The 56,779-nt window shown below is 45.5% G+C and overlaps 1 protein-coding gene across 1 annotated transcript; it reads left to right on the plus strand.

Moving 5' to 3' along the window:
- The first annotated feature begins 781 nt into the window (after window positions 1-781).
- LOC116981737 (abl interactor 1-like) lies at window positions 782-42,779 on the plus strand. The gene is made up of 9 exons (XM_033034790.1): window positions 782-954; window positions 10,301-10,468; window positions 20,079-20,255; window positions 22,089-22,186; window positions 27,823-27,927; window positions 28,028-28,128; window positions 31,875-32,009; window positions 40,060-40,188; window positions 42,616-42,779. Exons 1-9 carry the CDS (start codon window positions 817-819, stop codon window positions 42,777-42,779), a joined length of 1,215 nt encoding a protein of 404 aa, XP_032890681.1. The 5' UTR covers window positions 782-816.
- Window positions 42,780-56,779: the final 14,000 nt, after the last annotated feature.

Genomic DNA, 56,779 nt, shown 5'->3' on the forward strand with positions numbered 1-56,779 from the left:
AACAGACTGTAGGCAGAGGCTGCCATAAATGTCCCTAGAGGCCGCAAAGTTTCCGCTCTTAATTGGTGGGACCCACCAAATGTTTGATTGGATAGGATCTAAGTACCTTATTTCTCTTCCGCTTAAATAGGTAAATACTCTTATTTGACATAAAGTCACAGAGCTTCACAGCATGGTAATGGGCCCTACAGTCCAACTTGTTCATGCTGTCCAAGGTGGCATTCTGGACTGCTCCCATCTACCTGCATATGGCACATAGTCCTCGAAACCCTTCCTATCCATATATCTGTCCAAATGCCTTTTTTTAAATTGTAATTGTATCAGCTTCTATAGCTTCCTTTCATTATGGATTGCCACTACCATCGGAATAAATAGTTGCCCTTGAGGTTCCACTCAAATCTCTCCCCTCTCATCTTAAGCCCATGACCGCCAATCCTCTACCCTGGGAAACTGACTGTGAGTGACATGAAAATGGAGAAATAAATTGTTTATCTTCTACTTTTAAATGAAATGCAATATACAAAGAATAAACTTTAACAAGATTTTATTGGGGTTTAAAAAATAATTCTTCACCCCTTAATACAGATATTCCATATTTTGTACATTTAGCTTTAATACCATTTTTGCTTGAAGTTGAAACTTCTCTAAAAATATCTGACATTACTTCTTTAAATGAACAATGCTTTTATATACACTGCAATTTTTTTGTTGATGCAAAGCATACCCACAATGCTGCTGATTGAAGGACGCAATAAATAGGCAGAGACTGGGGTAAAACCTCAACTTTAAAACCCGAGCACTCACTGTAAGAAGGAAATGAAACAGTCAGGCTGCAAAATGGCAGAAATTCAGAAGTTACTTCAACAAGATATCCCAGCCGATAGACAAGTTCTGGTGGAAAACTACACAAAACTCCAGCAGGTAGCAGAACACTGTGAAAATAACTATGTACAGGTATGTAAATTAATTTAATGCACCATTTGTAATGATGACAGCCTTAACTACAGCTGCAGTATATTCACCACAGCATCGTTCATCAGCTCCTGCATATCAGTAGCCTCTAGTTCTACATTAACTTTGCTATTACCTTACTGTCATGCAGCTCTCTAAAAGGTATCACAAATTACTATTCTGGTTGCAGCATTTTTATACCACTATTAGTTCAACGTTTGAAAGTCTGTTTTCAAAAACTCTAAAGCTGACAAAATGAAAAAACAATATTTCGAGCATAAATTTGAAAGATGGAACCTGAATGAAAAATTGACAGTTACTTTTTTGTGATGTATTTACTGGACGCTGTCAGAAACTATTTACTCACTCGGAGAACTGGAAGTGTTTGGCAAGGTTTGCTGTGAGAATTTAAAACAGTGCTTGCAGACTTGTGTACGAATCTACCTTCTTATGCACTGCTTGCAAGGTTGGCAATTCTCAGCACACTTCTAGTTTCCGTACGACTGTGTGCTTTGCATCTCAATATCTGCAGCTAATGAATATACATGGCAAATTAATTCACTTCTCATTGGATTATAATAGTTGGCAGAAGTGCCCAGAGCATTAAAAGGTTGTGGTTTAGGATGAAGTGAATGTTTGAGTACCAAATAAAAGGTATTGCCGTAAAGTTTGCTGTAATGGTGCTGCATGTAATGGTTAGATTGCACCATTATAGAAGTCATTTCAGTCTGGTAGGGGCATTGTTTTTAAAAAATTCATATTTTAATGGCATTTTTCTCCCACAGAAGTTTTTCAAGAAACCAGTGGGGCATAAATTATTGCAATTGTGGCCAAACACAGAAGTAATTCAACTTCCTCACTTCTAACAATAATCTCAGGAAATTGAGGTTGCCAGAGAAAATTGAATTAATGTGTAATACAATTCAAAGTTTAGCTGGGGGAAAAGAAACATAGTTCTTCAAAATTCTGCAGTAATGCTTTTGAAATATTGCCTACAACATTAAAAAAAAGTGTGATATGACCAGAGATGAACCCTTGCTTGGTGCACACAAATCAGAAAGTTAGCAGAAGTTCGAAGCTCCCTTTCCCACTCATTTATCAGCATTTGATAAGTTCCCTTTTAGGATGTAATTGGTAGAAGTGCAAATGTCAACATTTTTGCTAAATGTCAATCGCAAGGTTGCTATTTCAGAGCAAATGGAATTAAATTAGAAATGTTATTCATAACATTTACATAGAACATTGCACAATACAGCACAGAAACAGGCCTTTCGGCCCACAATAAGTTCATGTCCATAGGTTCACAATTGATAGGAGCAGAATTAGGCCATTTGGCCTATCAAGTCTACTTCGCCATTCAATCATGGCTGATTTATCTCGCCCTCCTAACCCCATTCTCCTGCCTTCACCCCATAATCCCTGACACCCATATTAATCAAGAATCTATCTATTTCTGCCTTAAAAATATCCATTGACATGGGCTCCACAGCCTTCTGTGGCAATGAATCCCACAGATTCACCACCCTCTGATTAAAGAAATTCCTGGTGGTGTGGCCTTTCCTGAAGACCGGCCCGGCACTTCCAGCCGCAGGCGCAGCGCGGACTTTATCATCGGGAGCTGCGATCCGTTGCCAAGGATTGTGGAGAGCTCCGACCGCGGGGCCTGTGGACTTTAACACCGTGAAGCCAGCGGTCTCCGGTAAGAAGAGGCCAACTCGGGAGCTCCATGCTGAACAGATGGATCTAGGAATAACTGTGCACAGTTCCCTGAAGGTGGAATCTCATATAGATAGGGTGGTAAAGAAAGCTTTTGGTGTGCTGGCCTTTATAAATCAGAGCATTGAGTATAGAAGTTGGGATGTAATGTTAAAATTGTACAAGGCATTGGTGAGGCCAATTCTGGAGTATGGTGTACAATTTTGGTCGCCTAATTATAGGAAGGATGTCAACAAAATAGAGAGAGTACAGAGGAGATTTACTAGAATGTTGCCTGGGTTTCAGCAACTAAGTTACAGAGAAAGGTTGAACAAGTTAGGTCTTTATTCTTTGGAGTGCAGAAGGTTAAGGAGGGACTTGATAGAGGTCTTTAAAATGATGAGAGGGATAGACAGAGTTGACATGGATAAGCTTTTCCTGCTGAGAGTAGGGAAGACTCAAACAAGAGGACATGACTTGAGAATTAAGGGACAAAAGTTTAGGGGTAACATGAGGGGGAACTTTACTCAGAGAGTGGTAGCTGTGTGGAATGAGCTTCCAGTGAAGGTGGTGGAGGCAGGTTTGATTTTATCATTTAAAGATAAATTGGATAGCTATATGGACGGGAAAGGAATGGAGGGTTATGGTCTGAGTGCAGGTAGATGGGACTAGGGGAGAATACGTGTTCGGCACGGACTAGAAGGGCCAAGATGGCCTGTTTCCGTGCTGTAATTATTATATAGTTATATGGTTATCGAGTTTCGATCATCCAATCCGTCCCGACGCCGGAGTTTCGATCATCCCCACGAGAGGGCTCGGACATCGGACCGTCATCAGCAGCGAATGCGGAGGGTTCAGAAGCCCCGACCATGGGTGAACAAAGGAGGAAGATGATTGAACTCTATTACCTTCCATCACAGTGAGGAATGTGGATTCCACTGTGGTGGATGTTTATGTTAAATTTTATTTTATGTGGCTATGTGTATTGTTGTTTTTCTACTTAGTATGGCTGTATGGTAACTCAAATTTCACTGTACCTTAATTGGTACACGTGACAATTAAATTGAATCTTGATCTTGCTCATCTCCTACCTAAATAATGTCCTTTAATTCTGAGGCTATGACCTCTGGACCTACTCTCCCATTAGTGGAAACATCCTCTCCACATCCACTCTATCCAATGTGCCATACTTGATGCCAACATTAACATATCTCATCTGCCTGCACATGATCCATATCCCTCCACTCCACGCATATACATGTACCTATCTGAAAGCCTCTTAAATGCCATTATATCGTAATTAATTCTCCATTTACTTTAAATATGCTATAGTTTTGAAAAAAAGTATGTCATCTAACGAATAATTTATTTTTATTTTTATTGGTTCTGAGTGATTTATTATCTGCACTAACTTCATTGTTAAATACCAACAAGAAATGCTTGGGGTCATGTTCCAAGTCAATGAGCTTTCAAAAGAGCTGGGTAAAACTGGAGCTAAAGATGTTTAGAAAGGAAAAGAGAGAGCAACAAGGGTGGGCTGTGCCAGAGTATGCGGTAGGAGAAATTAAATGAAGAATGACGGTGCAAGGGAAAAAAGTTAATACCTTAAAATAATAAAAGATGGGTTCAGAGGCAATATGAATATAAGAAGCATCATTATCTGGTTACAAAATAAAGCACAAAATATGCTGGAACACCAATTATTCGAAATTATAGAGCTCAAATGTGGGTGCTTTGAAAAGTTTCTGTAATAGCTTCTTCCCAACAACCATGAAGCTTTTGGATACAAAGCCTCTTAAATGTCACCACCCTAACTTCTGCTCATCTCAACTATGATCTAAGGATAGACACAAAAAGCTGGAGTAACTCAGCGGGTCAGACAGCATCTCTGGAGAAAGGGAATAGGTGACGTTTCAGGTCGAGACCCTTCTTCAGACTGAGAGTCAGGGGAAAAGCAAATGAGAGAAATAGTGATACAGGGAGATGTCGAACAAATGAATGAAAGATATGCAAAAATGTAATGATGATAACTATGGACTGTCTTTGAATAAACTAAGAACTTTGATATTTAAGTTATTACTTTATTGAATTTTAGTTTGTTCTATGTTATCTATGTGTATTATATTTACAGGGCTGATATGCTGCTACAAGTAAGAATTTGATAGTTCCATTCTTCGTACATATGACAATTCTTGACTTGACTTTTGACTCTTGCAGCCGTCAGCGAAGGGCCTGTCCCACTTGCTGATTTTTTCGGCGACTGCCGGCATCATTGACTGCCATATCAGGTCACCGAATAATTTGCGGCGTGACGCGGTGTGATGACGTATTGATGCGCGGTGTTTTTTCAAGTGTCGCAACATTTTTTTTGTCGCTGCTGGATTTTGAAATGTTCAAAATCTTTTGGCGACACTGATATGAAGCCAGCAGCTGCCGAAAAAATCGCTAGGTGGGACAGGCCCTTTAAGTCTGTATTGAGTCGCTCTGTATCTGACGGGAACTAATGAGCTGAATAGTGATGCATTATAGTCAGTGCTAATCCTTTAATTAACAAACAGACTTTTCAATTGGGGATTGTACCATGAATGGATCAACTTTACATTGACATAATTTAAAGTTATGTGTAGATGTCGGCATGGATTATTTTATTTGTTTGCATTAATGAGCAATTGTTAACTTTGCAACAGATTAAATCTGTACCCAGGCAGCTCAAATCTTAACAAATCAAATGTTATGTTTTAACACCTTCTTTGATTTCCTGTTGTTGTAATTTTATACAAATAATATCAGAACCACTAGTGGCCATGAAAACCACAAAACTATCCATAGCTAGTCTTTTGTATTGGTATCAAGTTTTGACGTTCAATCAAAAACTCCATAATATTGAAATTTCTAAATGTAGGGCAATATTATTGGGGACTCACCCAATGTGATATGTTGTGATTCAATGGAAAATTTCCAGAAATGAGCATCAAATCCTCTGTGTATACAACACACACATACACTAGGGCAGTGTACATACCCTGTGACATGAAATTCTTGTTCTGATATCACTGCACAAACTGAACAATATGTAAGAGGCCAACAAATATCATGGGCTCAGAATAATAAAATATTAAATAATATTCATCCGCACAGATGATTGAGACCTGCTTTGATGTATTTTAAAGGGCCTAATCTTACACGTTACTGCCCAGATCCAAGGTTTTTTGATTGTTTGAAAGATGCAGCATGGAAAAAGGCCCTTCAGTCCATAGAATCCACACTGACCATCAATCACCCATTCACATTAGTTCTATCTTATGCCCTTTTCGCATCCACTCCCTGCACTCCAGGGGAAATTTATAGACCAATTAACCTACAAACCTAAGGTACACAAAATTGCTGGGGAAACTCAGCGGGTGCAGCAGCATCTATGGAGCGAAGGAAATAGGCGACGTTTCGGGCCGAAACCCTTCTTCAGACTGAAGGGTTTCGGCCCGAAACGTCGCCTATTTCCTTCGCTCCATAGATGCTGCTGCACCCGCTGAGTTTCCCCAGCCATTTTGTGTACCTTCGATATTCCAGCATCTGCAGTTCTCTTTTGAACAACCTACAAACCTATATGTCTTTAGGATGTGGGAGGAAACCGGAGCACTCGGAGGAATCCCAGGTGGTCACAGGGAGAACATACAAACTCCACACAGACAGCCCCCAAGGTCAGGATCAAACGAGGATCACTGGCACTGTGAGGCAGCATCTATACCAACTGCGCCACTGTGTCAGAGTGCCAACGTGTTCATCCTCTTTAGGTTTTCTTTGTTATTGACTGCCTACATCTCTGCTTGCCACTGTTGATCTGAGTCAAGTCAAGTCAAGTTTATTGGCATAACCACAGGTAAAGTGAGGTACATGTAGAATGAAGATCTGGCTTGCAGTAGCGCCACAGACAGTTAACACACAAAAACATACATTTTTACATAACTCACACATAAGTTCTCCAAGACAGTGAAAAGGAAAGGAAAACTAGATATTTGTGCAAAATACAATTCGGAAAGAACTCCATGGTAGTGCAAGAGATGGTATAATATGTTCGAACCTGGTGGTTATAGGTAAGTAGATGTTCCTGAGCCTGGTGGTATGGGATTTCAGGCTTCTGTACCTCCTGCTTAATGGTAGCAGTAAGAAGAAGGAATGGCCCAGATGGTGGAGATCCTTGATGATAAAGGCTGCCTTCTTCAGGTAGTACATCATGTAGATACTTTTGATGGAGGGAAGGGCTGTGCCAGTGATGGACTGGACTGGTCTGAGTCCACCACTCTCTCTGTCAAATGTCTCCCTGTGACTCCTTCCTCCAGTCATCCCTTGCAACTAGTTGCCCATCCACTATCATCTCTCTGAACCCCCATGATCATGGCAGAACAACTCCATATATTAGAGGTATGAATAGGAACTGCAGATGTTGGCTTGAACTGAAGATAGACACAAAATGCTGGAATAACTCAGTGGAATAGGCAGCATTTCCGGAGAGAAGGAATGGGTGACATTTCAAGTCGAGATCCTTCTTCAGTCTGAAGAAGGGTCTCGACCTGAAACATCACCCATTTCTTCTCTCCAGAGATGCTGCATGTCCCACTGAGTTACTCCAGCATTTTGTGTCTACCCCATATCCTAGAGGGTTGGGAGTTAAAGTTAATGAGCCTTCCTCCACTGCCTTCACAAAGGGGTTCTAATGAGTCCTGAAATTTGAAGCCAGCATCAACATTCATAATTTTTGAAAGGCACAAAGAAATTAATATCTAATCCATTATACTTTCATTAAAAAAAGGAACAAATATGACACCATCCATGGAACATGGGTAAGAATCTCTAGTTTTCTTATTCGCCTTTTCAGTTATTTATCTCAATGTTATATATATGAAACAAAAACTGCATTGTTGGAATATGAAGTGTGTTGCAAAACATCAAGTGTCGAGTCAGAGTGAGACCAAAAGAATGAGGCTCAAATGACTTTGTTTGCATGTCCCAGTTTTGCAAAATGCATCTTTCTTCTCTTTTTCCAATTTGAATCTACTTTATTGGAGTAAATGTGCGTGTTATTAATAAAAACGGCTTAGAGTGTGCTTCATCGATACATTGACATACAGCATGACTCAAACTGGAAAGATGGCTTGTGTTATCTTACAAGGGAACAACTTGCCTCAACTGCATGATTATTGACAGATAAATTATATACTTTACATGCTTTGACTGGTTGCCGCGTGGCAACTAATACGTTTCTAAATGCTTGTATTAAATTTAAAAGTGAAATTCCAAATGAAATACATTTGTGAAAATTTCAATTGTTTCAGTAGAAATGTTAATGAGTTGCAACTCGGAATGACAACCCAAGATCCCCATCTAAGCTGGTCCCATTTGCCTACAATTGTCCCATATCCCTCTAAACCTTTCCTTTCCATGTCCCTGCCAAAATGTATTTTAAATGTATTAAAGGACAGGGATATCTTGTCATAATTTACTTAACTCTATCCTTTGTTAGTTTATATAACCTGTCATTATATTGCCAACCATTGTGAATATTAATGCTGGCTTTCAGTTCCGGGTTCATCAGATACTTGAGGAGATTATGAGATACGAGCTTGCAGTATTGTGCTTAGAAATGACTGGAACCATGGTGCTAGGGGGAGCTGTGGTTGGGGAGGATAATATTGCTGAGGTTGCAGAAAGGATATAAGGTGAGGCACACCATATTGTAAGTGTACAGAAATGCTCCATTTGACCCCGGTGGCCATGGAGGGACAGTACAATTCAAATTTAAGTAGAGATAGCAGTGCTCCATTTTCCTTCCTCTAGTTCCCCCACCACCCTCTACTTTCTGGCTGAAGAAGGGTTCCAACCTGAAACGTCATCTGTTCCTTTTCTCCAGAGATGCTGCCTGACCAGCTGAGTTGCTCCCGCACTTTGTGTCTATCTTTTACATAGTTAAGAGATGAGAGCCATTTACGGAACAAAGGAAATAGGAATCAGAAAAGAACTAATGCTTTGAATCTTGGGAAAACTAGGACCAGGGGCCATAGCCTCAGAATAAAATGACATACCTTTAGAAAGGAGATGAGGAATATCTTTAGTCATGGGGTGGTCAATCTATCAAATTCATTGCCACAGACGGCTGGGGAGGCCAAGTCGTTAGGTGATTTTAAGGCGCAGATTGACAGAATCTAGATTAGTAGTGGTGTCGGGGGTTATGGGGAGAAGGCAGGAGAATGGGGTTGAGAGGGAACGATAGATCAGCTATGATTCAATGGCGGAGTAGCCTTCATGGGCTGAATGGCCTAATTCTGCTCCTATAACCTTTGAAAGCGATTGAAGCCAGGAAGCAGTTTATATTGTAAATATTGTAGAGAGGACATCAAGGATTAAGAGGAGGAGTTGAACTGGTCAATAAAAGGTGATAGGTGATGGAATTTTAGAATGTGCAGCAACCAAAATTGGGGAATTACCAACTCAAAAGAAGGTAATATACTATAAAAACAGGAAGTTGACTTTGTTACCTATCTGATCCTGGACTGCCTTGTTGTGATTGTAGAACGACTAAAGGGATGGTTATACTTCCCTTCTGAGGTAATTTAGTTTAGTTTAGTTTAGTTTAGCGATACAGTGTGGAAACAGGCCCTTTGGCTCACCAAGTCTGCACCAACCAGCAACCACCTGCACACTAGTTCTATGTTATCCCAGTTTCACATCCTACACACTAGGGGCAACTTACAAAAGCCAATTAACGTACATGGAACCTTCATGGGAAACTCTAAAATGGATTTACTATTGGAAAATAGGGAGATGGAAATCGATAGTATCACATTGTTACCTGTCATGTTATACACCCCTCAGATCCTGGGGAATGTCAAAGGGCAGAGCTTTGTCAACATAGTCTCCTACTCCTACTTGTGCTTTGAACTCCATGTGCATATCATGGGAAATAAGTGGAATTAAAAGCAAGTTATGAATAGAACGCATTTATGTTGAGCAGAATGGAGCTGTAACTGCCTTTTCTAATGCAGTAGAAGTAAAGTCCCAGGCTATCTGCACAAATGAGCTAACTAAGAGGAAATGTTGTTGTATTTTCTGTATAATCTACTCGACTCGCTCTATTCCAAACCACGGATGTATTATTTAATAATAAGATCTGATGATTATTATTTCATGCTAAAACTCCCACAAATAAATGATTTTCCATGATTTCTGTACATTTATTAAATAACATTTATTTGAACATTTCTCTGCCTGAAGAAGGGTCCCAACCCAAAACATTGCTTATCCATTCCTCCACATTCCCTGCCTGATCTGCCGAGTTCCTCCAACACTTTTGCGTTTTGCTCAAGATTCCAGCATCTGCAGTTCCTTGCATCAACATTTCTCAGCATTTGGAGTGAACACTGCATTCATAAACAGCATATCTGGAGAAAGGGAATAGGTGTCGAGACCCTTCTTTCAGACCCGAAATGCAACCTCTTCCTTTTCTCCAGAGATGCTCTCTGACCCACTGAGTTACTCCAGCTTTTTGTGTGTATCATTGTTTTAAACCAGCATCTGCAGTTTCTTCTTTTTTATGAACAGCATTCATAAAATCCATCTTAAATGAAAGTTGGTGTCCTAAACAAATATGTTTCTATTGCAGGCTCAAGACAAGACAAAGGCTCTTCAAGAAACCAAAGCCTACACCACCCAATCTCTCGCAGGTGTAGTTTATCAGATCAATACGCTGGCTGAGAAAGTGCTTAGACTACTTGACCTACAGGCTTCTGAAATCTCCAAAATGGAATCTTCCATTAACTGCATATCCCAGGTGAAAATTAATCTTTATTCATTTGCCTTTCCTCTTTCACTTTCTCTTTTCCAACACTCAGTTAAGAACTGTACCATTTAATCAATATTGCCTCTTCATAGTCTTCTTTTTAGCTTTAGTTTAATTTACTTTGGTTTAGTTTAGTTTAGTTTAGTTTTGTTTGGGTTATTGCATGTACTGAGGTACAGTGAAAAGCTTTTTTGTTACGTGCTATCTAGTCTGCAGAAAGACTATACATATATTTGAATTCAATTTCATCTGCCTAATGGCCACCGATTCCACATGATTATCAACGATGATGTGTACATTTCCCATTTTATCAGGTGGGCCTTGAGGACTATAGCAATAATAATTCTTATTGTGCACTTGGATCTCATTCAAAATCTGTAAAACAAAAACTTGTTATCTTTCTCTCTCGGAAATTATTCCAATGTTAAATGTTCATTGGGCCTAGAGTCACAGAGTCACACAGCATGAAAAGAGGCCACAAAACATTTGAGACTCAAGGAACTGCAGGTGCTTGTATCTTGAGCAAAATAAAACATGCTGGAGGAATTCAGCTGCTCAGGCAGCATCAGTGGAGGTAATGTGTTTAAGAAGGCACTGCAGATGCTGGAAAATCGAAGGTAGACAAAAGCGCTGGAGAAACTCAGTGGATGCAGCAGCATCTATGTAGCGAAGAAAATAGGCAACTTTTCGGGTTGAAACCCTTCTTCAGACTGATGTAGGGTGGGGGGGGGGGGGCGGGGGGCGGGGGGGGGAGAAGAAAGGAGAAAGGAAGAGGAGGAGCCCGAGGGCTGAGGGAGAGCTGAGAAGGGGAGGAGACAGCAAGGGCTACAGGAAATTGGAGAAGTCAATGTTTATGCCGCTAGGGTGCAAACTGTGCCCACTCTGGCCATGGAGGAGGCCGAGGACAGAAATGTCGGATTCGAAATGGGAGGGGAAGTTACTTCAACAGAGTGGGCACCACCGGAAATTGGAGGAGTAGCACCTCATAAACAAGTCTTGCATCTTGGGCAGTTTGCACCCTAGCGGCATAAACATTGACCTCCAATTTCCAGTAGCCCTTGCTGTCTCCTCCCCTTCTCAGCTCTCCCTCAGCCCTTGGGCTCCTCCTCTTCCTTTCTCTTTTCTTCTCCCCCCACCCCCGACCCTACATCAGTCTGAAGAAGGGTTTTGGCCCGAAACGTTGCCTATTTCCTTCGCTCTATAGATGCTGCTGCACCCGCTGAGTTTCTCCAGCACTTTTGTTTACCTTCAGTGGAGGTAATGGACAGGTGACATATTGGGTTATGACCCTTTATATGACTCTGAATCTGTCCATTTCCCTCCACGGATACTGCCTGGACTGTTGTGTTTTGCTCAAGATTCCAGCATCTGCTGTTCCTTGTGCCTCCATATTTAGCATAAGGCTTGTTTTTTCATTATTCCTCAAACAGTTAAGAGCACTCTGCTCTAAATGAACACAAGATGCAAGACTTGTTTATGGACATCACAAAGAGAAGTGGTGTTTATGAAGTCTGTGGCACTGAGTAACAGCTTGTGCAAAAGACCCTTAATGTTCCCTCCAACACACACATGGCTTATTTAGGACAAAGGATTTAAATCTTTTTCCCAGTTCAATGTCTTTAGTGGAAAGGAAAAACTGTTATTTGTGACTGTTCAGACTGCTATGAATGCAGAGTGAAAATCCACTTATGCCCAGTTTTTGAAATGCAAAACATCCCAATTTCTATTGTTTATCACTGGTTGTTTATTCCACTGACTCACAATTCACGAGGGAGATAAACTGGTGAATAGGGAATTCTAGATGCAACAGTTAATCTCCATCTGAAATCTTTTTGAGTGTGTCAATGAATAAGTCCTTGTGAAGATCTTTCCCTGGTGTGCTACTGAGGCAGTGTGAATGTGAGTGGCACAGTGTTGGAAGCAGTGGAGCTGTCGCCTCACAGCCAAGTGACCCATGTTCAACTGTGATCTCGGGTGCTGTCGGTGTGGAGTTTTCACGTACTCCCTATAACCTTGTGGGTTTCTTCCCACATTTACAAATGTGTAGGTTGGTAGCTTATTCAACTGCTATAAACTACTCCTAGTATGTAGTGGGGAGAGGGGGGATTACGATTGGTGGGACAGTGAGAAGCGTGATGTGAGAAGGATTTGGGTAAAAAAAAATCAAAGGAAGATACAGTAGTTGGTCTGGACTCCGTGGGACACTTTGGCACCCTCCAATGTATTTTATATAATGTAAAACACTCAGATCACACAGCAAGACTATCAACAAATGAAAAGGAATTAGCTATTGGGAGAAGAAGTTTTAGTATTTATTTCCTCTTTATGAACTACAGGTGCACAACCTTTTATCCGAAGATCCAAATAACGAAAACCTCCGAATAGCGGCCATTTTTTCGGTCCTTGAAGAAAGGTCCTTGAAAACGTTCACCGAGGGCAGCCCGCAGAGGTGACAGCGGAACCTCCGGTCGGTCCTCGAAGAAAGGGGAACTAAATCCCCATTCATAAAAGAGAAGATGAGGGTATATTGCGCGGGAGGGTTAATAATTGACAATATGCTGCTGCCTGCCCGCTGAATTAAAAAGTTCCCACGGTAGACTCACGATATACAGTGTTTCGTGAGTCTTGCGTGGGAACTTTTTAACTCAGCGGGGCAGGCAGCAGCAGATTGTCGCTCGCTTCAGTATCACCCCACCTACACCCTTCTGCTTCCCGGCCATGTGTGTGACCCCTTCCCTCCCCTCTCCAGCTCCCCGCCCATTGCACCGGCGCGGGGGCTTTGCACTGTCTTCACGTCGGCGATTGCAGCAGGACCGTGTCAGGACCAATTGGACACCGACCACCGCAAGCACGGAGATCCCAGAGACCCACAGCCAACAGCAGCCCAGCCCAGCCCCACTCCAACTACAGAGGAACCTGGGTTGCGGATGACGGGGCGCAGCTCGGGGCGTCGTAGGGGCCCATCGGGGAGCGGCCACTCAAAGCCACGCCGGGAGATGTAGGGCCCTGCCCCGGTCTTGATGTTGGAGCCCCCGGCGGGCGCTAGCAAGTCCGCGGCAATTTACAGCCGCGCCGGGCGTTGTAAGGCCCCCCTCCAGGTCACTCTCAACCTCTATAATGTTTGCTCTCAACCCCGTAATTCGGGCGGGAGAAGTCGCCGCTGCCGGTGCCCCGCAAAGCAGTCTCCCACCGGAGACCCGCGAGCTCCCGGTGTCACCATCCACCGGAGTCGGGTCGCAGCAGCTCGCCCCCGCAGCTCTCCACGCTCCGAAGCTGGCTAGCTCCACGGAGGTAGGTCCGTAGGTCCACAGCTCCCACCGCCGCCCACCGACCCCCAGGCCCACTGCAAGCACGGAGATCCCAGAGACCCACAGCCAGCAGCAACTCCAGCCCAGCCCCGCTCCAACTCCAGAGGAACACGTAGGGGCAGAAGCTGATGGTGTGCAAGGTACGTCTTGTTCTTGGGGTGGCGGATGAGGGGGCGCAGCTCGGGCTGTGGGCGAACTGCCACTTGTCGCTGTAGCGGCCAAAGATCATAGAGGAGCTCCTCTATGATCTTTGGTAGCGGCCCATCGGGGAGCGGATTCCTCTGGAGTTGGAGGGGGAGGGGGGTATTGTGTAATCGCCCCCTGCTATCCCAGGGACAGGGAGACACAGCGGCTTTTTAGACTGGTGGGCAATCACTTCCAAAGTTCTGCCCACACAGTCAGTACACCTCTCCTACACTGTATTTCATACAAACATTTATTCTGCAAGAAAAAACGACATTGAAGACTCAAACTCGCGATCGAGTAGCTGCCAGGATCAAGGCGCAAACTCGCGACCTTGCGGATATGAGCCGAGCACTCTACCACTGAGCCAGCCATTAAAATCTACGCTAAAAGATTTCCATTCCGAAGACCGACAAATTCTGAATTACGAAAAGTGTCTGGTCCCAAGGCTTTCGGATAAAAGGTTGTGCACCTGTATATCCATTAGGCTATTAAACACTACAATCTCCAAATAAGCTATGAACTACATAGACTTGGGGGCAATGGTTTTGTCTTTTTGCACTATTATTGTTTGTTTGTACAGGTGCACAACCTTTTATCCGAAAGCCTTGGGACCAGACACTTTTCGTAATTCGGAATTTTTCGGCTTTCGGAATGGAAGGTTTTTAGCGTAGGTTTTAACGGCTGGCTCAGTGGTAGAGTGCTCGGCTCATATCCGCAAGGTCGCGAGTTTGTGCCTCGATCCCGGCAGTTACTCGATCGCGAGTTTGAGTCTTCAATGTCGTTTTTTCTTGCAGAATAGGAGAGAATAGGGAGGGTTAGGCTGGGATCATTCTCTGCGAGATGATCTTAGTGCGGGAGACAAGTGTAGGAGAGGTGTACTGACTGTGTGGGCAGAACTTTGGAAGTGATTGCCCACCATTCTCAAAAGCCGTTGTGTCTCCATGTCCCTCCAACTCCAGAGGAATCCGCTCCCCGATGGGCCGCTACGGCGACAAGTGGCAGTTCGCCCACAGCCCGAGCTGCGCCACCCCAAGAACAAGACGTACCTTGCACACCATCAGCTTCTGCTCCTACGGGGAGCGTGTTCCTCTGGAGTTGGAGCGGGGCTGGGCTGGAGTTGCTGATCTGGGATCTCCGTGCTTGCAGTGGGCCTGGGGGTCGGTGTCCCGATGAGGGGGCGCAGCTCGGGCTGTGGGCGAACTGCCACTTGTCGCCGTATCGGTCCATCGGGGAGCGGCTTCTGGTTGTCCTGACGTCTCTCAGCTCCTGTCCAGGGGGGTGGCCGGAGACGTCAGGACCAACAGGAACCCGCTCCCCGATGGGCCGCTACAGCGACAAATGGCAGTTCGCCCACAGCCCGAGCTGCACCCCCTCATCCGCAACCCGGGTTGGTCCTGACGTCTCCGGTGACTGGCACTGACCTGCTGGCATCGCCGACGTGAAGACAGTGCAAAGCCCCCGCGCCGGTGCAATGGGCGGGGAGCTGGAGAGGGGAGGGAAGGGGTCACACACATGGCCGGGAAGCAGAGGGGTGTAGGTGGGGTGAAACTGAAGGGAGCGACAATCTGCTGCTGCCTGCCCGCTGAGTTAAAAAGTTCCCACGCAAGACTCACGATACACTGTGTCTACCGTGGGAACTTTTTAACTCAGCGGGCAGGCAGCAGCAGATTGTCAATTATTAACCCTCCCGCGCAATATACCCTCACCTTCTCTTTTATGAATGGGGATTTAGTTCCCCTTTCTTCGAGGACCGACCGGAGGTTCCGCTGTCACCTCTGCGGGCCGCCCTCGGTGAACGTCTTCAAGGACCTTTCTTCAAGGACCGAAAAAATGTCCGCTATTCGGAGCTTTTCGTTATTTGGAATTACGGATAAAAGGTTGTGCACCTGTACTATGTACAGAGTATTAGGTTTGCATATTCTGTTGTGCTGCTGCAAGTAAGAATTTCATTGTCCTGTTTGGGACATCTGACAATAAAACATTCTTGACTCTTGACTTGACTGGATTGCACACAACCAAAAGCTTTTCACGGTACCTTGGTACATGTGATAAAAATAAACAATACCAGCACAACAATGCAATATTCTGAGCACCGAGCCTTGTCGAGCCTACTCCATTCATGAGAAAGAGCGAACTCAAAGCATAGAAAGTGATACATATTCTGTTGTGCTGCTGCGAGTAAGAATTTTATTGTTAAATCTGGGACATATGACAAAAATCCCTCTTGATTAGCAACTCGTGATAGGAATTTGTGCAGTTGTATGTGCGTGCATGTGTAGATGTTGAAAGGTTTCAGTTCTTGGCTTTATTTCCTTTTTCTCAAAGCCCAAAAAGTCGATGGAAGCCAAAAGGCAGAGAAATATATTCATGACTTATTCGCAAGGCAGCAACTCTACCGTTGCGATACCATGCCGCCCACGGTGATGTTTCAACTTTTACATTGGTGCACCACAACAAGAAAGTTGCTCATGTACTGACCTCCTGTCCTGCTGCTGGATAGAAACATAGAAACAAAGAAAATAGGTGAAGGAGGGCGCCATTCGGCCCTTCGAGCCAGCACCACCATTCAATGTGATCATGGCTGATCATCCACAATCAGTACCCCGTTCCTGCCTTTTCCCCATATCCCTTGATTCCACTAAGATTCCATTAGCCCTAAGAGCTCTATCTAACTATCTTTTGAATACATCCAGTGAATCGGCCTCCACTGCCTTTTGAGGCAGAGAATTCCACAAATTCACAACTCTCTGGATGAAAAAGCTTTTCCTCATCTTTTAAATAGCCTACCCCTTATTCTTAACTTATGGCCCCAGGTTCTGGACTTCCCCAACATCTGGAACATGTTTCCTGCATCTAGCTTGTCCAATCCCTTAATAATTTGATATGTTTCTATAACATGTATAGGAAGGAACTGCAGATCTTGGTTTACACCGAAGATAGACACAAATTGGTGGAGAAACTCATCGGGACAGGCAGCATCTTTGGATAGAAGGAATGAGTGATGTTTCGGGTCGAGACCCTTCTTCAGATGACTGGATTTTGCTGTAGTTCTGCAACACACTGGGTCTAGAACATAGTTCTAGTAAAACACTGGAACAAGCCTTTCTACACTCTCAGTTAAATGGGCTTTTGGATTTTTTTTCGACTGTAGAAACTTTACAAAACGACCTTCCAGGCAATGGTAGTTTAGAGGTTTTAAAAATGAACCAATGAACCAGATTAATATTATTGTCAGCATTACTATTTGACCTGTATCAAAGGTTCAAAGGTTCAAAGGTTTCTTTATTAGTCACATACACCTAGGTGTAGTGAAATTCTTGTTGCCAATGCAGCACATAAAAAAAATACAAACATGACAATAATAAAGAACTTTAACATAAAAAACATCCCCCCACAATGGTTTCCATTATGAGGGAAGGCACTAAGTCCAGTCCCATCCCCATGTCCACCCATAGTCGGGCCTATTGAGGCCTCCGCAGTCGCCGCTACGGAGTCCCGATGTTCCAGGCCGTTCTCGCTCCGACGTCGGGAGAATCCTCTCAGCGGCATGGGACACCTGGAACGGCCGCCTCCTTACTCGAGACCGCAGCTTCCGAAGCCAACAAGGCCGCGCCGGATGGAGCACCACTACTGGCGATCTCGTCGCGAGATCCCAGACTCCCGGTGAAATGTTCAGCGCCGTCGCCCGCGGCTGGCCGCTCCGCAGACCCGCAGCTCCGCGATGTTTTACTCGGCGGTCTTCAGCTCACCGGAGCTCCAGCGCGGCGACCCGGGCAAGGCATTGCCCGCTCCACTCTGCGATAGCGCTCCAGCGCTGTGCCGCCGCCGAAGCCGAGGCTCTGGGCAGTCCCCTCAGGAAACGCTGCTCCAGGCCCGCTGGTAGGCCGCGAGGACGGGTCGAAAGTGCAGCCCGGAGAAAAACTGCATCTCCGACCTGCATCCCCCCCCCCCCCCCCCCCCCCCCCACATAAAAAGGCTAGAACTCCTAAAAATAAAACACTCAACTAACTAAAAATAAGAAAAAAGATGAAAACCAGACAGCTGCAGGCTGGGCAGTCATACCACACAGGACGGCGCCCCCTAGTCTCTACCAAAGATAGAAGAAAATGGTCCGTGCTTTAAATGTACAACTAGGTTATTTTATTGAACAAAAGAAGACCTGTCAATGGGGTTGAGAATTTTGTTGTAGTTTCTTTCCAGACAGCAACCTGGCCCTTTTTACACTGAAGCAAAATATCAGAAACATGGAGAGTTGGAATTTTTAGAGGTGTGTTTCGTAAAGTGTTAGAATTCTCCATGAACATTTTGCACCTAAGCACTGGGCCAGTAGGCATGCAAAGTGATGTCAGCGACTCAGCAGCAGTTACACAGAGACATGTGTGCCTGCAAACCTTGCACACTGCAATGTCCTAACTGGAAGGTTAGGCTCAGTGCTTTTTTTGTACACTAAAAGGTGCTGGCACGCATATTTATCCAATGCTATCGGTTGCTGTGTGTCTCTCTAGTTTTTAACCTTAGAGGTACCGCTGTGTACCTTCACAAAAAAGGCACCGCTTGATCTAACTGAAATGGTCCAACATCTTGGGGCCAATCTTGGACAATCCAAGCAGTTTGTTGTCCTCCAGGTAGGTAAGTACCTTGAGTTTTGATTGTCAATGGACCCTGATCCCCATCTCGCTGCTGATGTCCTCAGACCCCTATGTCCTTTACTCCTGTGAATTCCTCACTTTACCCCCTCTCTGTATCATCTCCCTCCACCACATTCCGCTCTCCATTTGCCTCTGGTTCTCCTCCTGATTATCATCTTGTGACCTCCGCGATTCACAAACACATAAGATCAGGGAGAAGGAGCCCTTGTGCACATTACTAGTGCAAGAGAAACCTTTTGCACAATAAATTCTCTCCTCTGAGGCTGAGGGTCTTTTACAATTCACCATATGGCTCTTATGCAATGCTGCGTTAATGAGTGTTTTTAAGCACATGGCAAATACTTTAATATAAGGCAAGTCCTTGAACACATTGTGTGTCTTAATATAAAAACTCATTTATTTTACCATCCAGAGGTTCAGGCAGTTATTCACTGTTGACAGAACACTCAAGTTGTTGGCAGCGGCTGGGAAATATGTACAAGACTTGCTGAGCTTGCACAAGTTCACACTCAGCAAATTGCAAATCTACTGCAATCTCAACTCCACTGTTGATGGACAATCGCAACGGACCTATCATCCTTCAAGACGGTGAATGCACGCAACGTGTCCAGCCCAGACTGCGTACTTGGCCGAGTATTAAAGAACTGCGGGGACCACTGGCTGGCGTGTTCAAGGACATCTTCAATCACTTCTGTGGTCTGTGGTTCCCACCTGCTTCAATAGGGCATCTATTGTACCAGTGCTTAAAAACAGTGTGGCAACCTCCTTCAATAACTACCATCCAGTACTGTAGCACTTCCAGTATCAGTAGAATCCATTGAATGAAATGGTTTCAGAGGTTGATTGTGGTGCAATAGACAATAGACAATAGGTGCAGGAGTAGGCCATTCGGCCCTTCGAGCCAGCACCGCCATTCAATTGATCATGGCTGATCATCCACAATCAATACCCCGTTCCTGCCTTTTCCCCATATCCCCTGACTCCGCTATCATTAAGAGCCCTATCAAGCTCCCTCTTCAAAGTATCCAGAGAACTGGCCTCCACCGCCCTCTGAGGAAGAAAATTCCACACTCACAACTCTCTGTGTGAAAAAGTGTTTCTCCTGCCTTCTCCCCATAACCTTTGACACCTGTGATAATCAAGAATCTATCTTTCTCTGCCTTAAAAATATCCACTGACTTTGCCTCCGCAGCCTTCTGTGGCAAAGAATTCTATAGATTCACCACCCTCTGACTAAAGAAATTCCTCCTCATCTCCTTCCTAAAAGAACGTCCGTTAGTTCTGAGTGTCCATTCCCTGCACATCCGTGCACCAATCTAAAAGCCTCTTAAATGCCACATATTTGAAAATCAGATTTCACAGGATGTTTTAAAGATAATAATTTGTTACTTTGTTGAGTAATTATGAAGCAATCTTTTTAATTAACCTTCTAAACCTTTCTCTTTCCAATTTACCTAGAGGGTGGAAATGCACAAGGAAAAAGTGGCCCGTCGGGAGATTGGAGCATTTACTGTCATTAAGACCACACCAAAGATTACCAAAATTATACCTCCTACAAATCCAATCCTACGTGTAAAGTACACCAGGAAACCTATCATTTACACGGTTCTTGATGATGTTGGTCATGGGGTAAAGGTGAGGAAATCGATTTATTCTCATGTATAAATAAACCTATGCTTGAATATATGCGCTTTTGCTGTGCATAAACAGTAACAGCGAAATTTTGATATTATCATAACTCCCGAAGCAAAATGTAGACAATTAGGTAGCAAAGAATTTATTGCTGAAAACCTATTCCTGGTAATTGTTCCATGAAGATGTTTATTAACTAATAACTTGAATTAAACGTGGTAAATGGAAGAGCAAAGAGAGAATTGATTGCTTCAAAACAGAATTATCAGGAAATTATTGTGCAATTATGGAGAAAATTAAATACCCTTAAAATGAAATGCTCATTTTCGGACGTGATAAAGCATTTTTGGTGCTTCGTTATATTATAATATCAAAACATAGTATTATTTATGGCAACTCAAAGTCAACACAATCCCTTTCAGCCTCGCAGTTTAAATAGCTTTGATTTTCTGAATAAACAGACATGTTTATTGTTGAGTAGTCTGTTTGTTGTAAGCCCTGTAATAAACCAACCACATCCCGCCTCCAAGACTGGAGCAGAAAGTTGGCATAAAAGTTGGCATGTTATGTTAACAAACACAGGAATATTGTGTGCAGTTCCTGTTGCCCCACTACAGACAAGATGTGATGGACCTGGAGAGAGTGCAGAAGGGATTCATCAGGATGTTGCCTGGATTGGAGGACTTTACTTGTGGAGAGATTGGATAGACTCTGGAACAAATGAGGCTGCTGGAAGACTTAATAGAAGTATAACAAATAATAAGAGGCATGGGTGGAGTGGTTAGTCAAAATCTTTTTCCTGTGGTAGAGGTATCAAAAAAAGGTATCAATTTAAGGTGAGGGAGGAGATTTTAAGGGGATTTGACGAGAAAGTATTATTTTTGCAAAGACAGTGATTTGTCAGAGGCAGGTACAGTACAATAACTCTGTTTAAGAGGCATTTGAATAGGCAATGCATAGAAAGATATAGTCTGAATGCAAACAAATGTGATTAATGTAGAAGGGCAATAAGATTGGCATGGATACGGTGGCCCAAAGCACTGTTTCCATGCTGTACAACTCTATTACTCTGAGAATTGAAAAGTTAGAAGACAACTATGTTTTAAGTCACAGAAATGTGGAGGTGCAGAGGGAAGTTGCAAGGTAAACTCACTTTAAGAACTGACGTTTAAAGCATTAGACCAATTGAGGTGGATGAAGTGGATTAGACCAATTGAGGTGGATGAAGAGGTGAGAGTGGAAATAACATGAGAATTAAAGTGAGGGTGTGTTTACGGTCACCCTGTGGCTGACTGGGGGTTTTCTGCAAAGTAAATTCACAATTTACTTTCCATAGTAATGTCCCAATTTGCTTCTGCTTTCACCAAAGCAGACAAGACCACATCTTGAGCATTCAATGCAATATATTAAATTTGAGGTCTTGTAAGTGAATTGCTCCTTCTCCTGGAAAGATGGTTTGGGATAGACACAAAATGCTGGAGAAAATCAGCAGGTTAGGCAGCATGTCTGGAGAAAAGTAAGTAACGTTTTGGGTCGAAACCCTTCTTCAGACGGTTATCAGAAGAAGGATCCTGACCTGAAACGTCACCCATTCCTTCTCTCCAGAGATGCTGCCTGACCCGCTGAGTTACTCCAGCTTTTTGTGTCTATCTTTGGTGTAAACCAGCATCTGCAGTTCCTTCCAACATAAATTGGGTTGTGACCCTGGAGAATGGGAATGGATGGAAGTGCAGAAGCATAATTGTCATTTATTTTCAAAAAAGCATTTGAAGGGGTTTCCTTTGCTGCAAATCCTTCTCCTGTGTAATATATTTTATTTTCATTTTGGCTATTTAGGAAAGCAGCAACAATTCAAGACTGGGAACTCTAACACGGAGGAATAGACAAGGAAGTATACCAACGTGTCCGACTGTACCCTCTCAAGGAACTATAGGGTAAGTCGTTGGTGAGACCACACTTGGAGTACTGTGTGCATTAGCATTCCTATAGATGGGAGACCAGAACTACTCACAGTTGGAATGAGTGCAGAAGAGATTCACCAGGATGGTACGTGGGCCAACGTGGTTGAGTTATAGGTAGAGGTGGAATACGCCTGGACTCTTTTCTTTGGAGTGTAGGAAGCTGAGGGGTGACCTTATTGAGGTGTACAAGATCCTGAGGGGCATGGATAAAGTGAATGCTCACTGCCTTTTTCCCAGGGTAGAGTATTCTAAAACTAGAGGGCTTAGGCTCATGGTGAGAGGGAAGAGATTTAATAGACAACCTTTTCCCTTAGTCCATATCTGGAATGAGCTGCCAGAGAAAGATATAGAAGCAGATACAATTGCAACTTTCAAATGACATTTGAGCAGACATATGAATAGGAAGAGTTTATAGGGCCAAATGCAGGCAGATGGGACTAGTCAGTATACCAACTTGGTTAGCATAAATAAATTGGACTGAAGGGCCTGTTTCAGTCTATGACTATAATTCTAAGTGTGAGTCTTAAACCAGGATGCTTGTTGGCATTTGGGAGCATTAACTGTGGGTAGGAAGAGACCTATTTATTACATGATTTGCTTTGTTTCAGTGATCCTCATTAGTTCGAGACAATTAGCTCATACAATGGATACAATTGACTGCAGCGTTGAATGTAGTGGGAGCAGAAGATAGAGGGGGCTTCTTCTTCTATGTAGTTTTTTTGGGTGGTTGGCAAACAACTTTTTAGTGCATTACCGCCACCAACTGGTATGGAGTGTGGATCAAATAACATTATAACTTATATACTAATAACTTATATCTTTCCGAACAAATTGGTTACCCTGAGAAAAAGCAATAGGATTTGATAGCACATATGAATTATTTTGTAAAATATCTATTAAATCAAATTGTACTTTTTCTTTTCTGAATCGTTCACTCATTTGTCTTCTTTCTTCCTCATACCTCTCACAATGTATAATGACATGCTCTATTGTCTCTTCTTGCCCACAGTATTCACATCTGCCTGTATTATGCTTGCCTATTATAAAAAGTGTACTGTTCAGACCAGTGTGTCTAAATCTGATTCTTGAAATTACTGTCTCCTCTTTTCTGTTTTTTCCTGCACATCTCATTTCTCCCACTTTCCTCTGGACTCTGTAGAACCACCGTCCTTTCCGCTCTTCCTCCCATTGCTTTTGCCATCTTTCCTTCAGTCTTTGCTTAATAATGTCTTTGATTTCAGTTTTACCTATGTTAATACCTAAATCAATCTTACTTCTTTTTGTTACCTCTTTTGCTACCTTATCTGCCATTTTGTTTCCTCTAATGCCAATGTGTGCTGGTACCCATAAAAATATGACTGTAAGCCCCATCATTTGAATTCTGAATAGTGTTTGTTGTATTTCAATCAAAATGTCTGGTCTACTGTCTGAATGGCTGTGCTGTAAACTCTTTATTGCTAAACTTGAATCTGAACAAATAACTGTCCTTAAAGGCCTGGTATCCTCGACCCACTGTACCGCTAACAATATTGCAATCATTTCACCTGTGTATACTGAGACCTCATTATTGATCCTCTTCCCTACTTTGATGTGAAATTCTGGTACAATAAATGCTACTCCTACTTTATCTACTGAATCTTTTGATGCATCTGTATAAATTTGGACAAAGCTGTAGTATCTGTCAAAGTATTCCTGTATGATGAATGAATTATACATATGTTGTTTATCCTTGTTTTTCTGTTCTAATATTGTAAAGTCTACTGTTGCATCTGGAAGTATCCTAGGTGGAATTGAAGGTAATGGAACCGTTGGAACCACATTTAATTGTGCTATGCTGATTTGTAATGCTCTCTGAGTCACTGTCCATCCAAAACTTTTTGTTTCCCTTCTCTCCTTTTCCCAGCATGGTTTGACAGTAACTTGTGCTGGGTGTTCTTGACTGTGGCCCTGTAGGTTAATCCAGTAATTCAATGAAAACTGTATCCTTCTCATCTCTAGAGGCATCTCCCCCATTTCAACCTGTAATGCTGCTGTTGGAGTTGTTTTTATTGCACCTGTACATATTCTCAATGCCTGATATTGAATGATGTCTATTTTCTTAAGAGAAGTACTTGATGCGGACCCATACACCACACAACCATAATCTAACACAGATCTAATTAACCCAGTGTATATAGCCTTCAAAGCTGTTCTATCTGCCCCCCAATCACATCCAACTAAACATCTCATTACATTAAGTATCTTCTTACATTTGTCCACTACTTTCTGAATATGAACCATCCATGTAATCCTCTCATCAAACCATAAACCTAAAAATGTATAGTATTTTACTCTCTCCAATTCCTGGTTATATAATTTTAGTTTTACCTCACTACCAATTTTCTTCCTAGTAAAAAACATTATCTTTGTTTTTTCCACAGAAAATTTGAATCCCCATTTATATGACCACTCTTGTACCTTTATTATAGCCCTCTGTAGTTTCTGCACAATAGACTTCACATTTCTCCCCCTTTTCCAGATTGGGGGGCTTCTTCCACCACGAGGACCACCTATGTACCTCTCATCTGTACTTTATCTAGGATTGGAGGTTGTGCATTGGTTAGGGGAGGAAATCAATTGTTGGTTTCATTAGTGCTACCTTAATCTTTATTTAAACACAGCAGGACACCAAATGGGCATGTGCCTAAACACTATTGTGGAAAGACAGGTTTTGGGTACTGGCTTGAGAGACAGGTATTTTAGATTTATGCAGGAAGGAGGAAGCTATGGTGGTTTCCTCAGAGCAGATTAGTAGATGAACTAGAGTTAGCCACTGGAAATTTATGATGGTTTGGGTGGAATAAAGATGAGAAAATGTTTCAACTCTTGGGAGTCATTAAACAGCAGACACACAATTAATGCAATCGGCAAAAGAGCAAGTGAAGTGATGTGGAGAATTTTCTTTTATGCAGCGAATTGTTATCCGGGGTGTACTGCTAAAGTAAATGGATACAAATTCAATTGAAACTTCTAAAAGATAATTGGTTGTAAATGCGAAAATAAAAACAAGGAGAGCTATTTTTAAAAATGCTGTTGACTCTCTGGATAGTTTTTAAAGACTTAATGTAGGTTTGATGGATTCTTGCCTTAAGTTAACCATCTAATTATTCTATGAACTGGAAGAAACTGTTTTCATGTACTTTTGATTAGAAGAGGCCATGCCAATAGTGATGAGAAAGTCTCTTTCCTGGAGTCATGGAGTCATACGCCAACCCAACTAGCCCATGCTGACCAACGTGCCCCATCTACATCTGCCTGCATTTGGCCCATATCCCTCTAATCCTATCCTATCCATGTTTCTTAAATGTTGTGATACTACCTCAAAGGTTCAAAGGTTATTTTATTAGTCACATACACCTAGGTGTAGTGAAATGCTTCTTGCCAATGCAGCACATAAAGAAAGAATACAGACATAACAGTAATAAAGAAATTTAAACATAAAAACATCCCCCCACAATGGTTCCCACTGTGGGCGAAGGCACAATGTCCAGTCCCCATCCCCAGTTCACCCATAGTTGGGCCTATTGAGGCCTCCACAGTTGCCTCCACGGAGGCCTGATGTTCCAGGCCGTTCTCGCCGGGTGTCGGTGCTCCGGCGTCGGGAGAATCCTCACAGCGGCATGGGACACCTGGAACGGCCGTTTCCGTACTGGAGGCCGTGGCTTCCGAAGCTAGATGGAGCTCCACAACTGGTGATCTCGCTGAGAGATCCCAGGCTCCCGATGTTAAAGTCAGCGCCGCTGCCTGCAGCTGGCCGCTCCACAGACCAGCAGCTCCGCGATGTTTTTATCGGCGGTCTCAGCTCACCGGACTTCCAGCGCGGCGACCCGGGCAAGGCATCGCCCGCTCCGGGATAGTGCTCCAGCGCTGTGCTGCCGCCGAAGCCGAGGTTCTTGGCGGTCCCCAACAGGAAACACCGCTTCAGGCCCGCTGGTAGGCCGCGAGGACGGGTCGACGGTGCAGCCCGGAGAAACGCTGCCTCTCCAACCAGGTAGGGACCCTAGAAAGCAGTTTCCCCCTCCCCGCCCCCCCTCCCCGCCCCCCCTCCTCCCACATATAAAAGGCTAGAACTCCAGAACATAAAACTCAACTAACTAAAAATTTAAAAAAAGAGAGAAAAAACAGACAGCTGCAGGCTGGGCAGCCATACCACACAGGACGGCGCCCCCAAACCTCAACCATCTCCTCTGGCAGCTCGTTCCATATAGCTCCCACCCTTTGTGTAAAACAAGTTGCCCCTCAGGTTCACATTAAATCATTCCCCCCTCACCTTAAATGCCATACTTCCTCTGATCTTGATTCCCCTACTTCGGGTAAAAGACTCTGTATTTACCCCATCTATTGCCACTTTAACTTTTTTTGTTGCCTGCTCACACCAACACGAGCAATCATTAGTGGACATCAGTCAATCTCAAACAGAACGGAGAGCACTCACTTCTCTGGCCCTCCCAAGTTTATATATTCATACAAAGTAAAATTCCCTCTACTATGCTTCAAAATACACTTGTCAAAATGAGTTTCTTTCCACCTCATTCTGTATGCTCTCAGAATGAAATCTCCACTTTGAAGTTGTGAGCACATGTCAACAAGGTACTGATCTGAAGGTGTCAAAATTACTAGGGCCTATTCAACCAATAAAGATAAAGATTGTCATCATTCTCGGTCTAAGTTGCAGTTGAAATCATAATCTGAAGTCAAAAATCAACAATGTTTAATTGTCACATGTACAGGCAACAGGACAACGACATTCTTACTTGTTGTAGCTTAACAGACCCTTTAGCACGATAACAGAGCGATAAAATAAATGACAATCAATAAATTAATAGCTGGGTAACCACAATAAAACACACCGAAGTCCGTAGTGCAACCAAAAGCACAGTCGATAGGCAATCGTTGTTGCTGAGGTTAGTGTTGCAGTCTTTTCGAGCCTGATGGTTTTTGGGAAGAACCTGTTCTTGAACCTGCTGCTCCATGCTCCTATTCCTTCCTGCTGATTGTAGAGTGAGAGCAGACCAGGCTGATGTGGGCCTTTGATGATATTGACTACTTTTTTGAGGCAGAGGTTCCACAGATCCCTTCAATGGTGGTCAATACCTGTGATGGATCGTGCAATTTCTACTACTATCTGCAGCCTCCTTTGTTGTTGGGCGTTAGAGTTATCAATCGGGGCGTAATACAACTACAGATAGACACAAAATGTTGGAGTAACTCAGCGTGACAGGCCGCGTCTCTGGAGAGAAGGAATGCGTGACATTTCTAGTTGAGGCGCTTCATGCAATATTGAAGTGTCTTGACCCGAAACGTCACCTATTACTTTTCTCCTGGATGCTGCCTGACCCGCTGAGTTGCTCCAGCATCTTGTGTCTATCTTCGGTGTAAACCAGCATCTGCAGCTCTTTCGTACACATTTTGTGATGCAACCAGTCAGCATGATCTCTATCGTACACTTGTAAACATTCTGTGGAGTATAAATCAACGTATCAAATCTTCTCCATTTTCCCCAGAAGTAGATCATTCTTAATGATCTCCATTTAATATGTTCTGCATCTTCTTGCGTCTGCCATTTTCAGAAGACGGGGTATCTCGCCGGCACCAGTTCAGCCTCCGGTGGTCCCCAGTGCACTCAGCAGCCCCGTGACCAGCTCCCCACCTGCAGATGGGCCTCAGGTGCTCAGGTAAGCGTGGCCAGAGATATTAAAGTATTTGAGATGTAATTATGAATTCTCATAATTATATTTTTTCTTCATGGTTTTCATTTCTCCTGTTCTCTGGAAGCAGTGAACCCGGCAGAGACAGGAGCAGTTCCAGAGCCAGTGACATGGTGGTGCCTCCACCTCCACCACCACCACCACCCACCCCGGCAACCTGCGAAACAGGTCAGTGTTGGCACATGTGCAAATCTTATATCAATGGAAATGGATACAGTGGGCTGCAATAAGTTACCAATTTGCGAAGAAAAGTGCTGGTGGAACTCTGTGGTTCAAACAACAACAGACACAATCTAAATTGTGAAACTAGAGGAAGGAATGTAGGTGATAGAGGGAGGGGGATAGACAAACACATGTGTGGAATAGACGGACAACGTTTCAGACGATGAATAGACAGATGATGACAGGGGCGCTTTATCTGCCAGATCTTTTTTTTTGCTCCAGATTCGAGCATCTGCATATCCTCATGTAACCAATCTGCAATTTGTAATTTAGCTACAAAAACCAGCCCTTCGACTCAACTTGACCATGCCGACCAAGATGCGTCATCTACGCTGGTCCCATTTGACTGGGTTTGGCTCATATCCCTCTAAATCCTGTAAACAAGGAACTGCAGATACTGGTTTGCAAAAAAAACACAAAGTGCTGGAATAATTCAGTGGTTCAGACAACTTCTCTGGAGAGGTTTAAGAAGGAACAGCAAATGCTGGAAAATCGAAGGTAGACAAAAATGCTGGAGAAACTCAGCGGGTGAGGCAACATCTATGGAGCGAAGGAAATAGGCGACGTTTCGGGTCGAGACCCTTCTTCAGACTGATGTGGGGGTGGGGCGGGAAGAAGAAAGGAAGAGGCGGAGACAGTGGCTAGTGGGCTCTCTGCCTCTTCCCTTCTTCTCCCCCCCCCCCCACCCCCCCCCACCCCCCCCCTGAAGAAGGGTCTCGACCCGATCCTTCGCTCTATGGATGCTGCCTCACCCGCTGAGTTTCTCTGGAGAGGTGATGTTTCTGGTTAGGCCCATTCTGCAGACTGATTGTAGGGAGGGTGGGATGAGGGAGGAAAGAAAGCTGGAAGAAAGGAGGGGCAAGATAAATTCTGGCAAGTAGACACAAAATGCTGGAGTAACTCAGCGGGTGAGGCAGCATCTCTGGAGAGAAGGAATGGGTGACGTTTCGGGTCGAGACCCTTCTTCAGACCCAAAACGTCACCCATTCCTTCTCTCCAGAGCTGCTACCTCACCCGCTGAGTTACTCCAGTATTTTGTGTCTACCTTCGATTTAAACCAGCATCTGCAGTTCTTCCTTACAAATTCTGGCAAGTAATAGATTTGAAGGTTTGAAGGAGGATAGATTGAAGGAGGGTGGGTTAGATAGGCAAATGGTTTGACAAAGCCAGAGATGAAAAGACAGAAGTTGTGAGAAAATAGAATTGAAGAGGTGCAAATTGTGAAGCTAGAAGAAGGAATGCAGGTGGTAGAGGGAGGGGAAGGTGAGAAATGAGTATGGATCCAGATGGGAGAGGTAGAGAGAGGGGTGGGGGCAAAAGTGAAGGGCTGGGTGGGTTTGTAGCTGCTTAAAATTGGAGAATTCAATGTTCATACTATTGGGTTGTAAGTTATCCAAGCGGAATATGTGGTGGTGTTCCTTCAGTTTTTGTGTAGCCTCACTCTGGCAATGGAGGAGGCCTAGGACAGAAAGGTTAGTATGGTAATGGAGGAGGAGTTAAAATGGTTTGCAACCGGGAGACTTCTGAACAGTTAGCAGCTGAACAATAGCTCTCGGATTGCCAGGGCCTTCTGGATCTCCCAGTTCTCCAGAGATGCTGCCTGACTTGCTTAGTTAGTCCACTTTACCCTCCAAATCATTCTTATCCATGTACCTAGGAAAGGGTTGAGAAGGCTGTGGGTCAAATGCAAGCAAATTTGTACTAGCCCAACATACCAACTTGGTCAGTATGGATATGGTGGGCCAAATGAGCTACTTCAATGCTGATTAGCTCTATGATAAAATTACAATTTGTTTTTTGTTGTTCTGAAACATTAAAATTTACGTTTTGAACCATGACTACCATTGAACCAAGAATACCTGCTGTATATCAACAAAGCTGAAATTTAAAGCACTGTAGCAGCACTCTGACTGCTTAAGTACCTGTTTCGGGAAGAATATGAGAATTTAAACGTGTCAGCTTTTTAAGTGGTCAAAAACTATTGGTCATGATTAAAAATGAAGAACAAGGAAATGTAGTTGTGCGTGAAAGGAAAATGTTAGTAAGAGATGTGATTGGAACAAATGGCATAAAAATTCCAATGATAATGAGGTTTCTCTGTTAAGAAAGAAGAATGGTTAAAGGTTATGAAGGTAATACAGAAGTAACGAGGTGGACTTTAATACAAAAGGAACAAATGTGTCAAAATACACTTTGTATTAAAATAAATTTGAAGTGGATTTAATGTGGAGTAAGCCATTGTCTGGAATTTAACGCTATTTTATGAAAGTGACCTTAATTTGAAAAGAGATATTAAAATCAGTCCTTATCTTGGAACAGCTTTTACCATTATTAATTTTAATTTTAACAGGCCAGTGCTCTTGAAAAATGAACTGTAAAAGCAAGTGCCATTGAACAGAGCCCCCGTGTGGACTGTTCAGTGATAAGCCTTCTACTCTGCACTGAAACTATTGTTTCATGCGCTTATTTAAAACTTATGGCTCTGCTAGCTTAAGGTTGAATCAGTTTCAAATAAAAGAGATAGTGGGAGTAATTTTTATGTAATATATGCAAGAGATAGAAAACCAGGTGATGCAGATAATTGGCAAATGGCACCATTGCTGCTGTTTAATATCAAATGTTGTAATAACTTTTGATATAGCCGTCAAAATAGCACTGCAAGACTTAAAACCACCATGTTCCATATTTGATTTTTGAATAGGTATCCCATGATGTCACGGTTGTTCTTTGCTTAATATCTGAATTTTGATATCATTGAATTAAGCGTTTATTAAATTTCACTGGTGTTATTTAAGTTTTCCTGCAGTTGTCAGGACTGGGGGGGCTTGGGTTACAAGGAGAGACTGGATAATCTGTGGCTGTTTTCCTCGGGCATAAGAGGGTGAGGTGTGACCATATAGGAATTTATTAAATCAAGAGAGGCATAGAAAAGACGATTGCCACAATCTTTTTCCCCACATGTTGGTATTGACTTATTAATGCCACCTGTACTGAGTTACAGTGAGAAGCTTGTGTTTGCATTCTAGTCAAAATTCTAGTTGTAATCAAATCATACTAGACAGGAGTACACGCAAGCCATAAACAAGTACAACAGGTAGTACAAGCAGAGAAATACTAGAGTGCAAAATATAATGTTACAGCATTATAGCATCACAGTGACACTGTTACAGGTACAGAGAAAAAAAGTCCAAGGTCCACAGTGAGGTAGGTTGAAGATTAACATAAAGGAAGACCATTCCTATAAGGCTAAACAGAGGGGAAAAAGCTGTTCCTAAATCCTAAATTCCTAAATCTGGTGGTATGTGCCTTCAGAGACGAAAACTAGGGCGTATAGGTTGAAATTGAGAGGGAAAAATTTAACGGACCTGAGAGGTAACGTTTTCACACAGATGGTGGTGGGTATATGGAACGAGCTGTCAGACCAAATGGTGAAGGTAGGTAGAATATACCTACATGGATAGGTGCTTACATGGACAGGAGATGCTATCCCATTTGGACAAGTACATGGGTAGGAAAGGTTTAGAGGAATACAGGCAAAATTCGGGCAAATGGGACTAGCTCAGGAGGACATGGTTGGTAAGGATGAGTTAACTGTGGGGCCTGATCACATGCTGTATAAGTCTACGACTCAAGAGATTAAATTGATCAAGGTGGTAAAGAGCGAGATTAATTGTATTTATTGTGATTTAAAGATGGAATTGGTTTCCCGGAACCATTGGCTGTGAATTCATTGGGGCTGCCCCCTGCCCCTCCTCCTCCACCAGAAGTCACCAGTGAGATCTACCTCCCTCCTCCTCCCCCCTTAATGTCTGATGCTCCCTCATCAGGTAAGCAACTATAAGTCTTACTTTTTTTATCCCCTCACTGCCATAAAGGTAATTTAAAGTATTATTTCTATTTGTAACATTTTTTATAACATCAGTCAAGATATTGAATTTAATTGAAAACTGCTCTGGATTCTACACGCTCCTCTGTGTTTGGAAAAACCACAAGACTTTCAGCTAACCGGATGATAAATAGATTTGATATGTCACCCATTATTTGAGCCACATCATAAAATTAAACAATTTGAGCCACCTCATGAAATCAAACAATTTCTACATTGCACAGGGCCATTTGTACATCATGTGACGTTAAATGGTGACTGTAGATTATTCAAGTAACCTTGTTCTAACTTGACTTCTCTTTGAGTTTCTCTCTCTCTGCCCCTATATCTCCCTGAATTGGTTTATTATTGTCATATGCACCAAGATACAGAGAAAACCCTGTTTTTTTGCGTGTTCTCCAGGTAAATACAGGTGCACAACCTTTTATCCGAAAGCCTTGGGACCAGACACTTGTCGGATTTCGGAATTTTTCGGATTTCCGAATGGAATATTTTTGGCGCAGATTAGGTAGGTAGTGCGGGCGGCTTGAAAAGTCTGGAGCGGCTGCCTCCTCCCCGGAGAATCATTGTAAATCATTGCTTAAATGTTAGTCAGTTAGTTTGGAGGGATTTTATGTGGGGGGTGGGGGTTAAGGGGGAGACTTTAATTCTTAGTCCCCTACCTGGTCGGAGAGGCGGGGAGCGGGCAATGCCTTACAGGGTCGCCCTGCAGTAAGCTCCAGAGCGCTGTGGCCGCCGACTCCCAACATCGCGGAGCTGGGGGCTCCGTCCGGCCGCGGGCGGCGCCGGTTGGAGCTCCGACCCCGGCAACTCTACCCCTGGCTGCGCGGCGCTCCAAATCCAGCGCCGCCCGCGGCCGGACGCCCGCAGCCCCAGCGTCGCGATGTTGTGTGTCGGCGGCCACAGCACTGGGATACCAGCGGGGAGCGGGCAATGTCTTACCGGGTCGCCGTGCGGTAAGCTCCGGAGCGCTGTGGCCGCCGACACACAACATGTTGGCGGCCACAGCGGTGCTGGGTCTGCGGGCGTCCGGCCGCGGGCGGCGCTGGATTTGGAGCGCCGCGCAGCCAGGGGTAGAGTTGCCGGGGTCGGAGCTACAACCGGCGCCGCCCGCGGCCGGACGCCCGCAGCCCCAGCTGGGAGTTGGCAGCCACAGCGCTCCGGAGCTTACTGCACGGCGACCCGGTAAGGCATAGCCCGCTCCCCGCCTCTCCGACCAGGTAGGGGACTAAGAATTAAAGTTTCCCCCATCACCCCCCCCCCCCCCTCACATAAAAGCCCTCCAAACTAACTGACTAACATTTAAGCAATGGTTTACAGATGTTTAAGTGTCTCCCCGGTCTCCGGGGAGGAGGCAGCCGCTACAGTAGTACAGACCTGGGTTGACCGTGGGTCGTTTCGGGTCAAGTTTGGCGCCAAACGCGAGCTTTGGTGTGCAGACGACATCCTGGAAAAAATGGCCGGTTTTCGGAGTTTTTCGGTTTCCGGAACTCCGGATAAAAGGTTGTGCACCTGTAATACCATAAATAAATACATTAGGTAGTTCAAAAGAGAATGTGTACAGAGTGTAGAGCATCAGTTGTGGAGAAAGAGCTGATAGAAAAGTGCAAGGATTGGGAGATCGGGATATTATTCTTAGCACATTAGAGATCTGTTGCAGGATCAGTGTTGAGGTGCATGTCACTCATTGAGTTGGTGATCGGTTAGAACCCATGGAAAACCATTTATTCTACAGCTATTACAGTCTATTGGAAAGTGGAGTAAACAGTCTGACAAGATGCTCAAGGTAACAGAATCAACTTCAGATAAAACCAAGGGAGGTTAGTTATAGTCATAGGGTCATACAGCATAGGAACAGGTCCTTCAGTCCAATTCATCCATACCATCCCATCTAAGTGAGTCCCATTTACCTGTGTTTAGCTCAACCTTTCCAATCCATGTATCTGTCCAAATGTCTTTTAAATGTTGTTATTGTACCCGTCTCAAATAATTCCTCTAGCAGCTCATTCCATTCACTCCTCCCTCTGTGTGAAAAGAATGCCCCTAAGGTTCCTATTAAGTCTTTCCCTTCCCATCTTAAACCCATGCACTCTACTTCTTGATTCTCCTACCCTGGGAAAAAGACTCTGTGCACTCACCCTATCTGCTATCCTCATGATTTATACACCTCCATAAGATTACCCCTCAGCCTCCTGTGTTCCAAGGAATAAAGTCATAACCTAATCAACCTAATGCTACAGCTCAGGCCATCAAGTCCTGGCAACATCATCATAACTCATCTGTGCCTTTCCAGCTTAATCACATCTTTCCTACAGCAAGCTGACCAAGACTGAACACAATACACCAAGTGCAGTCTCGCCTATGTCTTGTACAACAGTAAAATAACGTTCCAACTTCTATATTTATTTCATGACTAATAAAGGCCGATGTTTCAAAAGCCTTTATCACTGCTCTATCTACCGGCAGCGCCACTTTCAGGGAATTATGTACTAATACTCTTAGATCCCTCTTCTCTCTGCACTGCTCTTATATCAGATCAATCCCAGTCTTTTGCAGAAGGCATGATTGATGAAGTAATCACCCAGTCATGTACATGCGGACAGGTAATTCTCCAGACACCACACAAACTACATGACAGTGAAACTCATCAAGTAAACGTACTGAGAATGCACTGCGAACTCTGAGGCATCTGCACCCCTCCCCTGTACAAAACTGAACTGAGAACACAAATATTATGAATAAGTCAAAAAAAGGCGAATTAACAAGCAATTGCTTTTTGTTAATAATGTGGACAAAATGGTATGCAGATGCTGGTTCATAAAAAAAAAGACATTAAGTGCTGGAGTAACTCAGTGGTTCAGGAGGCATCTCTTAAGGGCATGAATAGGCAATGTTTTGGGTCGGATCTGCAAAAAGGGTTCCGACACAAGTCGTCTAATCTTGCCCTTCAGAGATGCTGCCCCACCCCCTGAGTTACCCCAGCACCTTGTGTCTTGCATTATTAATAATACTGTGTTAGGTTGCTTTAAATCCAGCTGAAAACATTGTAGTTCCTTTTTGTGGATGGGACATGTTGATGGATTTGTTGTCTGCCTTGTATCTCTGTGATGCAGCTAACTCTGCTTCAAGCTGTCAGCACCACCTTACGTGGCAGGGTCTTCGGCAAGGCCACAGTACAGCAGCTTCTGCGAGCCTCAGGTCCCGGCGCTCTGTAAACTCTCCTGTCCGACATCTATTTGCTAGTGCCACACCTCTCACCTCCCTGCTCTCAAGTAAGATTTCTTCAGCTACACAAATTTTAGAATTCCACTTTGTGCAATGTAATCTGATACATTTGCTCGAGTGTCTTACAAAGGCTTTTATTTCTCTCTGCTACTCCCTTAGTCTGTTCCCCAGAACCTGTCCTCTCCCCTTTATTGCCGTCTGTTCCACAGATCCCACTGACTGGCTTTGTCGCACGCTTTCAGGAGAATAGTAAGTTTCTACTTTACTTGCTTGCTCGTCTCTTCACTGTTTCTATTACAAACACTATTGCAAAATTGCCATTTGACAATATAATCTCAACAAGGAAATAAATGTAAATAAATAATAGCATCAGTAATGATAACCATGAACAGCAGTACAGTGGTGCAGCTGCCTCACAGTGCCAGACACCCAGGTTCGAACCTGTCCACGGGTGCTGTCTCTGTGGAGTTTTTATGTTCTCTCTGTAACTGTGTGGATTTCTTCTGCGTACTTCAGTTTCCTCCCATATCCCAAAGACGTGCAGGTTTGTAGGTTAATTGGCCTCTGTAAATTGCTCCTAACGCAGGGAATGGACGAGAAAGTGGGATAACATAGATCTAGTGTGAATGGGTGATTGAAAGTTGGTGTGGACAGTGGGCCGAAGGGCCTGTTTCCATGCTGTATCTTTCAATCGATCAAACCGACTAGATTGTCATATCTGGTTCACCAATGTAAAGAGAAAGTGCACTGCCATCTCCCCCTGTGTGGCCTACTGGCTCCATTTAAATATCACTTATCTGACTCAGTAAGTCCTTTAGTTTGAGTTTAGTTTATTGTCACATGTACCAAGGTACAGTGAAAAGCTTTTGTTCATGCTAACCAGTCAGTGGAAAGTCAATATATGATTACAATCAAGCCATCCGCAGTGCACAGATATGTGATAACGGGAATAAAGGGAATAACGTTTAGTGCAAGATAAAGTTCAGGGCCTAATTAAGATCAACAATTACGGGAGCAGAGGTAGAATTGCTGCCTTACAGCGCTTGCGGCGCTGGAGACGCGGGTTCGATCTCGGGGTACGTTCTACCCCGTGACCTGCATGGGTTTTCTCTGAGATCTTCAGTTTCCTCCCACACTCCAAAGACGTACATGTTTGTAGGTTAATTGGCTTGGGTTTGTATACTTGGTATAAGTGTAAAAATTGTTCCTAGTGTTAATGTGGGGGATCGCTGGTCAGCGCAGACTCAGTAGGCTGAAAGCCCTGTTTCCGTGCTGTATCTCTAAGCTAAACTAATCAACATTGTTCATCCCAGCTTTTGCACTTGTAGGACATGGGAGGGTCAGTGTTATTTGCCGCTTTGCTGCTTGTTTACTTGTATTTTTGATTGTTGTTTCAATTAGCTATTTTTTTCTCTTAATTCTATATTGTTTGAGTGTTCTTCCTCCATCATTGATCCTAATCATTGAAAAATGCTCATATTTCATTACAGCTATCCAGCAAAATCCATATTCCATGAATTAATAAAAATATCATATTAGTGATGTCAGAAGAATAAATGTATTCATGGTTTTATGAATTGATTTGGTTGTGAATGTCTAAACATGTTGCAAGGTCATCATGCCCAGGGCAATAGTTACTGGATCATGACTATTCAATTTAACCCAAATCTCAGCTGGTATAGGGGGTGGTGGTACCTGGACCTTCAGAAAGTATTTGATAAGGTCCCACATAGGAGATTAGTGGGCAAAATTAGGGCACATGGTATTGGGGGTAGAGTGCTGACATGGATAGAAAATTGGTTGGCAGACAGGAGTTGGGATTAACGGGTCCCTTTCATAATGGCAGGCAGTGACTAGTGGGGTACCACAAAGCTCGGTGCTGGGACAGCAGCTATTTACAATATACATCAATGATTTAGATGAAGGGGTTTAAAGTAACATTAGCAAATTTGCAGATGACACAAAGCTGGGTGGCAGTGTAAACTGTGAAGAGGACGCAGGGTGACTTGGACAGATTGGGTGAATGGGCAGATGCATGGCAGATGCAGTTTAATGTGGATAAATGTGAGGTTATCCACATTGGTAGCAAAAACAGGAAGGTGGTTGGTGTCAAGTTGGGAAAAGGGGAAGTACAACAGGATCTGGGGGTCCATGTTCATCAGTCAATGAAAGTAAGCATGCAGGTACAGCAGGCAGTGAAGAAAGCGAATGGCATGTTGGCCTTCATAACAAGAGGACTTGAGTATCGGAGCAAAGAGGTCATTTTGCAGATGTATAGAGCCCTAGAGAGAGCACACCTGGAGTATTGTGTGCACTATTGTGTGTACTTTTGAAGAAGGACATTCTTGCTATTGAGGTTAATTCCTAGGATGGCGGGATTGTCATATGCTGAGAGAATGGAGCGGCTGGGCTTGTATACTCTGGAGCTTAGAAGGATGAGAGGATATCTTTTTGAAACATTTAAAATTATTAAGGGTTTGGACACGCTAGAGGCAGGAAACATGTTCCCGATGTTGGGGGAGTCCAGAACCAAGTGCCACGGTTTAAAAATAAGGGTAAGCCATTTAGAACAGAGACAAGGAAACACAGAAAGTTATGAGTGTAGAATTCTCTGCCTCAGAGGGCGATGGAGGCCAGTTCGCTGGATACTTTCAAGACAGAGCTAGATAGGGTTCTTAAAGATAGCGTAGTCAGGGGATATGGGGAGAAGGTAGGAGGAACGGGGTACTGATTGGGGATGATCAGCCATGATCACATTGAATGGTGGTGCTGGTTCGAATGGCCGAATGGCCTACTCCTGCACCTATTGTCTATTGTCTACTATCGTAGATTGCAACCTGGTCCGCCCTGTTTCAACGAATGCAAGCAACCTGGCGTGCACAATCAAATAGAACAAGTGTCCTACAACTTTAGGCTGTGCACGCCATACGCAAGAAGAAGAAGCTGGTATAGGAACAGGAATTCATCTCTTAATTATCTGAATTTTCAGGCAGTTCTGTGAAAGTAATAGGGGATCCTCAGTGAAAATGTCTTTGCACATTTATGTTAGGAGGATATTTCGTCCTTGTGAAGATTCTTGACCTAGAGTTTTATATGTATTTTGTTGGATTGGTGGCCAATGCCAATGTTTTTCTGAATGGACCTACCAGCATTTGTCTATTTAAACAGCCATGGGTCTTGGACTTCCAGGTCAGGATTATTCGCAATTCATGGATTTACCGATGGATTGATCTGTGTGATCTGTTGCTGGATGCAATCCAGAGGAACCCAATTTTGCTGTCATCTCCCAGCATTACACCAGAGAATCACCTCTTAGGTCCTGGACAGGATCAATGATGTCAATGGGGATTGTAGGGCAATGGTAGAGAAGAGCATAGGTTAACTATTTTGACATTATTTCACTTTATATCCACATTTTACAAATGTTCATTATTATTAATTATTTACAAGCATTGTTAGTTGTTTTTATAAGAACACTTTAGTTTCCAGATTGCTAAAATTTTAATAGATTTTACTTAGCCCTGTTACACTTAGAAACTACTAAAGAAAACGCTGATGGATTTTATGGTTGTCAAAGCTGGAGTTGGGGCTTTGTTGGCTTTCAAAGCTGTTGAATGGCCTTTCCAGTGCCAAGCATCCTCAGTCCATCAGTAGATGCCCTGCTGCCCACCAAGTCGTGGCACTGGTTTTGGAGATGCTTTGAGATAGTGAGAATGGTCCTCTAAATTCAGCCAGGTAAGGATGGCCATGGATGTAATATGACTGGTGATTCAGGGCCATTGCATTGGGCAGCATGGTGGCACAGCGGTACAGTTGCTGCCCACAGCACCAGAGACCGGGTTCGATCCTGACTACAGGTGTCCGTACGGAGTTTATACGTTCTCTCCATGACCACTGGGTCCCTGGGTGCTCCGATTTCCTTCCACACTCCAAAGATGTAAAGGTTTGCAGGTTAATTGGCTTCGGTAAAGATTCTAAATTGTCCCTAGGGTGTTGGATTGTGCTAATTTACGGGGATCGCTGGTCGATGCGGATTTGGTGGGCCGAAGGGCCTGATTCCCTGCTGTATCTCCAAAATAAAATAAACTAAACTAAACGTTGAGTCAGCATTACTGATTTGTATAAGTGATTTACCAAGACCCCTTTCAGTGAGTGTAAAAGAAGCCACAAAAACAAATCAAGTCCTGTAGTGTTCTACAATAGAAATGAACAGAAGAGTTACACAAATTAATTAATCTCAATAATTGAGTTTCATCCTATTCTAAAAGCAAATGTAAAAAACTTGACCCTTTGAATTTGACTCTCTTTTGGAACCCACGTTTTCGTTTTATCAGTGTCAATTTCTCCAAATGTGTATTTCTCTAAAGTTGCATATAAACAATCATGTAATAAAGATACAAGCATAAAAGATAATAACCAAGTGTAGCTTCCCTCCGGATCACTCACCATGCTGACTTAGGAATCTATTACCCTTCCTTCATCATTGCTCGGTCCCAAAGAATCATTGACTACACAGAAACATTGAAACGAACTGCAGGAGTTGGGCATCTGCACTTTAAGGCCTTCTCCAGCATTCAACGTGAGCATGGATGAACAATAGGAGTACAATTACATACCAGAGACCTAGAACCTAAGGAATTAGAGATTATTCTGTTTACTACTCTCTTTTCTATGATGTGTGGTAATTGGTGCGAGTACTACCTTCTGCAATGCTTACGCTTCCCATTAGACATTCCTTGGTCTGATTTTTGTTATTCTGCTTCCAGTCACTGAATGTCCACCACCACCACCTCCTCCTGACTACATGCTTGACTTTGATGAATGTCCACCCCCTCCGCCTCCCATAGACTACCTAGATGACCATCACTTGGCACCAGCCAACTACATCGAGAAAGGTACTGCCAGGTTTTTGTTTACTTTTTGTAACAATATTGTTAATATCATTTTCCATGATGATTGCCTGTAAAGCCGATAGATTTCATTCATGTTGAATGGATGATGTTGAGAATGATTTAATACTTGTAAAATGGGGGATGCATATCTATGTGCATATCCAAAAGCCTCTTAAACACCATTATCATATCTGCTTCCACCACCACCTTCTGTGTAAAAAAAAAACTTGCCCTGCACATCTCCTTTAAACTTTGCCCCTCTCACCTTAAAGCTGTGCCCTTTAGTATTTGATAGTTACAATACAATACAATACAATACAATACAATACAATACCGTTTATTTGTCATTTGAACCTCACATGAAGTTCAAATGAAATTTGGTTTCTGCAGTCATACAACAAGAAAAGAACCAAGACACACACCAACACAATCCACACAAACATCCATCACAGCGAATCTCCTCCTCGCTGTGATGGAAGGCAAAGTCTTGTCTCTCCCCTGCTCTCCATTCTTCTCCCGATGTCAAAGTCAAAGTCAAAGCCCCTGGCGGGCGCTAGAAAGTCCCGCGGCCACTTAAAGCCGTGCCGGGCAATGCAAGGCCCTGCTCCGGGTCCCAACGCTGGAGCCCCCGGCGGGCGCTAGCAAGTCCCGCGGCTGTTTAAGCCAAGCCGGGCGATGTAAGGCCCCGCTCCAGGTCACCTTCAACCCCGCAATTCGGGCGGGAGAAGTCGCCGTTGCCGGTGCCGTGCCCTGCAAAGCCAGCTCCCGGTGTCACCAACCACCGGAGTCGGGTCGCAGCAACGCGCCACCACAGCTCTCCACGCTCCGAAGCCGGCCAGCTCCACGATGGTAGGTCCGCAGCTCTGCCGGCTCCGCGACTTGAGCCCCCAGCTCGCTCTGGCTGGAGGCCGCTCCACGGCGCCAGGCCCCAACGACAACGGAGACCCGACAGGGAAAAGGTCGGGTCCCCGTACAGGGAAGAGATTAAAAAGTTTCCCCCACTCACCCCCCCCCCCCCGCCCCCCCCGCCCCCCCGCCCCCCCGCCCCCCCGCCCCCCACACATACACAGTCAAAATCCCACCACAAACTATACCCTCAACAGGACAATAAAATAAAAAAAGACAGACGGACTGCAGAGGCCGCTGCGACGTCGGTCGCGCCACCCACCGTTCCATCCTTTGTAGGGTTGTCCACCCTACCCATGCCTCTCATAAGTTTATATATTTCTCTCAGGTTTGCCCTCAACCCCCAACATTTCAGAGTAAACAGTCCATGTCTGTTCAACCTTTCCTTATAGCAAATACCCTCTAATCCAAGCATCGTTCTGATAAACCTCCCCTGCACCCTCTCCAAGGACCACAATGGGATGACCAGAACTGCCTGCAATACTCCAAATGCAGCCTAATCAAAATCCTATAAAGCTGCAACATGACTTCCTTATTCCTTACATATATACACAATGCCCCAATCAATGAAGGCAAGCATATTATATATCTTCACCATGCTATCTGCAGTGAGTTATGGACTTGGATCCCAACATCCCTCTGTACATTAATGCTGTTCAGGGTCTTGCCTTTAATTTTATATTAGAAACATAGAAACATAGAAAATAGGTGTAGGAGTAGGCCATTCGGCCCTTCGAGCCTGCACCGCCATTCAATATGATCATGGCTGATCATCCACTGATATTTTCCCCTTACATTCAAATCCCCGTACAGTCTCATACTTATCCTAATTTGTATTTCCATTAGCATAAATGTAAACATAAACAATAAATATTAGCATAACTAAAGACTATTATAAGGCATTCATCATTAATATGAGTTGAAAGTGTTAATGAGAGTGAGGTAAAAATGCTTTAAATGTTAAAGATGAGAAAGTCACCTTCAGATAAAGGTTCACGGATGAAAGAGGTGAAGCATTGACTTAAATGGCTTCACTGGGCTATCTGTTGCAATTCTATACCTTATTGTCAGTGCTTCCATCTCTCCCCCCTCTCCACATTCCTGCTGCTTCAATCTTATGCATTTACATCAATTTATCTTCTTTCCAGAAATGTTTTTGACGAGTTTATATTCTCCCATTAGCAATGGTACACTTGTGCTCATCCTTGCCTGAATCGACCTTATAAATTTAAAGTTGGTTTTCAAAATCATCTCCTATCTGTTTTGCCTGATTGATTTAACATAACTTTCTCTCCTTTCAAGCACTCTGTTCTAATAGAACAGCAAACCAATTTAGGGCAAAACAATATCAAAAGCAAAGTCCTTGTTGCATTAGTGGTTCTTGCGAAGATATTTCTGCTTCAATTACTCTGGTTCGGTTTCCAGAATCAGTACTTTGTATCATGCGACACTCAAATGATTTGTGCTTCTCCTCCCCCTCCCTCCAATCCCGTTCCAACCCCTACCTCTCTCTTCACCCCTCAGTTGTTGCTCTCTTTGCCTACAACAAAAACTGCGAAGAAGACTTGACTTTCAAAGAAGGAGAAATTATCTATGTCATCAAGAAGAATGAGAATGGATGGTATGAAGGCATCATCAATGGAATAACCGGCTACTTTCCTGAAAACTATGTACAGCCGATCGATTAATAATAATAATAATGGATGGGATTTATATAGCGCCTTTCTAATACTCAAGGCGCTTTACATCGCATTATTCATTCACTCCTCAGTCACACTCGGTGGTGGTAAGCTACTTCTGTAGCCACAGCTGCCCTGGGGCAGACTGACGGAAGCGTGGCTGCCAATCTGCGCCTACGGCCCCTCCGACCACCACCAGTCACTCACACACATTCACACACATTCACACACAGGCAAAGGTGGGTGAAGTGTCTTGCCCAAGGACACAACGACAGTATGCACTCCAAGCGGGATTCGAACCGGCTACCTTCCGGTTGCCAGCCGAACACTCAGCCCATTGTGCCATCTGCAGGATCACCTGCAGGATTCACCAGCAATGTGTATCATCATGTAATCCTTAGAAGGAGCATGTCTTTTTATTTGGTGGATGAAGGTGATGCCTCTTAAATCTTGCAGCTGACTGATGTCACAGCCCATGGAAGCCTCTTTGTCTGCTGGGCCAGGTTCATATTTACGAAGCATAACATAACCTTCGAATGATGCAGCGAGATTGTAAACCTTAAGACAGCAGCATCCTCAAAATAACCAGGACACTGGACCCATCCTTTCTCTTATGTACAAACTGTACAAAAGGGATGGATTGCACCTTAACAGGTGGGGGACTGGCATTCAGGCAGGCAGGTTTGCCACTGCGACACAGGTGGTTTTAAACTAAATAAGGGGGGTGGGGGGTGGTCAAATGGGATAGTCAAGAATGGAGTTAAAGGGAAAGGGAGTAAAGGGATAGTAAATAACCCCAGAATTAATGGGAGAGAAAGCTCACAAAGGGATAGGAGAGTATGGCCAAGTGTAATAGGGATCGATGTGAATGGTGAGATGCGTAAGGAATTAAAAGTACTGTATTTGAATGCGCGAAGTATAAGATGCAAGTAGATGAGCTTGAGGCTCAGATAGAGGTTGGTAGATATGACATTGTGGGGATTACCAAGACGTGGCTGCAGGAGGATCGGATCTGGGAACTTAATATTCAGGGTTATACAATCTATAGAAAGGACAGGTGGGCAGAGGAGGCGGGATAGCTCTTCTGGTGAGGAATGGAATTCAGTCCCTTGTGAGGGAAGACATAGGGACTGACGAGGTAGAGTCACTGTGGATTGAGTTGAGGAATTGCAAAGGCAAGAAGGCACTAATTGGTGTTATTTACAGACCCCCAAATAGTAGCCCGGATGTAGGGTGTAAGTTGCAGCAGGAGTTAAAACTGGCATGTAACAAAGGTAATGCCACTGTGGTGATTGGGGATTTCAATATGCAGGTAGACTGGGAAAATCAGGTTGGTTCAGGACCCTAAGAAAGAGAGTTTGTGGAGTGCCTCTGAGATGGATTCTTAGAGCAGCTTGTAATGGAGCCGACCAGGGAAAAGGCAATTCTGGATTTAGTGTTGTCCAATGAACCAAATTTGATAAGAGAACTCGAGGTAAAGGAACCGCTTGGAGATAGTGATCATAATATGATTAGTTTTAATCTGCAATTTGTGAAGAAGAAGGTTAAATCGGAAGTGTCAGTGATGCAGTTGAACAAAGGGGACTATGAAGGCATGAGAGAGGAGCTGGTCAAGGTAGACTGGAAAGGGATACTAGCAGGAATGACGGTGGAACAGCAATGGCAGGAATTTCTGGGCATAATCTGGAAGACGCAGGATCATTTCATTCCAAAAAGAAAGAAAGATTCTAAGGGGAGTAGGAGGCAACTGTGGCTAACAAGGGAAGTTAGGGATAGAATAAATCTAAAAGAAAAGATGTATAACACAGCAAAGAGTAGCTGGAAGCCAGAGGATTGGGAAACTTTCTTAGGACAACAGAAGAAAACAAAACGAGCAATACGGGCTGAAAAGATGAAGTACGAGGGGAAGCTGGCCAGGAATATAAAGAAGGACAGTAAAAACTTCTTTAGATATGTTAAGGGAAAAAGAATAGCAAAGTCAAATGTGGGTCCCTTGAAGGCAGACACAGGTGAAATTATTAATGGGGAACAAGGAAATGGCAGAAGAGTTGAACAGGTACTTCGGATCTGTCTTCACTAATGGTATGTTAGCTTTCGTAGCAAAAGGATTTGAGTATAGGAGCAGGGAGGTTCTACTGCAGTTGTACAGGGTCTTGGTGAGACCACACCTGGAGTATTGCGTACAGTTTTGGTCTCCAAATCTGAGGAAGGACATTATTGCCATAGAGGGAGTGCAGAGAAGGTTCACCAGACTGATTCCTGGGATGTCAGGACTGTCTTATGAAGAAAGACTGGATAGACTTGGTTTATACTCTCTAGAATTTAGGAGATTGAGAGGGGATCTTATAGAAACTTACAAAATTCTTAAGGGGTTGGACAGGCTAGATGCAGGAAGATTGCTCCCGATGTTGGGGAAGTCCAGGACAAGGGGTCACAGCTTAAGGATAAGGGGGAAATCCTTTAAAACCGAGATGAGAAGAACTTTTTTCACACAGAGAGTGGTGAATCTCTGGAACTCCCTGCCACAGAGGGTAGTCGAGGCCAGTTCATTGGCTATATTTAAGAGGGAGTTAGATGTGGCCCTTGTGGCTAAGGGGATCAGAGGGTATGGAGAGAAGGCAGGTACGGGATACTGAGTTGGATGATCAGCCATGATCATATTGAATGGCGGTGCAGGCTCGAAGGGCCGAATGGCCTACTCCTGCACCTAATTTCTATGTTTCTATGAAGACACAAACAATCTCCCAGAAGTACAGGAGGACAGAGGATCTAAAGAGGTCGAGGAACTGAAATAAATTTTTATTAGGCGAGAAATTGTATTGGGTAGGCTAATGGGACTGAAGGATGAAATATCCCCAGGGCCTGATGGATTGCATCCCAGGGTCCTCAGGGAGGTGGCTCTAGAAATAGTGGACGCATTGGTGATCATTTTCAAATGTTCAATAGATTCAAGATCAGTTCCTGTGGATTGGAGGATAGCTAATGTTATCCCACTTTTCAAGAAAGGAGCGAGAGAGAAAACGAGGAATTACAGACCAGTTAGCCTGACTTCGGTGGCGGGAAAGATGCTGGAGTCAATTATTAAAGTGGTAATAATGGGGCATTTGGATAGCAGTTAAAGGATTAGTCCATGTCAGCATGGATTTATGAAAGGAAAATCATGCTTGACTAATCTTCTGGAATTTTTTTAGGATGTTTCAAGTAAAATGGATGAAGGGGAGCCAGTGGATGTAGTGTATTTAGACTTTCAGAAAGTCTTTGATAAGGTCCCGCACGGGAGAATGGTGACTAAAATTAAAGCACATGGTATTGGGGGTAGGGTGTTGACGTGGATAGAAAATTGGTTGACAGACAGGAAGCAAAGAGTAGGAGTGAACGGGTCCTTTTCAGAATGGCAGGCAGTGGTGAGTGGAGTGCCGCAAGGCTCGGTGTTGTTAATGATTTGGAAGAGGGAATTAGGAGCAACACTAGCAAGTTTGCGGATGATACACAGCTGGGTGGCAGTGTGAACTGTGAAGAGGATGTTAGGAGGTTGCAGGGTGACCTGGACAGGTTGAGTGAATGGGCAGATGCGTGGCAGATGCAATATAATATAGATAAATGCGAGGTTATCCACTTTGGTGGCAAAAACAAGGGGGCAGATTACTATCTCAATGGGGTTAGGTTAGGTAAGGGGGAGGTACAGCGAGACCTGGGTGTCCTTGTACACCGGTCACTGAAAGTTGGCGTGCAGGTACAGCAGGCAGTGAAGAAAGCTAATGGAATGTTGGCATTCATAACAAGAGGATTTCAGTATAGGAGTAGAGAGGTTCTACTGCAGTTGTATAGGGCTCTGGTAAGACCACATCTGGAGTACTACGTACAGTTTAGTTCTCCTAATTTGAGGAAGGACATCCTTGTGATTGAGGCAGTGCAGCGTAGGTTCACAAGATTGATCCCTGGGATGGCAGGACTGTCATATGAGGAAAGATTGAAAAGACTAGGCTTGTATTCACTGGAGTTTAGAAGGATGAGGGGAGATCTTATAGAAACATATAAAATTATAAAAAGACTGGACAAGCTAGATGCAGGAAAAATGTTCCCAATGTTGGGCGAATCCGGAACAAGGGGCCACAGTCTTATAATAAAGGGGAGGCCATTTAAGACTGAGGTGAGAAAAAACTTTTTCACCCAGAGAGTTGTGAATTTGTGGAATTCCGTGCCGCAGAGGGCAGTGGGGGCCAAATCACTGGGTGGATTTAAGAGGGAGTTAGATAGAGCTCTCGGGGCTAGTGGAGTCAAGGAATATGGGAAGAAGGCAGGCACGAGATATTGATTGGGAACGATCAGCCATGATCACAATGAATGGTGGTGCTGGCTCGAAGGGCCGAATGGCATCCTGCACCTATTTTCTATGGTTCTATGTTTATAGTTCTCTTATATAGTTTCAAGCCAATTTGGAGGTTGTAGTGTTTAATAGCCTTCTGGTCATAGGAAAGAAGCTGCTCCTGAGTGCTTTACATTTCTTTCTTCTTCTCTCCTTAACTGACAGCTCTTGGTGTCTCCTTTTCACCTCTAGCCTTACTCCAACCCCCTCACCTGTATCCATCTATCATTTGCCAGGCAGGCATTGTCCTGCCCACCTCCCTTTTCCGGCTTTCTCCCTACTACAATTAGTCTGACCCAAATTGGCACCTATCCATGTCCTCCTGAGATGCTGCCTGACCCACTGAGTTACTCCAGCACTTTGTGTTTTACTACAAATGAGTGGTTTGACTTTATGAGAAAAAAAAACCACGCATGAGTTCTATTTAACTTTACAGTCACCCTGTTATAGTCAGATCTGTTTTACTAAAGATTATAGACTGAATATAGTAGTTGGAAGGTCATGTTGCAGTTATATAAGACGTTGGTGATACCACATTTAGAGTATTGTGTTCAGTTTTGGGCACCATTTTATAGGAACAATGTTGTCTATCTGGAAAGGGTGTAGAGAAGATTTATAAGGATGTTGCCAGGACCCAAGGGCCTGAGCAAAAGGGACAGGTTGAGCAGACTAGGACTCTATTCCTCGGAGAGCAGGAGTATGAGGGGTGATCTTATAGAGGTGTACAAAATCATGAGAGGAATAGATTGGGTAAACGCACAGAGTCTCTTGCCCAGCGTAGGGGAATCGAGAACCAGAGGACATTGGATTAGTGTGAGGGGGGAGATTTAATAGGAACCTAAGGGGTAACCTTTTTACACAAAATGTGGTGGGTGATTGGAATGAGCTGTCAGAGGAAGTAGTTGAGGCAGGTACTAAGAAACGTTTAGACAGGTACATGAATAGGGTAGGTTTAGAGGGATGTGCACCAAATCCAGGCACGTGGGGCTAGTCTAAATGGAACATGTTGGTCAGTATGGGCAAGTTGGGCCTGTTTCCACACTGTATGATTCTATAACATTGGGGTGTCAGGGTCTGGTCCCACTTTCTGACCTGCCAACATCTCTATGACCTCTTGAATGGCCCAAAGCCTTGAAACACCTCCCAGTCCACCAATTCTCCAATTAGCTGATTGCCTTGGCCACTGTCCTACAGAGGACCCATTGGCCCATGATTAAATAACATTTCACTGCACCCTTTTGGCACAGCTCTCCCAAGGCTTCTGTTTTCTTTGCACACTATCATGTGCTTGGTTCCTAATGCCTGTCAGGGAGCAACAATGGTCAATAGACACTTTTCTAGTTCTATTAGAACATGGAGAAAAGAACAGTACAGGACAGGAACCAACCCTTCGGTCCATAATGTCCATGCCAATCATAATGATGTTAAACTAATCTTGTCTGCCAGCATGTGACCCTATCCCTCTATTCCATGCATATCCATGTGTCTACTCAAAAGATTCTGAAATGACACTATTGTATCTCTATAAACCTCGCCCTACACATCACCTTTAAACTTTGTTCCTCTATCACCTCTTATCTTTAATATTTCCATCCTGGGGAAAAGGTTCTGACTGTCTATCCTATCTATGCCGCTCATAATTTTATATATTTCGATCAGGTCACCTCTCAACCTCCGACACTCCAGAGAAATCAATCTTAGTTTGTCGAACCTCTTTCTTTACAGCTAATACCCTCTGATCCAAGCATCATTCTGGCGAACATCTTTTAGACTTTAGAAATACAAAATGGAAATAGGCCCTTCGGCCCACCGAGTCCGCGCTGACCAGCGATCATTCCGTACACTAGCATTATCCTGCGCTCTAGGAACAATTTACAATTTCTTAGGAGCCAATTAACCGACAAACCTGTACATCTTTGGAGTGTGGGTGGAAACCGGAGTACCCTGAGAAAGCCCACCCAGTCACAAGGAGACCGTTTAAACTGTATAGACAGCACCCTTAGTCAGGAGCGAACCTGGGTCTCTGGAGCTGTTAGGCAGCAACTCTAACGCTGCATCAGTGCGCCGCCCATCTGCACCCTCTCTGAAGCCTCCATATCCTTCCTGTGATGATGCCCAGAACTGCACACAATACTCTAAATGTGGTCTAACCAATGACTGCAGGTGAAAAGCAAATTAAAATGAGAATCATTTTTCTTTCCATGTTCCCCACAAGATTTACAGACGTGCTGTTTGTTTCCCCACTGTAAACTTGGTGAAAGATGTGAACAGACCTTAGTTTTTTTAAGTGGAACTAAGAAGATTTAAGGCTAAAGTTAATGTTGGAACTCTTACTGTGAATGAATACTGAACACTGCTGTAGAAGATTCACTATTTTAACAATACTTAATCTTTGTTGGCCAAAATAACAGATAAATGAATATATTATGATCACGTCAAATATTTGCTAACATAACTGACAATTATAATATCTGATTTGTATAGTAAAACAATTCTTATATTTTGTATGTTTGGTTAATACACTGAAAAATTACTTTGTACTTTTCTGTATAACATTTCCAAAATGCTATCTTTCTAAAAATACAATGAGACGAATGAGCTATTTGTTACTTCACGGTCTTCTTTGAAAATAATTGTGACAAATGAAATCGTGGGAAGATTTAATGGAGGTGTATAAATAAATGAATGGACTGATAGGGGACCGAACTGCCTGAGTAGAGGGCACCAACCAGAGGATAGAACTTTAACTTAAGAGGTAGAAGGTTTAGTGAGCTGTTGAGAAAACAAGATATTTTATTAACAAGTTGTATAATAATAATAATAAATTTTATATTTAATGGGCGCCTTTCATACAAAATCTCAAGGACACCTTACATAATAACATATAATCGGAATATAACAAGTAATAAAGACATCACAGAGACACAAATTAAAAACAGGATTCAATCCAAAAACAGAAAATCAAAAACAGTGTGAAGAGGGAGCAGCGGCAACCAATTCGCGCCAGCGTCCACTCTCCCTTCACGGCAGCCATCTTGGACACAGACCTACAGGACTACAATTAGACAAAAAAAATCATCCCCCCACAGTGGATAGCACTGTGGAGGAAGGCACAATGTCCAGTCCCCACCCCATGTTCACCCCAAAGTCATGCCTATTGAGGCCACCGCAATTGCCTCTACGGAGGCCCGATGTTCCTGGCCGTTCTCACCGGGTGGTCTTGCCCTGGCGTCGGGAGAGTCCTTTTGGCGGCTGGGCCACTTGGAACGGCCGCTTCCTGGTTGGAGCCCGCGGCTGCTGAAGCCGACAAGGCCGCGCCGGTTTGGAGCGCCCAGGCTCCCGTTGGTAAAGTTGGTAAAGCTCCAGCGCGTCGCTCCAGAGCGGCGACCCAGGCAAGGGATCGCCCGCTCCACACCGCTCCGCTCCAGCGCTCCAATGCTGTGCCGCCGCCGAGGCCGAGGTGCTGGGCGGTTCCTGCCAGGAAACGGCGCTCCAAGCCCGCAGGTAGGCCACGAGGACGGGTCAACGGGCAGCCCGGAGAAAAGGTTGCCACACCGACCAGGTAGGGACCTAGAAATTCAGTTAATACCTACCCCCCACATTAAAAAGACCATATCCCCTACAAACAAAAAACAGGACTCACTAAAAACTATTAAAAAAACGGATTTAAAACGGACGGCTGCTGGCTAACAGCCGTTCACCAAGATGGCTCCTCCTCCTTTGAGTGTGGAAGTCACGGCTGGGAGGGTGATTTGAGGCAGACATCCTCTCCTTATTCAGAAAGTATCAAGAGGAGCACTTGTAGTGCCACAACCAACAGGGTAATGAAATGAGAGATGTGAAGTACGTAATGGGTTGAAAGAACACCTTCTGGTGCATGGATAGGGCCAACAGGTACATGGATTGGATACGGACCAAATGCGGGCAGGTGGGACTAGTGTAGCTGGGACATGTTGGCCAGTGTGGGCATGTTTGGCCGAAAGGCCTGTTTCCACATTGCATCACTCTATGACTCCTGGGCTTTCTTTGTATAGCTGCAGTACTGCAGCTCTATCCATGAGCCAGTATATATAGAATAATGGCTGGGTCAGAGCAGGACTTTGCACCATCCAGTAACTATGAAAAGGCTGCCCGTGTACACAGACGTGTGTGGATTAATATGACACTTCTAAAGTTATATATCAGTGGGGATCCCTATATCAGTCAAAGGGACAGAGGTTCAAGAACAGATTCTAAGATTTTCCCTTTTGTTGAGCTAATGGATATAATTGTAACATTTTAATGGTATCACAGATCATGATTCTTATAGAAATTGAAATACATTTTACGTGATTCTGCGAATATAGTTTGCAATTTTTGCCTTCAAATTGCACAACACACCTGTCATAAAATAGGTCTCCTTCAGTCCTGCAAATGATGTTATGAATATGTCTGGAGCTTATTTTTAGAAGAGATGCTGTTATATCCACCTATAGTGACAATGACTTGTATATAACATGGCAGGGTTTCTCAAAGAACTTCCTAGGAATGTAATCGACACTGGGCCAGATCAGACTTGTGTGTGGGGAGCAGCTTGGTGGAGAACAGCTGGCACTGGCAGCGTAGCGGTAGAGTTGCTGCCTTACAGCGCGAGAGGTTTGATCCTGGCAATGGGTGCTGTTCGTACGGTTTGTACGTTCTCTCCGTGACCTGCATGGGTTTTCTCCGAGATCTTCGCTTTCCTCCCACACGCCAAAGACGTCCAGGTTTGTAGGTTAATTGGCTTGGTGTAAATGTAAAATTGTCCCTAGTGTGTGTAGAGTAGTGTTACTGAGAGGGGTGAGGAGAGAGGGAGATGGAGAGGGGGGAGAGAGGGTGGAAGGGGAGGAGGAGAGTGGGGTGGGGGAGGGGATGAGAGAGTGGTGGGGGAGGGGAGAGAGGGAGGAGGGGGGAGAAGGGAGGGGAAGGAGGAGGGAGAGGGGGAAGGGGAGAGAGGGGGAAGAGTGCGGAGGGAGGGGGAAGAGTGCGGAGGGAGGGGGAGAGTGGTAGGAGGGCGGGGGGGGAGTGGGATGGGAGGGGGAAGGGTAGGGGGAGAGAGGGGAAATAGGATGAGGGGAGGGAGGAGGGTAAGAGTGCGGAAGAGGGGCAGAAGGGGTAGGTGGGAGCGGTGGAAGAGGCAGGTATGGGTAGGGGCGCAGAGGTGGGGGGTGGGGGGAAGAGGGGTGGGGGTGGGGTGGGAGGGGCAGGAGGGAGAGGGGGTGAGGACGAGGCAGAGGGGGAAAGGGAGGAGGAGAGATGAGGGGGTGCGCGATGGGGGCTGAGAGAGAGGGAGGGAGAGGGGGGAAAGCTGGGGGGAGGGGGAGACGAGAAAGGGAGGGGAGGATGGAGGTGAGGGAGAGGGAGGAGAGGGGGAAGAGTGTGGACGGAGGGAGGGGGAGAGGTGGGTAGGGGGGAGAGAGGGGGAAGAGTGGGGAGGGAGAGGGAAGGGGGGCCTGGGCGAGCGATGGGGTGGGGGAGGGAGATGGGGAGTGGGGGGGAGATAAGGGAAGAAGGGGAGAGGTGTAGCGGGGGGGAGTGGGTGGAAGGGGGGTGGAGGGAGGGGGGAGAGGGGTAGGGGGAGTGGTGGAAGAGGGACAGAGGGGTAGGGGAAGGGGTGGGGATAGAGGGGAGCGAGGGGGAAGGGAAGGGTGGGGGAGGGAGAGGGGGGGGGAAAGGGGAGAAGAGAAGGGGAAGAGTGGGGAGGGAGGGCAGAGAGGGGTAGGGGGGTGGTGGAAGGGGGACAGGGTAGGGGGCTGGAGGAAAGATGGAGGGGGGTGGGGCAGATAGGGAAGGGGGGTGGGGGGGAGAGGGATGAGCGTGGGAGGAGGAGGGGAGGGAGAGGGGTTAGGAGAGGGGGAGGAGAGAGGGGTGGGGGATGGGAGGAGGGAGGGATGGGGAGGGGGAGAGAGGTGTGGGGAGGGGCGGAGGAGGGAGATGGGGTAGGGGAGGGAGGGGGTAGAGTGTGGAGGGAGGGGGAGAGGGGTGGGGGGAGAGAGGGGAAAGAGTGGGGAGGGAGTGGGAGGGGGAGGGGGGGAGGTAAGTGGTAGAGTGGGGAGGGAAGGAGGGGAGAGGGGCAGGGGGGAGTGGTGGAAGAGGGACAGGGGGAGTGGTGGAAGGGGTGGGGAGAGAGGGTAGGGAGGGGAAGGGAGGGGGAGACAGAGGGGTGGGGGAAGGAGAGGGAGAGTGGTGGGGTAAGGGGGAGAGAAGTGGAAGAGTGGGGAGGGAGGGGTAGGGGGAATGGTGGAAGAGGGACAGAAGGGTAGGGGGAAGGGGGCGGGGGAGAGAGGGAAGGGTGCGGTAGAGAGGGAAAGGTGGTGGGGGAGAGAGGGATGGGAGAGGGGTGAGGAGAGGGAGATGGAGATGGAGAGGGGGAGGTGAGAGGGGTGGGAGCGAGGAGAGAGGGGGAGGGGGAGAGAGGTGTGGGGGAGGGGGAGGGATGCGAGGAGGGAGATGGGGTAGGGGTAGAGGGGGAAGAGTGTGGATGGAGGAGGAAGAGAGGGTAGAGGAAGGGGGTGGGGGGAGGGAAGGGGGGTGGGGGAGGGGGCGGGGGAGAGAGGGAAGGGGGGGAGGGAAGGGCAGTGGATGAGAGGGATGGGGAGGGTGGGATGGAGGAGGAAGGGGAGGTGCGAAATGGGGTAGGGGAGGGAGGGGGAAGAGTGTGGAGGGAGGGGGAGAGGGGTGGGGGGGAGAGACGGGAAATAGTGGGGAGGGAGAGTGGAAGGGGAAGGGTAGGGGCAGTCCATCTGTTCCTCATTCCCTACCACCCCCAATCCTCTTTCTCTATTCCCACGCACGTGATGACGCGCTTCGACACAGGCTGCGGGGGTGGGGGGGAGGGGGCTGGGGCTGGGGCTGCTGCAAAGGCATATGTAAATGGATCCATTCCGATTGGACATCTGTGAGCATTGGGCATTGTGACATCACACGATGGAACGTTCACCAACATTCTATGGGTGAGAAGCTGTTTTAAAAAAAATTTGGGGTGTGGGTGAAAAGGATTTTATTAAAAATGTGTACATAAACACGACAAAATTTAATCAGGAGTGGATACTTGGAATGAAAAGTGAAATCTCTGCGTCTGGTGTTGGCGTAGCAACGAATCAAAGGCTGGCAGCCACAAGTCAGGCAGAAACACACACAGCCAGCCGGCAGCCACAGAGTTTTATATTATAACTAGACCAAGTGCAGACCCGTTGGGTCTGTTTCCCCAACGCGCGTTTGCGGGGGGTGCTGCGAAATCACACTCACACTAATCACCCCCCAAACACACAGGTGGGGGTAGGGGGGAGGGGAGACGGGGTGGGGAGAGGGGAGGGTGAGAAGGGAGGGAGTGGTGAGGAGGAGGAGGAAATGGGAGAGATTTGGGAGAGGAGGGCGGGGTAGAGGGAGAGAGAGGGGGACGGGTAGGGGGAAGAGAGTGGGGAGTGGGAGGAGAGCGGGAGGGCAGGAATGGGGGGAGATGGGGGTGAAGGGGGTGGGAGAGGGGAAGGGGGTGGGAGACGAGGTGGGGAGAGGGGAGGGTGAGAAGGGAGGGAGTGGTGAGGAGGAGGAGGAAACGGGATAGATTTGAGAGGGAGAGGAGGGCGGGGTAGGGGGAGAGAGAGGGGGATGGGAAGGGGAGGAGAGCGGTGAGGGCAGGAAGGGGGGAGAAGAGGGGTAGGGGGTGGGAGAGGGGTAGCGGGGAGTGGTGCAAGAGAGAGGGGAAGGGGGTGGGGGGGAGAAGGGGGTGAAGAGGGGTGCGGGAGGGGATGGGAGGGGAGTAGGAGAGTGGGGTGGGGAGGGGATGAGAGAGGGGTTGGGAGGAGGGAGAGAGGGGTGGGAGAAGGGGAGAGAGGGAGTAGGAGGGAGGAAGGGGAGGAGGAGGGAGAGGGGAAGAGTGTGGAGGGAGGGTGAGAGTAGTAGGGGGGCGGGGAAGAGTGGCATGGGAGGGGGAGAGGGGTAGGGGGGAGAGAGGGGGAATAGTGGTGAGGGAGCGGGAGGATAAGAGTGCGGAAGATGGGTAGGGGGAGTTGTGGAAGAGGCAGAGATGGGTAGGGGGGAGAGGTGGGGGGAGAGAGGGTTGGGGGTTGGCGTGGGGGTTGGGGTGGGTGGGGAGGAGGGAGAGGGGTGAGGAGAGAGAGAGAGGGGGGAAAGTGAGGAGGAGAGAGGGGTGCGGGAGGGGGTGAGCGAAGGTGGGGGGGAGGGGGGAAAGAGGGTGGGGGAGGGGGAGAGAGGAGAGAGGGAGGGGAGGATGGGGACGGAGGAGGACGGAGGAGGGAGGGGACGGAGAGAGGAGAGAGGGAGGGGACGGAGGAGGGAGCGGGGGAAGAGTGAGGAGGGAGGGGGAGAGGGGTAGGGGAGAGAGAAGGGGAAGAATGTGGAGGGAGGGGGAGAGCGGAGAGGGGGAAGAGTGGGGGTAGAGGGGTGGGGGATGGTGGGGGTGGGGGTAGATAAGTGGAAGAATGGGGAGGGAGGGGGAGAGGTGTAGGGGGAGTGGTGGAATTTGGAGAGAGGGAGGGGGAGGGGCAGGGGAGAGAGTTGTGGGGAGGGAGGAGGGAGATGGGGTGGGGGAGAGAGGGGGAAGAGTGTGCAGGGAGCGGGAGGAGTGGGGAGGGAGAAAGGGGGTGGGGGAGAGAGGGATGGGGGAGGGTGACAGAGGTGTGGGGGAGGGGGAGGAGGGAGATGGGGGAGGAGGGAGATGGGGTAGGGGAGGGAGGGGAGGAGGGAGATGTGGTAGGGGAGGGAGGGGGAAGAGTGTGGAGGGAGAGGGAGGGGAGGGGTGGGGGTGGTGCAAAGGCATATGTAAATGATCCATTACGATTGGACATCTGTGAGCATTGGGCATTGTGACATCACATGATGGAATGTTCACCAACATTCTATGGCTGAGGGCTGTTTTTTTTTTGAAATGTTGTGGAGGGGGGGGGGGGGGGGGAGTGGGGGAAGAGTGTGGATGGAGGAGGAAGATTGGATAGAGGAAGGGGGTGGGGGAGGGAAGGGGGGTGGGGGAGGGGGCGGGGGAGAGAGGGAAGGGAGGGAGGGAAGGGCAGTGGAGGAGAGGGATGGGGGTGGGAGGGGGAGGGGGAAGAGAGGGAGGGGTGAGGAGAGGGAGATGGAGAGGGGGAGGAGAGAGGGATGGGGAGGGGGAGAGAGGGATGGGGGGGGGGGTTGGGAGACGGATTTTATTAAAAAATGTGTGCATAAACACGACAAAATTTAATCAGGAGTGGATACTTGGAATGAAAAGTGAAATCTCTACCGAAATGGAAAAAATCTCGGCGATTCTGTGTCTGGTGTTGGCGTAGCAACGAATTAAAGGCTGGCAGCCACAAGTCAGGCAGACACACACACACAACACACACACAACACACACACAACACACACACTGGACTTTGTGCCTTCCCTCATGGTGGGAGCCATTTTGGGGGGATGTTCTTTGTCTTTAAGCATCTCATTGGTGTTATGTCTGTATTCTTTCTTTGTGTGCTGCAAAATGGAAAAAAGCATTTCACTTCATTACACCTCGGTGTATGTGAATGTGACCAATTAAATGCCTTTGCGCGCGCACACACACACACACACACACACACACACACACACACACACACACACACACACACACACACACACACACACACACACACAC

This window comes from Amblyraja radiata, chromosome 16, assembly GCF_010909765.2.
Source record: "Amblyraja radiata isolate CabotCenter1 chromosome 16, sAmbRad1.1.pri, whole genome shotgun sequence".
NCBI classification, from domain to species: domain Eukaryota; kingdom Metazoa; phylum Chordata; class Chondrichthyes; order Rajiformes; family Rajidae; genus Amblyraja; species Amblyraja radiata.

Excerpts from the sequence above, each read along its gene's own strand:
- LOC116981737 (XM_033034790.1), top strand. The coding sequence starts at position 817 with ATGAAACAGTCAGGCTGCAAAATGGCAGAAATTCAGAAGTTACTTCAA. Across the intron at positions 22,187-27,822 it reads CCCTCTCAAGGAACTATAGG|AAGACGGGGTATCTCGCCGG; the intron begins GTAAGTCGTTGG and ends TGCCATTTTCAG. Across the intron at positions 28,129-31,874 it reads CCCGGCAACCTGCGAAACAG|ATGGAATTGGTTTCCCGGAA; the intron begins GTCAGTGTTGGC and ends TGTGATTTAAAG.